Source organism: Rhinatrema bivittatum, unplaced genomic scaffold, assembly GCF_901001135.1.
Source record: "Rhinatrema bivittatum unplaced genomic scaffold, aRhiBiv1.1, whole genome shotgun sequence".
Taxonomy (NCBI): domain Eukaryota; kingdom Metazoa; phylum Chordata; class Amphibia; order Gymnophiona; family Rhinatrematidae; genus Rhinatrema; species Rhinatrema bivittatum.
The window spans coordinates 1-51162 of NW_021821184.1; the positions used below are offsets into that span (position 1 = coordinate 1).

At 44.1% G+C, this 51162-nt stretch overlaps 1 protein-coding gene across 1 annotated transcript; it reads left to right on the forward strand.

The window, feature by feature from the left end:
- The first annotated feature begins 333 nt into the window (after positions 1-333).
- Positions 334-30231, forward strand: LOC115082507 (rab3 GTPase-activating protein non-catalytic subunit-like). The gene is made up of 8 exons (XM_029586734.1): positions 334-842; positions 8484-8519; positions 9610-9684; positions 10144-10362; positions 12437-12526; positions 12631-12852; positions 20723-20881; positions 28380-30231. Exons 1-8 carry the CDS (start codon positions 726-728, stop codon positions 28527-28529), a joined length of 1068 nt encoding a protein of 355 aa, XP_029442594.1. The 5' UTR covers positions 334-725; the 3' UTR covers positions 28530-30231.
- The last annotated feature ends 20931 nt before the right edge of the window (positions 30232-51162 follow it).

The window sequence follows — 51162 nt, forward strand, 5'->3', positions numbered from 1 at the left end:
ATATGTGTGCGCTCTCTCTCTTTTCTCCCCCTCAAGTATATATGGTAGATCAGCAGTCTTTATATTTATGTTCCTGGTTTCTTTTTATTATGTTTAAACTGAAAAATTGGATACAGTTTTTGTGGGGGCAGGAGGGAGTAATTTTACCAAAGGATGCTCTTTTCAGAAGCTAATTCAGACTCCTTTTGATATCTCTTGTATCCTCATTGAGGGATTAAAGAAATGTCAATTTAAGATGACTTTGTTTGAATACCTGATAGGGCTTGTCAGAAAGTATTCCTATTTGAAGATATTTTAAGAACGTGCCATGCTGGGTTACACCAAGGGGCCATCAAGCCCAGCATCCTGTTTCCAACAGTGGCCAATCCAGGCCATAAGAACCTGGCAAGTACCCAGGTTGTTGGTGTTATTATAAGGATTTGATTTGATTATGTGCAACTTTGTTTTTCAGAATTTTTATAGAAACACTATACTATATGTTATTAGAATATTTTATTATATTTGATTTTAATTTGTAAGCTTTTTGTACATCGCTCAGAGTCCTTGGATGAGCAATTAATACATTTAAATAAATATTTTGTGCCTGAAGAAAGGATGAATCATTTAATTTCACCCATTACAAATGTAGGAGGATAAAAAGTGGGTATTTTCTTGGCCAGTATGGACTTTTTTCCTGTACCTGTCTAAGAAAAGCATTCAAGGATTCATCCCGATAATCTGAGCCCATGCTGACACCAATGCAGTCTGAGATTCTCTCTCTCTTTCTGTTAGGTATATCTTTAATGATGTGGAATACGTTTATCGTGAAAAGGTTTTCTGCTGCTGCTTACCTAATGGACAAGGTAAGCATTGTACATTGTACAACGGCAATAACTGAGCCCTCAAATGAAATCTTTAAAGTGTTGCACATGTTGAATTTTGGAGCCCCTGCTAAATGGACAAATTGGACTCCATTTGGAAGCTTTATGGAGACAGGCAAGCTTCTGTATGCTCCATATTTATTTTGGTTTTCAGGAGTCTTTTGTGACCCAAGGTTCTGGGAACAGAACTGCTGGGTTTCCAAAATGTTGTTTTGATTGTGGTTCTGGAGTGATAACTGCCAGCAGTCTGCATCCATTAGAGAGGATGTGATTTTATAAATATTTTGCACCTCAATGTGTTTAACGCCTACATTTCCATGGTCTTTAAAAAGAAAACAGTGGAAGTTGTGATTCGGAGTTCTTTAGGATGTGACACAGTGTGCCTGTGACCACCAGGGTACAAGGGGCTTCGCTGACCTCTGAGGCTTATGCCAGCCTTTGAAGCCAAATTCATTAGGAATTACTGTCCATTAAGCTGCTTTTCACTGCCTGTTGTTGCCATAGACTGAAGGTGAGCTGGCCCCGAGAGCTTCAGTCAGCCACAGACAGACACAAACAGGCCAATGCAATACCATATGCTGTGGCCAGCGCACAGCTCAATACATGATTGGGCACATATTTTGGCTACTTGTCCATAACTCCCGATGCAAAACGGGGCTTAGTGCATCCAAAACACAAGTTTAATCGAACACGTATCTAATAGCAGTCATCACATGTAAATTCATGTTGATGAGGCTATTAGCTATTACCCTCCCAATGCAAAAAACAAAAAAAGTGCACCCGATGCACACATTTTTACTCTAAAAAATTAATGCCTGCCCCAGAGCAAGCATTAATTCTTGAGGAGCCCCAAAAGTTTACAGAAAGCAGAAAATACTGCTTTTCTGTAGTTCCTCCGACTTAATATCATGGCGATATTAAGTTGGAGGAACCAAAAAAGAACTGTAAAAAAAAAAAAAAAAAAAAAAAAAATTGTGCCAGCAGTCAGGTTAGGAAAACGGATGCTCAATAAAAGAGTGTCCATTTTCCTAACCCATGGCTGTGCACAGGTTAGAAAAATGGACGCCAACAGCCACCTCTCCTGTGCACCCAATGGCCAAGGTGGTGCTAGGGAACAAAATATTTCTAGTGCCTCCTTTTTACCATGGCAGCCCATTTAAATTTTAAATTGGGTGCCCAGGAGAAGTGGATCTGCATGCAATAAGAGAGCGTGCACTAAGTCATGAACGCCCGTTTAACGTATGCCAATATTGCATTGGCCTGAAAGTTAGATGTTTGCTGAACATAGCAAGATTGTGACTTTCCACAGACCCTGAAATAGCGAACCTTTTCTGTCCTCCTCTTATAGCATAGCTGTTTCTTTAGGAAAGAACCTTAAATATCTGTCTAGTGAGCGGTTGGGCACAGAGGTCTCTGAGACCAGATATGCTACATGATCTGATGCTCTCTTCCATCCTGTTATGGCACTGCATTTCCAAATTCCCTGTACGTACCAGGACCAGTCCAGACGGTGGGTTATGTCCCCCGTCCAGCAGATGGAGTCAGAACAGAGCTCGAGAGTGGCACCTCATAGGCTAGCGCACCCTCTGCTGGAGCTCAGTATCTTTCTGACTCCAGCAGATGTGAGTTGGGGAAACCAGAGCTTCCCCAGAGTGACAGGTTTTCGGACTTATTTTGCTCTTCTTTGAGTTTCTTCCTGTCATTTCTTCTTCTGTTAACAGGTTGGATCAAGTTAGTTTGGAAAAAAAAAAAAAAAAAAAAAAAAAGTTTTAAGACAAATTTTGTCAGGTTAATTTTTGAGGAGGCGTGCCTTCCGATTTCTATTCTGCCTCCTCCTGCGGTTCTTTACTCACGTTTGGGTAAGTTTGGTTTTTGTGCTTTTGCCTTTCAGCGTTTTCAGCCGGTGGCGCCGGCTTCTGCGATTTTGACTGTCAGTCCCGCGGCCCGGCACATCTCTCTCGGGCCTGGGCGCGCCGGCAGGGGTTGTTTCCCGCCGGTGCCTGAGGACTCTTCGGGCGGGTTGTGCAGGCCACTTCGGCCCCCCCGCGGTGCGATCTTCTTTCGGCCCCCCCCGAGGCGTCCTTCTCGCGCGGCGTGCCGATGCCGCGCTCTTTTCGTTGCGAGTCCTGCGGAGAGCAGGGGTCTCGTCTCTCGCGGGAGGGGGTTTGCCCGCGCTGCCTTCCAGAGGAGGAAGACGCCGCGCACGGCTCGGGTTCGCTCCCGACGCCCCCCTCCCCGCAGCCCGGGAAGCGTGGGCCGGCCATTTCCTCGCCGAGGGCGGGAATGGCGGCCATTTTGGAGGGGGATTCTGGCGCGGCAAACGCGCAGGAGGAGGATGCTGCAGCTCGGGGCGTACCGCGTCTCCCGCGTAGCTCCGAGGAGGGCCTGCCGATTCGTCTACCTCAGGAGGCCTCTACTTCGGGCGCGCCCCCCGGTCTGCCGTTTTTCTCCCCAGATTTCATTTTAAAAATGCATATGGCATATTTACAGGGTCTGTCAGATCCGGGGGGTGCTCCAGCAGGGCCTTCTCCTCCCAAGATCCCTAAGCTAGCCTTACCACCATCCGGGCCTCGGATTCCGGCTGGGGCAGTCCCAGGGACCTCTGCTCTGCCATCCCCGCCTCGTGCTGTGGGAGCGGCTTCCTCGACGGGAGGTGACCCTTCGGACCCTCCGGATCCGGCACAACTGGATGGCCAAGCGGAAGGCGACGACCCGCGCGCCTTACGAATCTTCCACAGGGAAGAGCTGCAGGATCTGCTCCAACAGACTCTGCAAGAGCTGGATTTGGATCCGCCGCCGGACCCTCCGGCACCGGTGGCCCCGGCGGTTGCTACGTGTTCAAAGAAAGGAGATCCAGTTCTAGCCGCCCTCAGGCCTCGGGCGAAGGCTTTCCCGGTACATGAATCCTTCCTGCAACTCCTCACGGGGGAATGGGACGCCCCCGAGGCGTCATTGAGGGTCTCCCGTGCCATGGAAAAATTGTATCCGCTGCCAGAGGATTTCTTGGATCTCGTCCGGTTTCCTAAGGTGGACTCGGCGGTATCAGCGGTGACAAAGAGGACGACGATCCCGGTCACTGGCGGGACGGCCCTACGCGACACGCAAGACCGCAAGCTGGAAACGTTCCTCAAGAAAGTGTTCGAAGTCTCGGCCCTAGGCATGCGTGCCGTCATGTGTACTTCGTTGACTCAGAGGGCTAGTCTGCTCTGGGTCCAGCAGCTCCTGACGTCTCAGCAGTTGCCTCCGGATGAGGCCGTCCAGGCCGACAGTCTAGAATCTGCCATCGCTTACGGGGCGGATGCTCTGTATGACCTCTTCCGTGTGCTGGCCCGCTCCATGGTCTCGGTGGTGGCCGCTCGGAGGCTGTTATGGCTTCGAAATTGGTCGGCGGACGCCTCTTCTAAGTCGAGTTTAGGATCACTGCCTTTTCGGGGTAAGTTTCTCTTTGGCAATGATCTGGATGAAATCATCAAATCGCTGGGAGAAAACTCAGTGCATCGTCTACCCGAGGATAGACAGCGACCCTATCGGGCGTTTGCCTCCACCAGAACCAGAGCTAGGGCACAGCGACGTTACAGGTCGTACCGGCAGCCGGGCCCTCGCGCAGCCCCCAGCAGGCCACAGCCTTGGTCGCGTTCCTTTCGCGGGCGGAGGCCCGCGAGAGAGGGCTCGGGGCAGGGGAATACCCCTGCCAAATCTACCCAATGATGCCAGAGCGGCCCACTCCTCCGGTCCCCCCATCGGGGGTCGACTCTCGGAATTCTTCGAGGAGTGGGCAAACATTACCGCAGATCAGTGGGTCCTGGACACCATCCAGCACGGCTACGCCTTGGAATTTGTCCGTCCGCCACGGGACAAGTTTCTCTTCTCCCCATGCGGCTCCGAGCTCAAGAGAATGGCGGTCCAGCAAACTCTGGACCGACTCCAGGATATAGAGGCTATTGTGCCCGTCCCCTTCGCCGAGGTGGGCTCGGGGCACTATTCCATCTACTTCGTAGTACCCAAGAAGGACGGGTCGTTCCGGCCCATACTGGATTTGAAGGAGGTCAACCGGTCCCTGCGGGTCAGCCGTTTTCGCATGGAGACACTGCGTTCGGTAATTGCCGCAGTGCACCGGGGGGAGCTCCTGGCTTCCTTGGATCTGATGGAAGCGTACCTACACATTCCCATACGCCCGGACCACAGGCGTTACCTTCGCTTCAAGATTCTCGGACAGCATTTCCAGTTTCGGGCCCTACCCTTCGGACTTGCGACGGCTCCGCGGACCTTCACCAAGATCATGGTGGTAGTGGCGGCGGCCCTTCGAAAGGAGGGGATCTTAGTGCATCCCTACCTGGACGACTGGCTGGTGCGGGCAAAGTCCTTCTCGCATGGACAAGCCTCGGTGGCCAGGGTCTTAGAGGTCCTGCGCTCCCTGGGCTGGGTCGTGAACCTCCACAAGAGTTCCCTCGTTCCGTCTCAACGCTTGGACTTCCTGGGCGCGACCTTCGACACGCAACAGGGCATGGTGTTCCTGCGGTCAGACAAGGCCCTCTCCTTAAGGGAGCACATATGTCAGTTCGCGTCCTTGACAGAACCCACCGCTTGGAATTATCTACAACTCCTGGGTGTGATGGCTTCCACGATCGACATGGTACCCTGGGCATTTGCACGCCTGCGTCCCCTGCAGGCGTCGCTGCTCTCTCGTTGGAAACCGGTCTCACAGGAGTATCAAGTGATTCTGCCTCTTCCTCAGGCGGCTCGGGACAGCCTCAAGTGGTGGTTGGTGCCGTCCCACCTGGCTCGCGGCGTTTCGCTCGAAATTCCCACCTGGGTGGTGGTGACCACGGACGCCAGCCTCGTGGGTTGGGGCGCCGTCTGCGACCGCAGCGCCACACAGGGCCTGTGGACCTCGGAGGAGTCTCGGTGGCCGATCAATCGCTTGGAGACCAGGGCGGTTCGACTAGCGCTCCAGCGTTTTCTCCCTTTGGTTCGGAACAGGGAGGTGCGGATTCTCTCCAACAACGCGACCACCGTGGCTTACATCAATCGTCAGGGCGGAACGAGGAGCGAGCACGTCTCCACCGAAACCACTCTCCTGATGGAATGGGCGGAACGCCATCTCGCCCGGCTCGCGGCCTCGCACATTGCCGGGGTGGACAATATCCAAGCGGATTACCTCAGTCGACAGCGGCTGGACCCCGGCGAGTGGTCTCTCTCCGACGACGCGATGGAACTCCTTGTTCGCCGCTGGGGGACTCCGCGACTGGATTTAATGGCGACGGCGGCCAACACCAAGGCCCCGCGCTTCTTCAGTCGCCGACGGGAGCGCGGCGCGGAGGGAGTAGATGCTCTCGTGCTGCCATGGCCAGCCGACCAGTTGCTCTATGTCTTCCCTCCCTGGCCCCTAGTGGGCAAGGTCATTCGCAGGATAGAGAACCACGCGGGCCTCGTGATTCTCGTGGCTCCGGAATGGGCGCGACGTCCCTGGTTCGCGGACCTGCTACTCCTGGCAGTGGACGGACCGATTCGTCTGGGTCATCACCCCCGGCTCCTGCACCAGGGTCCGGTATTTTTCGACCAGGCAGAACTCTTTTGTCTTGCGGCATGGCTTTTGAGCGGCGCCGCCTCCGTCGCAGGGGCTATCCGGAGGCGGTGATTTCGACGATGCTTAAGGCCCGCAAGACTTCCACTTCTGTTGCCTATGTTCGAGTGTGGAAAGTCTTCGAGTCCTGGTGTGCCACTCATGGGGCCCGGCCCACGGAGGCGACGGTTTCTCTAATCCTTCTGTTCTTACAGGATGGATTGGATAAGGGCCTCGCGTACAATTCTCTCAGAGTACAAGTAGCGGCCTTGAATGTTCTGCTACAGTCCACGACTTCTCTCCTTCTCCATCCGGACATCGCCCGATTTCTGAAGGGAGTGCAGCATTTCCGGCCTCCGGTCAGGGACCCCTGCCCGTCGTGGAATCTTAATCTAGTGCTCCGGGCCCTGGCGGGTGCTCCGTTCGAACCTCTCCAAGGTTCTACTCTCAAGGATCTCACCATGAAGACGGTTTTCCTCTTAGCGATATGCTCCGCTCGTCGTATCTCGGAACTGCAAGCGCTATCCTGCAGGGAGCCTTACCTACGTATTTCGGATGCCGGGATCTCGCTTCGTACAGTGCCTGCCTTCCTGCCGAAGGTGGTTTCTTCGTTCCATTTGAACCAGACGATTGAACTCCCGGCTTTCTCTCCAGAGGAGTCTCGGGCGCTCCGACACCTGGACATGAAGCGAGTGCTCCTCCACTACTTGGGGGTTACCAATGACTTCCGGGTCTCCGATCATCTGTTTGTCCTCTGGTCGGGACCTAAGAAGGGTGCCGCCGCGTCAAAGACGACCATTGCCCGCTGGATCAAGGATGCCATCTCGGCGGCCTACATTGGTTCTGGGCGGGATCCACCCAGGGGCGTCCGAGCTCACTCTACTCGCTCGCAGGCAACTTCCTGGGCTGAGTCTCGTTCCGTCTCGCCACAGGAGATCTGCCGGGCGGCGACATGGAAGTCGCTGCATACGTTCGCCAGGCACTATCGGTTGCACCTGGCTCCCTCGGGATCTGGCCACTTTGGCGATCAGGTCCTCCGAGCAGGGCTTTCGGGGGCCCACCCGGTTTAGGGAAGCTTTGGTACATCCCACCGTCTGGACTGGTCCTGGTACGTACAGGGAAAAGAAAATTATTCCTTACCTGCTAATTTTCGTTCCTGTAGTACCATGGACCAGTCCAGACGCCCACCACTCTGGGATTTAAGCTCCTGCTCGGGTTCTTGACTGTATAGCTGTCTTATTGTCTACTTTTCCTCGTCTACCTGGTTTTGTTCGAGGTTGCAGCTCCTCACAAGTTTGCCTGTTGCGACCTGGGTTGCTGGTCGCACCTGTTATTGTTTTTGATGTTTTCACTTCAGGTTCTTGATCCAACTTGTTTCTTTACCTGGCTATTTTCAGCTTTGTTATTCATGATACTGAGCTCCAGCAGAGGGTGCGCTAGCCTATGAGGTGCCACTCTCGAGCTCTGTTCTGACTCCATCTGCTGGACGGGGGACATAACCCACCGTCTGGACTGGTCCATGGTACTACAGGAACGAAAATTAGCAGGTAAGGAATAATTTTCTTTTCCATTTCATAAATTCTCTAATGTTAGTGTCAAACCTTTCACTTGTTCAAGTTCTGAGTAAAAAATTCTAATATTGTCCCGGCATGACAGGGTGTCCATATTCAGCTGCTGTACTACCGATCATACATAACCAGCTAACTAGTGGTATAGATTCAGCGGTGCAGCTATCTTTAAAGTTAGTCTGTTATTTATAATCAGCTAACTAGGACAGCCCTAAGGCCTGATCAGAGTTAGCCACAGAAGGTGACCAGCTAACTTCAAATATCCTTTAACTTTTCCGGCTAACTCGACCACTCCCCGAAACACTTCCTGGCCGCCCATGGAATGCCCCCAACTTATCCGGCTAAATTCTAGCTAGGTAACTAGTGACACAGCTAGAATGTAGCCGAATAAGGGCTGAATAAAGCTAGATAAGCCATTTAGACAGTTAACTATCTAAATGATGTTTAAATATGGACCTCCATGTTTATAACCTGAAATTCCTTATTTGTTAGGTTGGGAAAGCTCCAAAGGACAGATTATGCAGACGGGTAAGTGCACTTTTGATACAGATCAGAATTACAAGTGTGTTTTTTGTACAAGCAGCTAGTTATTTTTAGCCTGGATAAAACAGACAGATTACAGCAGACCAAAAACAGAACTCTTGGGTTCAGCTGAACATGTTTTACAATAGCTGCTCTATTTTCTCTCCAGTTTAATATTAATCAAAATGGATGTTGGTGGAGGTAGGAGCGGCTGGCTCATGACTATTGTGCAATAAGGTTACATGGTCGGCCTTCTTCAGGATCGTAGTCTCGGCCACCTTTAAGAGGTGCTGTGAGGCTTTTTCATATTTGGACAAGTTACCCCAAGGCTCTACTTAACATCATTTCAGAGGGCTGTTATTTAAAATTACAAATAATGTTTAAAAGACTGCATGTCCATGAATAATTGTAATATGAGTATTTTGCCTTGCCCATGTTTGATTCCTCAGTCTCCCCATTTAACCCAGTCATTGTAACAGTAGTCCTCCGAGTAAGGCGCATGGACCGTGGTTCCCTCCAAACCCATCATTCGTGAATACTTGATCCAGTTAGCTTCCTTCATAGTATACCCGGTCTCCCGCTGACTCAGCAGCAGCCAGAACACCACCCCCAAAAATCTCTATAAGTTAATTTTCTAAACTTATTAACATTTTGTGAAAAAGATCCCAAATTCATTTGAGTCTCTACCCAGACATGAAGCAGCTCTGAGCTAAATAGCAAACCTTCAGCAGCTTACAGTCCCCAGGGAAAAAGAGAATTACACTTTTGAGTGTCCGAACAGGTCAGAATCTACCATTGCAGTACACTATTTCACTTCAATTCCAGCTCAGTCCTGAGTCTCCTCTGACAGTTGCACTGATTTATTCCCAATTTTGTGGTGGAACTTTTTCATCTGGAGACAGAACTGGAAACACCAAACTAAATCACTGGGTACCCATTACAGAGGTCAGTGGTGAGGTACTCAGCTGTTAGTGCTTTAGCCTAAGTGGCAGCCAAAACTGTGTCAGTAAAATGCCATCCTTATGTCTCATGAGTAAAATGCATCTAAAATCTCTTCCAGAAGAATCTGGCTAGTTGAATTTTTTTTTTTCAATAGGATGTAGGAATGAGTGACACTGCAATGACTTCATTCCTTGGGTCTTGCTGCGATCTCCTCCAGACATTGATGGAGGTAAGACACGTGCCAGTCCAAGAGAAGATAAGTGACAAAAGAAACATCACATTAAAAAGAGCAATCAACTAAAATAATGCAGTCAACTTAATTCTTAATCTGTGTAGCCAATTTGTGTTCAAACTGTACTTACATCACAAATATATATAACACAATTTATACAAGATGGATGTGGATGGTAAAGAGAAACCAATCTTGCTTTCTGTTACTCATCCCTGACTATATTTGTTGGAGTCAAGAAGCAGCTTTGTGCATTACAGAATTGAGGAGTTAGTTACATATAAAGAGAGCGGTTTTACTTTGAAAAGGTCGTGCTGACCAGGTAAAATTTAAATTTTCCCATTCGTATTGACAGCTTGCATTAGAAAGACTTAAGCCCACATGTAGGCATTTCTGGTTGGAAGGGAAGATTGTATGTTTCTTGTGGGCCTGACACTATTCTCTGCATTGGTGTACCAGGCTGATGTTCATTGCGACGAGATGCAGGCACCATTGCTGGATACGGAAGACGTGTGGATGTCGGTGGAAGGCCCTTCCTCAATAGTGGAGATAGCCCTAGAGCAGAAACACATCCACTACCCATTGGTGGAGCATCATTCTGTGTTGTCTTCTGTCTTGTATGGAATAATGAGATTCTCACTGAAATCCGTTAAGCCGCTGGCGCTCTTTGATAGTAAGGTATGACTTAAGATTTTGTGTTTCCTCTGCTCTCTTTCTTTTTACTCTTTCCCTTGACTTCATCAGGAAGCATAACCTTGAGATTTTTTTTCTAGTTTCTCAAGTTCTTACTGTAAACCCTGCAGAGCTGGTATCGCTTCCAGTGCGACTCTTAAACTAGCACCAGGTGGTATTATAAGAGCTCATCCTTAGAAATTGTGTGTGATATTTCAACGCATAGACAGTTCCAGTTTATGTCACCATTTTCATATATATAATTAGATTTTTACAGCGGGTAGACTCAAGGGATTTCCATTCACAATGGAGAATAACTTGCCCTTTAGTTGACTGGTCATTTGATCTGTATTTAGACCACTGATTCTTGACACATTTCCTCTCACTGATACCTACTAAGGCAATGACACAACTCCCTCCCTCTTTCCGTTATTCTCAGACTGTGGTCACTCCCTCTACAGCAGTGGTTCTCAACCTTTTTACCATTGTTATGCACCTGGTGGACAACTCTCACATGTAACACACTGCTCATTACAATCCACAGTGCAAATTTTAAAAAAATGGCCCTGTATTACTTTTATGGTTATGCCAGGTTCTTGTGGCCTAATTTGGCCTCTGTTGGAAACAGGATGCTGGGCTTGATGGATCCTTGGTCTGACCCAGCATGGCAATTTCTTATGTTCTAAGAGTGCTCTTTCTGAACAGAAATTACATAAAGAGTAAACCTCCCATACCAGCACTCAAAAGTAACCACCTTACCTAAGAAAAGGCAACACTGAAAACGTTACACCAGGCCTTAAAACTCTAATACTCTTCCTATTAGGAAAACAGAACCAGCCAGGCTGCTATAGAGCCCTACACAGAAATTCATGCCAGCAATACCTCACCTCAGTCACATGTGCAGACTCTCACCTAACAAAGAATAGAGAGACTAAAGTATAAATGGAAACATGCAGACAAAAGCTGAACTGGAAACCTCAACAAGCCAGAGACTCTGTATGCAGAGCAACAGAGGAAAAAGAAAAATCGCCAGTCTTCAGAAAACAAACCAAAAAATATAAAATCAATAGCAATAAAACCATAATAATAAAAGAACAGAATTCAAAACAGCCGATTTATTTATTTGTTGAGTTTTATATACCGTCATTCGGTAGAGCCATCACAACGGTTTACAAAAATACATTTTTCTTAGCAGTTGTGTAACAGAAAAGCAATGTGAACGTTATACATTTTCTTAGCAGTTGTACAACAGTAAAAACAATTTGAACAATATCAGAAATAAGCATATCAAGTCCAGAGAGCATTATTAGGTTGGATGAGGAGGGTATGCAGGTTCAGGGTGAAGAGAATGTATTAAGAGGGTTACAACTGAGAGTTCAGTTGAGAGTTGGGATGATCAGACGTCTGAAGGTCAATGTAGAATTTGCAGAACATTAGTGTTTTTAGGTCTTTTGATGAATGGAATACCCAATAATTAAAACTTATAGAAAAAAATGTATAGACACCAATAAATATTTTAAAGCAGCAGTCACAAAGACCCAATAATTAAAAATAATAAAGATAAAAAATGCTCTGCTCTCCCTGAGGGCTAGATTCATCAAACTATCTCATGCGATAGGAAGAGGGGCGTGTTTTATGGTAATAGCTTATTTATCGCCATGTGCACTATCTGAGCGCTTCGCATAGGTATCACCGCAAAGTGAGAGAGAGAGGTAGAGAGTCCATCAAGCTAGGTTGAGAGAACATTGTACAAATCTCATCCTTGTGTGAGTTTCCTCACTCCGAAGGACATCAAATCTTCACAAGAGTGTACTGTTCTGGGCTCTAGTTTTGATTGGGTGATGCACTCTCAGCTGTGAGTACATACACACTCTGTGGTTTGAAGACCTGTCCCTGTACAGACTGTGGGCTAGTACATAGGCCACTGTATGTAATATTATAATTGCGCAGACATCATTCACCTGAGTTTGTGTCCCAGGTGTCTAGGTACAGGTCATAGATTTCTCTGTTTGTTGTGATTCTCATATACAACTCTTTCCCCGTACAACTAATACATGAATAGCTTTTTTTTCTCTCTTAGGGCAAAAATGCTTTTTTTAAGGACCTGGCTTCTATACAGTTGCTACCCAGTGGAGATATGGACCCTAATTTAATATGTTTACGACAACAGGTACATGGACGTTGTTTGCTTGGGTTTTTGTTTTTCATTTTAAAGGGGATGCAAGTTTTTAAACAAATTAAATCAATGCCACTCTTTTTAATTCCCGCTCCAAGTTTTTAATGAAGGTTGTCAGTGCAGCAGTTCAGGTACAACACCAGACCAGAACCCCAGCAGTTGCTTCAGAAGAGGTGCCTGCCCTGCTTGCCGGGAAGGATCTGGATTGGCCAGAATTAGCTGTGGAAATGGCCCAGCATCTTCAAGTCAATGAGGATGTGATCAGGCGTCACCATGTGTGTGAATTATATAGCTATGGAATGGATCATCTGGGAGAAGAGGTAATTCTACATTTTTTAGTTACAATGTATTAAAGAATTGAGAATGAGATCGAACACCTAATTTGCAAGCTCCATATTTACTGCCTCTTTCCCTCTACCGTTTTTCTGTTTCCTTTATCCTATCCTCAATCCTTCACTTGTACTTTTTTTTTCTCCAATGCAGAAAATTGTTGCCTTGACATTAGTGTGCTGCATGCTATTCTGCTGCATAGAGACATCCGCTAGATCTACTGAGTTTGGGGCTGTGAGCTGACATGCTAACCCCCCCCCCCCCCCCCAGCTCTCATGAGTTTCTGTTTCAAAAGAAAATCCATGAGAAGAGGTGTAGGGCTGCTGCAGGACTGTAGGCGTGCACTGGCACAGTTCTCCCACCACCTCTCTGTCTGCTGCTCATACCCCTGTCCAAGTATTCCTGGATCAACTGATGCACTGGGCAGGTGGGACATCCCCAGATGATGTCCCCCTCCAATGACCCAACTATGTAAGAACACAGGAAAACCCCTACAGCTAAAGTAGCTGTGCAGAGTACTGGCACTCTGTTCCCCCTCCTCTGACGAGATTATTGGTGCACCCTGGGCAGTCACCCATCTCACTTACCCTTTTCAATGGCCCTGCCACGTCCTGCCATCACCTCATACCCAAATCCTACCACCTCCTTCCAGTCTGTGCATGTTTTTATACATAGTGAAGATAGTGTGTGTTCCTGCAGATGTTTATTATTGAAAAGTAAACTGGTACTGAAATATGATTATAAAGCTCAATCACTATCTTTATCACTGCATTAGTATGGGGAACTTTGGGAGACATGAAAGTTAAATAAATGTAAAGCCACCTAGGTACAGAAAACAGGAAGGCCCTGACGCAGGAGCTTACAACCTTTGTGCTTTAGAAAATGGATGTTCCCGGTACGTATCCGGATCAGTCCAGACTCCTGGGTTTATGCATCCTTGCCAGCAGATGGAGACAGAGAAAGTTCAACTGACACTGCTTCATAATACCTGGTGCCACCTGCAGTTCCTCAGTATTTCTCTGTCTCCAGCAGATGGTGGCTGGTGCAAAAACCTGCAGTTCTACAGTCGGTTAAGTTCTTTTTTTTCTGAGCCTTCTTCCCAGGGGTTAGGATCCCTGTTTGGACGAGGTACGCTTGCTCCTTGTTGGTCCGTGGGGTATAACTCTGGTGGTCCAGATCCCTCCTCTTCATGAGGTCGTTTAGGCGGCTCTGGGCTCAGGTCGTGGGGTTTTGTTCCCCCACTGCTTTCCTTTGAGTCTCTCCCTCTCCTTTCTTCTTTTTGGCTGTTCTGAGCTGGACAGCTCTGTTACAGGTTTAGGAAAGGGGAGCCTTTGCTGTTTTTTGTGATTAAAGTTAAATTAAAAAAAAAAAAGTTGCAGAAAGGAGCAGCTTGAGCGGTAAGGCCTCCAGGGTTTCCCCCTTCATATGATCGGTTGGTGGCACTGCTCAAGCTCTTTTGCTCTTCCCTGGGGCTTGGAGGGTGTTTCATGTCCCGCTGGCAAGGGCGATGGTGCGTGGCTCAGCATGCTGTGCATGTGAAACGGTCCCAGCATGTTTAAGCTGCGCTGGGCTTTGCCTAAGTTTTGGGAGGGGGGGGGTGTGTGAAGGGTCTTCTCAGCCTCCGATAGCCACGAAACGCCAGAAGATCGGTGTCAACTCGATCGCCGCAAGGAGTATTGACAATGACAGTTCAAAGCGCATCGGGCCTGCTGGCTCCCTCAATGCGGGAGCGGCGGCCATTTTGGGTTCTCGGACACTTTTGCCCCTGCCGTCAGAGGGGGAGGGGGATCTTCCTCCAAGACTTCCCCCGTCCATCCGGGTCCCATGGAGGGGCAGGGGGCACAGAGGAACAGCTGTGCTGGATTTGCCTGCTTCAGGGGGTGGTGGGGGATCGGGTCCCCCCTTTTCCATCGGCTCCCCGCTCTTTTTCCTCTGAATTTATTCTACTGCTCCATCAAGCTTATTTAGCACAGCAGGAAGGGATGGGATACCAGCAGACGGGGCTGGCATACCTGGCTCTGTTCCTGATGGCTTCCGAATTCATGGCTGGGCCCAGGGTGCAGCGCTTGTTAGAACCAGGAAGGGTGATGACTCAGCTGACTGTTGGGTTCCTGGAGACCCCCAAGGATATGGAGGTAGCATTGTCAGGAATTCAGGGTGCTGATCAGAAGGTGACTGATATAGCCCCAGGGGAGGACATGGAGGCTCTTCCGGTTTAGGAGGGGGTTGACCCCAAGATTCTCCGTTTGTTTCGGAGGGAAGAGTTGGGTCCTCTGATTCCTCAAGGTCTTGAGGAGCTGGGGCTGAAGATCCCTCAGGAAGATTTGGACATGGATGGGGCAGATGCAGTCCTCGATGGCCTTAGGGGCCCCTTGACTACGTTTCCTTATCATAAGCCCGTGAAAAAATGGTGGATTGTGAATGGAGTACTCCCAACTCCAGCTTAAGAGTGGGAAGAGCAATGTTGAAGCTTTATCCCTTGCCTGAGCAGACATTAGAGCTTTTTTCTCTACCAAAAGTGGACGCGACAGTTTCAGCAATCACAAAGAAGACGACTATCCCCGTTGCGGGTGCCACAGCTTTGAAGGATGTTCAGGATCGGAAGTTGGAGATCCATGCCAAAAGAATCTTTGAGGTGTCTGCTTTGAGTCTTCAGGCCGCCATTTATTCCAGCTTCATGCAAAAAGCATGTCTGTGCTAGATGCGATTTCAGGACGCACAAGCGAAGTCTGGTGACGAGGAGGAGCTTAACACAGAACGCTTGAAGGCATTGATCATGTGCGTAGCAGATGCTTTGTACGATTTGGTGAGAACTTCATCTCTTATTATGGGATCCACGGTGTCAGCCAGGTGGTTATTGTGGCTGCATAATCGGTCAGCGGATGCATCTTCCACATCCCAGTTGGGTTCACTACTTTTGAAAGGGTATCTTTTATTTGGTGAAGACCTGGAGCAATTGATGAAACAACTGGATGAGAATAAGGTTGCTGGAGGACAAGCCTAGAAGCAAGCAGGCTTTTCAGTCTCATGCGCATTTTTGAGAAAGCAGGTGGTCTTGTGATCCAAGAGGTGCGCCAGCGTTGCAGAAGCAATTCTTTCCTCATGCTCAGGCCTTGGGACAGTCCTTTCATGGAGGTCATAGGCCTTTAGAGCTTCCACAGGAGGTGGAGCTATAGGGGCAAAATTCTCACAATGAGGTGAGGCCATTCCACTCCAGCGTTCCTTTATTTGGGGATTGCCTAGCTCGATTTTACAGGGAGTGGACCAAGATCACTCAGAATCAGTGGATTCTCAGTGTAATAAGAGATGGCTGCACGTTGGAGTTTGCGCGTACCGTTCGCGACTTCTTTCTAGTCTCCCTCTGCGGGTCATTAGAAAAGCATCGGGCAGTTTCAGAAGACTTTAGACAGGTTGCAGAGCTTAGGGGCGTAGTTCTGGTCACTCTGAACGAACAGGGCAAGGGTCAAAACTCCATTTACTTTGTAGATCCAAAGAAAGAAGGCACCTTTCGCCCCATTCTGAACTTGAAACGAGTAAATGTAGCATTAAAGGTTCCAAGATTTTACAAGGAGACCTTTACAAGGTGATTGTGGCAGTGCACAACCAAGAGTTTCTGGCTTCTTTGGACTTGACGGAGGCGTACCTGCACATTCCCATTCATCAGCATCACCAGTGCTTTCTGAGATTTATGGTGCTGGGTCAGCATTTCCAGTTTCAGGCTCTTACCTTTTGGGCTGGCCACGTCACCACGCACCTTCGCCAACGTCATGTTGGTAGTGGTAGCAGCTCTTCGGTACGAGGGGTGCAGATACACCCTTATCTCGATTGGCTCATCAAGAGTCGGAAGCCAGGTGTCGCACCATGGTGCAAAAGGTGATTCATATCCTGGAATCTCTAGGTTGGATGGCTCTTCCACCAGGCTTACCCTGTGAGTCTAGTCAGGCTTACCCTGACTAGACTCACGCATGCCCCCCACCTGGCCGCCAACTATTGACCTCCGTATTTATCAGTTATCTATCTGTTATTCATCAGTTACCAGTTATCTTACTAAATTGTTAATTATCTAGTTATTATTTTCAGGCTCCCTTTATAGCCTACTTGAACTGTAACACTCTTTTGTTGCACAAGTTTCCACTAGTTGTCCTATTTCCCCTGCTCCCTGTTCTTTGTACCTTTCCAATCTTGAGTTTTAATGTAAACAGACATGATGTGCCTACTAATGTCGGTATAGAAAAACTGTTAAATAGATTAAATAAATGGTGAATCTGACAAAGAGCCACATGAACCCGTCTCTGACTATCTGGGAGCTCAGTTCGATATGAGGCAGAGCAAGGTCTTCCTCACGGAGGAGAGAGTATGCAGGTTACAGAAGCAAGTTTGGCACTTGTTAGCATTGAGGGTACTCCGAGCCTGGGATTTTTTGCAGGTTCTGGGGTCCTTGGCTTCCACGCTGGAGTTAGTATGCGGGCCTTTGCACATATGAGGCCACTTCAGAGGGCGCTGTGGGCGAGGTGGAATCTGTTATCGGAGGCCTTTCATCAGCCTGTGTCTCTTGATGCTCTGATTCGGGACAGTCTGTCTTGATGGCTACAGGCATGTGATGTCGATCTGGAGGTCCTGAATTGGGTAATTATTACTACAAATGCCAGTCTCTCTGGATGGGAGGGCAGTATGCCAGCGACAGTCAGCCCAGGGCACTTGGTTGTCGGAAGAAGCCTCGTGGTCTATCAATCATTTGGAGACCAGAGCAGTGCGGTTGGCGTTACTTGCCTTTCTGCCTTTGGTTCAAGGCTGCTCAGTGTGAGTTTTGTCGGACAGTGAGATGACTGTAGCATACATCAATCGACAGGGAGGCACCAAGAGTCGAGGGGCAGCACAGGAGGCTCAAGAGTTGATTTTTTGGGTGGAACAGCACATGGCTCAGATAGTGGCATCTCATATCACGGGGGTCGAAAACGTCTAGGTGGATTTTCTCAGTTGCAAAATGCTGGATCCAGGAGAGTGGGAATTGGCAGAATTGGCGATGCAGCTCATCCGAGAGAGGTGGGGCTGTCCTCATTTGGATCTGATGGCGACTCGACTCAGTGTTGACTTAGAGAATAGCCACTGCTATTATTAGCAACAGTAGCATGGGATAGATTTAGTTTTTGGGTACTTGCCAGGTTCTTATGGCCTGGATTGGCCACTGTTGGAAACAGGATCTGGGCTTGATGGACCCTTGGTCTGACTCAGTATGGCATGTTCTTATGCGAAAGCACCTCGTTTTTTCGGCCGAAGAAGGGAATACGGAGCCGAGGGAGTCTATGCTTTGGTGATACCTTGGCCTCGGGTGATTCTACTTTACATATTCTCTCCTTGGCCTCTAGTAGGCAATATTTTGCATCAGATAGAGAAGCATCCAGGGGGATGTGGTGTTGGTAGCCCCAGGGTGGTCATGTCGGCCGTGATTTGTAGATCTGGTCAACCTAGCAATGGATGGACCGATACATTTCAGTCACCTTCCTCGTCTTCTTCGGCAAGGCCCCATATTTTCAGACCAGGCAGATCGCATTTGTCTAGCGGCTTGGCGTTTGGGATGAAGAGGATACCCGGAGGTGGTTATAACTACTCTTCTACAAGCTAGACGGACGTCAACTTTGTTGTCATATGTTCAGGTCTGGAAGGTCTTTGAGGCATGGTGCATGACTGAAAGAGTACAGGCCTTGTGGTCTTTGTTGTATCACATTTGTCTTTCCTTCAATATGGTTTAGTCAAAGGCCTGACTTTCAACTCACTTAGAGTGCAGGTAGTGGCTTGCTTATGAGGGAAAGTTGAAGGGTAAAAGTTATCTTCCTATCCCAATGTGCTTAGGTTTATTCAGAGTAGTTAAATCACAAGCAGATTGTGATAAATTGCAGGAAGACTTTATAAGACTGGAAAATTGGGCATCGAAATGGCAGATGAAATTTAATGTAGATAAGTGCAAGGTAATGTATATAGGGAAAAATAACCCATGCTATAGTTACACATTGTTAGGTTCCATATTAGGAGCTACCACCAAAGAAAGAGATCTAGGCGCCATAGTGGTTAACACATTGAAATCATCGGTTCAGTGTGCTGCGGCAGTCAAAAAAGCAAACAGAATGTTGGGAATTATTAGAAAGGGAATGGTGAATAAAACGGAAAATGTCATAATGCCTCTGTATCGCTCCATGGTGAGACCGCACCTTGAATACTGTGTACAATTCTGGTTGCCGCATCTCAAAAAAGATATAATTGCGATGGAGAAGGTACAGAGAAGGGCGACCAAATGATAAAGGGGGATGGAACAGCTCCCCTGTGAGGAAAGACTAAAGAGGTTAGGACTTTTCAGCTTGGAGAAGAGATGGCTGAGGGGGATATGATAGGAGGTGTTTCAAATCATGAGAGGTCTAGAATGGGTAAATGTGAATTGGTTATTTAGTCTTTCAGATAATAGAAAGACTAGGGGACACTCCATGAAGTTAGCATGGGGCACATTTAAAACTAATCGGAGAAAGTTCTTTTTCACTCCATGCACAATTAAACTCTGGAATTTGTTGACGGGGATGTGGTTAGTGCAGTTAGTGTAGCTGTGTTTAAAAAAGGATTGGATAAGTTCTTGGAGAAGTCCATTACCTGCTATTAATTAAGTTGACTTAGAAAATAGTCACTGCTATTACTAGCAACAGTAACATGGGATAGACTTAGTTTTTGGGAACTTGCCCGGTTCTTATGGCCTGGATTGGCCACTGTTGGAAACAGGATGCTGGGCTTGATGGACCCTTGGTCTGACCCAGTATGGCATGTTCTTGTGTTCTTAAGGTTTGTAATTCATGTCACTCTATTGGTTCTCTCTGACACTGAGTTTATTGACTCATTCACTTGGAGCCATCCTTTTCTGCCAGCAAAATATCCTAGATGAAACAGGTATTGAGGAACTTCTTTTTCTCAGCAGACTTTGAAAGCACACATCAGCCACAAGATAGATTAATAGAGTCCACTGTGTACCCTCTTTTCATTTTTCAAATGAAGCTTGAATTATAATAGCCTCTACTGTAGCCATGAATTAGTTCAGGGTGGATCTTTGCATTATGCACTTAACTATTCTTACTAGTGTTGAGCCAGCACAGGCCTTCAGAGCAGAACCTTGTTCTAAGTAACATGGCTGTTAAATTGAAGGACAACATAAAGGTCATTTTATTGACATTCTTCAGTAATCTTGTGTGGGGCAGTGTGTAGGTGTCAATATGGGGAAGGCAAAAAGAAACAGTCAACCAGGGCTAGGGATACTGGAAACTGTCATTGCAGTGGCCAGGCTAGGTGAAGAGTGGGAATTAAAGTAAGGTAGAAGCTGCAGGAAGTTGTCACTGAAGGCTCATGAGGCCGGTTACCATTGAGCTGGAAGCTCAAAGGACCAGGAGCAAATTACCAGGCTACAGCTGTGTCCCACCCCTCTCTCTTTCCTTATACTTCCACATACGTCTGTCGTAAAGCCTGTGTACCGAAGGTGTTGGAAGGAAGCCTGAGGGCTAGATACGGTGGATTTGTCTAGAAAGTTAAGCAAAAGTGTGAATATTCACAGCGTGAGTGTAGGGCAAGGAATGGCTTGCCTGTAGCTGCAGCTTCTTGTTTGTACTAGTGTTTGGTGATGGGGATTGTTTCTGAAGAGTGTTTCTCGGCTGTGTGTGTTCGTAAACACCATCTTTGTGTTGTGAACCCAGAAACGAGCGGAGTTGGTGGATTACATGGCAGCTGTGAAGCACAGCAGAGGCTCTTCCTGTGCATTCTGGAAGGGTCTCTGAAAGAGAGCAGGAAGCCGAGTGTAAATTCTTACCTTAGCAGCGTGTGTTTTGTTTTTAGGCTGTTCTTCAGGTGCACGACCTGGAAGTGCTGGCGTCCCAGTTGTTGGTGCTGACAGGACAGCGCCTGGCCTATGCGTTACTACACACACAGACAAAGGAGGGAATGGAGCTGCTTGCCAGGCTTCCCCCAACCCTCTGCACATGGCTGAAAGCCATGGTAAGTGATCCTTTCATTTCAAAACGGAAACACAGATTAGCCACTATTGTAAATCTGTTTTTCCTTAGTGGCATGGAAAGAGGACATTTAAATATTTACAGATTGTGTTTTAAAAAGAAACCAAATGGGAAAACCAACATTTGACCCGTTTCAGGTTTAGGTCAGTTTCTCTCGACTGTATTTAGTAAAGGTTTTCTCCCCATCTACCGATGGACAATGTTACAAAAAGATTTTTAGCTGCCTTTGAAGCTGCTGCATAAAGGGATATAAAACATGGAATAGCTTTTGTAAGCCTGACCCATGAAATACCAAAATATACCTGCTCTTTGTTCAGTTAAATACATAAGTATTTAAACTGCTTTAATCTGGACTAGATGCCACCAAAACAATGAACCTATGAATAAAATGGGAACAGTATGACAAGGAGCACACCAGGGAATAAACTCATGTTCTGATAAATGGCAGCGGAAGCGCTGCCGATCCTTAAGAGATACTGTGAATGAAAACAAGATGAGAGACGAATGACACACCATGTCTTGACTTAGATTGTAAGCCCACTGGAGACAGAGAAATGTCTGCAGTACCTGAATGTACTCCGCTTTGGAAATGCCTGAAAAAGCAGCATACAAATAAATAATAATATAACATGGAAAACAGCAGCCCTGCTTATATGTTTCAGCCCAAAGAGGTCTCTGATAGCGTTCAATCTCAGGCCTGGATTTATCAAAATGCACTACATATCGCATGTGATAGGAAAAGGGGTATGTTTTATGGTAATAGGCAGTTTATTGCAATTTGTGCTAATACCTATGCAAAGCGCAAATTGCGATAACTTTTTCACACTTTGAGATAAGTGCCAGAATTGTGTTTCCTACATACAACCACTGGGGGGACCATGTTTAGTAGTTTTAAGCTCCTGGAGAGCCAGCCTAGCTATCTAGGCCCCCCTACAACCACTAGGAGGGGGGGGAGAGAGAGAAAGAGAGCATGCCTAGCCATAATGTCCCCTCCCTAGATAGGTATTTATATCTCTATGGGAGGCCCGCCTAGTCACTCGAGGTGAGATTTAGATATTAGTGTAGGGGTTAGGGGCCACTTTGACATTCAAAGTGAGACATGCGAACAGAACGGGGCTCTCTTGTGAAGATTTGATGACCTTCGGAGTGAGGAAACTCACCCAAAGATGAGATTTGTGCAATGTTCTCTCAGCCTAGCTTGATGTTACCCAGGTAGAGTCCATCAAGCTAGGCTAAGAGAACATTGCACAAATCTCATCTTTGGGTGAGTTTCCTCACTCTGAGGGTCATCAAATCTTCACATTAGAACACTGTGCTGTTTGTACGTCTCATTTTGAATGTCAAAGTGGCCCCTAGCCCCCACACTGATACCTAAACCTCACCTTGAGTTACTAAGCGGGCCTCCCATAGAGATATAAATGCCTACCTAGGATGAGAACATTATAGCTAGTCTCTCTCTCTCTCTCTCTCTCTCCCCCCCCAGTGGTTGTAGGAGGGCCCAGATAGCTAGGCTAGCTCGCCAGGAGCTTAAAACATCGCAACGCATTAGCCCTATCACAAGGCATTTACGTAAATGAAAAAGGTGTAGTTAAAATTCGCGTTAAAGCCGTGCGATATGGCTTCACACAACTGTGAGCCCAGCCCACTTGGCCACAAATCCCGCCCCAATATCCTCCCCTTTTTCTCATTTGCATTGCACCATGCATTATAATGCTTTCGCAAGCGTTAATGGCATTTTCGTACGCGTTAAGGTGTTTTTGCATGCGAAAAACGCCTTAACGTGGGCGAAAACGCCATATAGCACTTTGATAAATGATCCCCTTAGATTGCAAGTTAGGCTGAAGAAAGAAATTCAGCATGACTACATACTTTCACTTTGCCAGCAGCTGACTATATAAAGTGTGCATGCACCACTATTGGGGTTTCCTTTGCACTATAAGTTGCAATCTAAAACATGCTCTTATGTTGAAACACATCAGGGCCTCTGCTTTCGGTAAAGCCTTTTATGTGTTTCAGCTGCTCGAGAGCTTGGCTTCATACAAGCTCTCTCATTGGGATTCCTGCACCTTCTGCTCTCACTCACAGACTGCGAGTTTATCCCCAATAAATACACTCCTTTGGCATTTGTTCATCGGGGGCATCATTTCTCTTTTAGAGTCACTTTCGAATCTATAAGAAAGATGCTTAGTACATCCGGTCCTCAGCTTGTACATTTCAGAACTAAAGCAGTAACTATCTAGAGTCTTCAGCTTCTCAGCTTGCCTGTTTCTTTGCTCTTCTCGTCTTTCTGGATCTGCCATGTATCAGTCTGTGTGGACTTCTGTTGAGAATCAACACAGAGCACCCCTTTCTGCATTCAGATTCATAATAATAATAATACCTTCATCATCCCTTAAACCACTTCAAATACTGCAGAACTCAGCTGCCAGAATCCTTACAGGAAAAAAAAGAAATGAGCACATAACACCCATTTTGACCTCTCTTCACTGGCTACCTATTTCTTCGCGTATTACTACAAATCAATGTCCATCATTCACAAAATCCTAAACTATGATCTCCATGGACTAAAAGATTTAAACATAACCCCACAAAATCCACAAAGAAACCTACGCTCTAACAACGCAGGATACTTAAACATCCCCACCATCAGAGACGCTCATCTTTCAACTACACGAGAGAGAGCATTTTCCATCGCTTCCCCCAAAATTTGGAACACCCTACCTAAAGCCCTGAGAACCCAGCACAACCTGAAAACATTTTAAAAAAGACCTAAAAACATTTTTATTCCGCAAATTCTATTCTCACTCTGACGCCTGATCATCCCAGCTCTCAACCAAACGCGAATACATAATCCTCTTTCTTCCTGCTCTCCTGATGTACCCCCGTACCCTCCCTTTCTACCCCTTCCTGCTCTCTGACTTGATACGTTAAATTTTATGAAAATGTTCTCCTCACTTTTCTGTTATACATCTACTAAGAAAAATGTTTATTGTGCACAAAGTTTCACTGTGCCCAACTACTATGATAATTGCATATTTTGTATGATAATTGCATATTTTGTATGATAATTGCATATTTTGTAAACCGTTATGATGGTTCTACCGAATAACGGTATATAAAACTCTACAAATAAATAATGAGGAGCATTCAGAAACTTTAAATGGAAATATGCAGGAACATTTTAAAATTTAAAAAGAAAAAAGTCTGAATGTCTTTAACTGCCAGTTATTTTGTCTTGAAAATATTTGCACAGGCAGTTGGCCTAGTTTTATTTCAGGCATGTTCATTAAACTATTTGCTTTGTTCTCCACATAGATTTAAGGGAAAAGGTGGACAAGTTGCAGTTTTAACACAAGAATGTTTTACGGTCACTGATGTCTTATCTCAGGCAAAGGGCACTGACTGCCTTTTGGTCAGAGTGCAGGCTTGAATTACCTTCTCTATTCTTTTAATTTGTAGAGTACCCTGGGCTAATTGGGATTCACTGGCATCTTTAAGACAGCAAATTGTTAGTGTCTCTTTGGAGCTTCAGAATCTCCTATTTTTAGGAGGTTTTAATGTCCATTTAGACCAGGATAGTCCCAGTGTCATTTCTGAATTTCAGTCATTAATGCTAACACTTGGTTTTGTACAAATTAAGTCCCCAAGCCATATATTTGCGTTTTCTTTTTTTGTTTTTAACTGTTTATTGAGAGTTGTGATACAGAACAATTCCAAAACATCAACAACATCCAACATATACATACAGTATCATAATACTCCAACCTCTCTTTTTTTTGTTTCAGGTCAGGGACTCTTTAAGCCTATCCCCTGGGTAAATCATCCTCATTCGAGCTACAAATCCCTGTAGAGTTTGACTCATTTAGTTAGTGAAGGATACTGCAGTTGCTGTACTTTCGACCATTTTTCAAAAGGTGTCCAAGTTAACTCGTATTTAGCTAATCGGTCTTGTCTTAATGCTGAGATTTTTTTCCATGCCTCATATACCCATTAATTTTTTTAACTACCAGAGATCTTGGAGGCTCTTCTCCCCGAGACCACCTTGCCGCCACCACTTGGCGTGTGGCCATAGCAGCAAAATTAATAAGATGGCTTTGGGGGTGTTAAGTTGTTTTTGCTGGAATTACCCCCAGTAGCCACACCTCCTGTTGGGCAGGTATCTCGCACCCTAAAATTTCTCTAAGGATTTATTTTTACCCCAAGCCAGAACTTCTGTGTTATCTCACACGTCCACCGTACATGAAAAAAAGTACCTATGATTGACAATGACGCTAGCATTTATCAGATATTGCTGGGTACCATCTGGCTAGCTTGGCAGGATATAAGTACCATCTGTACAATAATTTGTATCTATTTTCAATCATGAAAGTGGCCCCAACATTTTTCCCTATCCTTTGAAAACAGTCATCCTATTTTGATTTGTCCCATTGAGCCTTCAAATCTCCTTCCCATCCTTTAATGTGAGGGTCAGAATATGGTTCCTCATCTGTTAACGCTTTATAGATTTTAGAGATCAATTTGGGTGGCTTTTGGGTCATCATCAAAATCCCTCAAATAGAGAGGCCCCTTTCGTTAGTTCTTGTTTAGCTTCTTTTGTATTGAGTTTTCCTAATTATTGGAGTATATCCTAGTATAGTTTGCACAATGCTCATCCATTGCTTTTGTTGCCGACATTCCACCACTCTCTGTAATTGAGAAGCAGGATATTAGGAACACCCAAGCCACCTTTCGCTTTTGTTCTGTAGAGAACCTTTCTTGCAACCCTGGGAGGGCGCCTTTTCCATATAAAGAAAAAACCCTGTTGCTGCAGTGTTTTTAAATCTGCATCTGTTAGAACACATGGCAACGCCTGGAACAAATAGCTTAGCCTGGATAGATAATTCATCTTAATCACCGCTATTCTGCCCATCCAAGAAAACTGAAATCTGTCCCATTTGCTGAGATCTGCTTTAAGTGCCCGGAATAGAGGCTCATAATTAACTTTAAGTAAATCCTTTTGATCTAAAATTATATTTATCCCTAGATAGCGAACTGGTCCCTTTGTCCATTTGAAGGAATAAGCCTGCTTTCACTTGCTGCATTGGGCTGGTGTCAAGCCAGTTGGCAAAATCTCTGATTTGTCTGAGTTTAATCGAAAGCCGGACACCTTCCCAAATTCCTTCAATTGTATATGTATATGTATATATATATATATATATATATATATATATATATATATATTCAGTTGTGTATATATATAGTTGTATATTCAGTTTTGTACGTTGACCTTTAAGCTTGTGAGCTAATAGCTTACTCGGTTTATCTCCTTACTAACAGTATTCTTGTTTCACTAAATCCAAATGGTACGCTATTGCTTCTGCCCTCACTGCATCTAAACTTTTCAAAGGGATTGACCCCAGGGCGTTGTTTATGGGTTGTCTCCAGATTGTGTAATTTAAGCTCCAACTCTTTCCGTTTCTTCTCTTTTTGGGTACTTGCCAAGTTCTTTGGGTACTTGCCAGGTTCTTGTGGCCTGGTTTGGCCTCTGTTGGAAACAGGATGCTGGGCTTGATGGGACCCTTGGTCTGACCCAGTATGGCATGTTCTTATGTTCTAATGACGCATGTGTACATTTTTTTGATGGTCATTGACAGCTTATTGCACTTTTTTAAATTAGAGAAGTTGTGAGTGAGTACAAGTTTAGAATCTCAAACTAGGCAGGAGAAAGTTAATTTAAAAAGTATATACAGTTGTATGCAAATGTTTAGGCACCCATGGTCAAATTGTGTGTTTCAGTGAATCTCCAAGTGAATAGAGGGCTGACACAACCTCTGCATGGTACAAAGTTAAACACAACTTTTTTTCTGTAGTTTTAAGTGCAAAATTACTATTTGCTGATATTAATAGATTAAAAATAATGAAATTGTGGAAATGGTATGTGCAAAGGTTTTGACACCCTTCTAGTTGATTCATTACTACTTTCTAAAAAACAAAGTTGTTGTTAAGGCCTAGAAAGTTGATTGGTTCATTAAGCTTTCAGTTAGGTGAAGACAATTTCTTTTATTATTAATATTATTCTGTTTTCAACAACCATTGGCCTCTTTAAGTAAGTGAACATTTGAAAATGAAGATACTGTCATTCACTCTTACAAAGCAGGGGAAGACGATGGCAGAAACACAAGGAATGGAAGTTACCTTACCTTGTGTGGTTGTAGCCAAACAGTTCCATTTTCATTTCGTTTCTTCAGTCCAAAGCATTTTGTTCCAGAAAGTTTCAGGCATATCAGAGTTTTGTTTTAAATAGCTTAGATGTTGACTTTTGTGATAAGATTGAGAAAAGTTATTTGTTCCAGCAGGGAGTTATTTTTTCCTGAATAGTTGAAGGCCTGTCAAGTCAATTCCCTTTTTTGGTGCTAGTTAAAAGCATTGGAAAGAAAGTAATAATGAATCAGCTGAAAGGTTGTCCAAAATTCTGCACATACCGTATTCACTGTTGTATTATTTTCAATCTGTTAAAATCAGCAATTCGTATTTTTTCAGACAGATGTCATGCTTAACTTTGTCAGTACTTAAAAACTAACAAAGCATAAGACTACTTTGTGAGTAATCATTATCACGTATATAAATCACCTGAATATAGTGAAAATAATTATTATAATGCGGAGAGAAGCCTTCATACATGACTACCACTAATTTTTCAAACAATAGCTGTGCCCTATTATAATCCTTGACCTCTGTCCTAAAGTCCTTTATGAAAAATGCTTTAAATGTGCAAACAAAAAGATTTATCTTGAACTGTGCCACATGCAGTTCAGTAATTTAATAATCCGAATGTTTCAGAGAGTTCTGCTTCAGGGCCATTCCAGTTGTTCATTGCTGCTGCCCGGCACAGAGGAAATGCACCATCATTTTACCTGTGGCATAACCAGTGTAGTGACGCTCCAGCTAGTGGTTGGTTACCACCATTAAACAGGCACAGATCGATGAACTTGTCGTGCCAGGGATAAAATGATGGCAAATTTCCTCTGTGTTGGGCAGCAGCAATGAAGACCTGAAATGGTGGAGTAACTCTTTGAAATGTGGACTGCGTCTGGTGTTGGATTATCAAATCACTGAATTGCATATGAGACGTTTCAAGATACGTCTCTTTATTAGCACATTTAAAAACATTTTCATAAAACAGACTTTGGGTCAGAGGTCAGATTGTAGTGGGGCACTGCACTTGTTTGTCTGCTTAGTGGTAGTCATGTATGAAGTTCTCTCTCCACATTATAACAATTATTTTCACAATATACGGGTAGATAATTATGGACTTGTGTTTAATTAACTTTGTACTGTGTAAAGGGTGTGTCAGCTTCTGTTCACTTAGACATTCATCGAAACATACAATTTGACCAGGGTTGCCTAAACCTTTGCATGCACTGTCTATGTTATGACAGATTAGAATTAGGAATTTTGTTGTGAAACATTTTAATGAAAGTATTGATTACTTTAATTTGCAGGATCCACAAGACCTTAAAACCACAGAAGTGCCAATTGGGACAACAGGGAAATTATTGGATAAAGTGATAGAATTCCTACCAGAAAACCATGGCCAGTATGGCTTGGCCTTGCACCTGATAGAAGCCGTGGAAGCAATGTCGTCTTCATGACAATAGTGCCAGCAGTCCAGGCCGGCTGAAACACGAGTAGTGCATGACCACTGTGCGAGGCCAGACAGAAGAGAAGGAAGACGATCTCCACGTGACTCTGAAAACGCCGAGTGTTAAACTTGCTTTTAAAAATGAAGACCATCCTATCCATTTTCCACAGCACATTAATGAACATGAAAGCCTCAGCTGCAAAGAGAAAGTAGATTCAAATGCTGCATTATTTATTTCCAATTTGAGCATTTATAACACAGCCTACTTTTAATAGCCATTTTATTCAGTTTCCTCCGTGTATGAATGATATTGACATGCTCCTCTTGGCTCTTTGCTAACGTGCTGCATCTGCCATTCAGCAGTCTCACAATGGCAGAATGATGGAAGTGGTATAGGAATTCTTTAACCTCTCATGTTTGATGGCAGCACCAGGTGACTGGACTGAGAATCTCAGAACTCTGAATGTGGGCTGCTGGCTTGTGCTCATGCATTCAGATTGCCGTTTGGGTTACTGGATTTAAAGTATGGATTTAGTCACGCATTTCTTAAGAAACCTGAAGCAAGCCAATACCAGATGTGGCTCCACTTGCTCCTTATGACCTGGCGTTATCAAGCAGTAGGGTTTCTGTATAGCTCTTAGTCTGTACAGAGGGGCTGAGCCAGTCCTGGTTTTACACTCCATGCATTCATGGACATGTAGGTCCTGTTTTTTTAAGAAATTGGAACTAGACATCAATGCATAGAATGGGTGGAAAGCAAGGACTGACATGGAGCTATCTGGTAGCCCTGATGCAAGCACAGCAGCTGTATGGATGGAGAGGATGGGGGAAGACTTGACTCTGCATCCCCCTCCCCCACACTCTGCATGTGAAGCCCGTGACCTCCCAGATGCAAAAGCACCACTGGCGCATATCTCCGGGGGGAACAGGGACAGTTTATGTTAGGGGTCTTGGGCCCCTCTTTGCTCTCTGAAAGCGTCATACAAAACCTCAGAATGCCTTGATCTTACCAGTTGTTTTGTGAAAAGAAAAATGTTGAATGTCTGTGCACAGGTTTAAATGTCAAAATGAATGGGGAAGGATAAACAATTGAATTCCACACACACGGCCCCATCCTCATATCAAATGTATTTAAACAGTAAAAGTACACCAGTGCGCATATATCTCTTTGACTCTTAGTACTGTATTCTTGGAGAGAGCTGATCAGGTCTCTTGTTATTAGGTGAGCAACATATGCAACAGATATTTTAAAGGTTATATTATGTTTATGATGTAACCAGCCATCACCATAGTACAGCCTTCTGAGCAGCTGAAGTCCCAATTTTTAAACTATTAAAGCAGAAATGTTAGTCCAGATCTGGTGATGCTGCTTTTACATGGCGGTCTGTAAGAGCTATTGTAGCAGGGTAGTGTTATATATTGCTTTTCAAGAAAGAAGCTGGAGTTACTTCCCTTTTCCAGCACCAAGTAACCATTTAAATAAAGTGTGCACATTAATAGGAGTTGGCGAGACCTCAGAAATCTCTTTCATCTCTTGTTTTATCTTTATGCCCAAGAAAGATAGCAGTATAATATCCAATGTGACAATTATGTTTTTACTGAAATATGTGATTTTTAAATTCATAAATTGTAGGACGATAAATCAAAATGAGTTTACTTTGTTGACAGCAGTTTCATGGATTAAAGGTAAATAAAATATGTCAATAACCAGATGTACATTTTCTATGTAGTATCTGCTGTACACAATTGATTTAAAACACTTTTCTTTGGCCTTCTACTGCTAGCCTATCACACAGCCATCAGTGTTGAAGCTCCTGTCGTGGTTTTTTTGGGCCAGTAGTTTTCTGCTGTTGCTTTTGAGTATCCAGCTCAGTTGGAACAGGCCTCTACTGATGTTGCAGTGTCGTGAGCTTTTGTGCACTACTTCCCAAGGCTTCTCTCCATGATCAACACTTTCCTGTTGAACCCAGCTATCGCAGTGGAAACCTGCTATGCATGGCACCCAGAGGCTGGCCAGTAGGTGTTGCTGTTATGCATTGAATGGGAGGCCCTCTTCACTGAGGGCTTGTAAACACTGCCTCCTGAGTAGGCCCAACCTCAGTCAGTCTGAGCTGCAGAAATGAATGCAGATCTCCCACAGGGCAGTGAGCCATCAGGTTAGCCCAACATCAGACTGGATAATAGTTAAATGCATTTTGAGCTTGTAAGGAATGTAATCTAATAATTAGTTGCACAGAAAAAACATTCAAGGAAATCTGAAATTCTAAAAGTACAATTTACCTTGTCCTCTGATAACTAACACAATTCATTTAATATGAATAATTATAAGAACTAATAATTCATATGAAATGTTTGGCCACAGTGAGTTCTTGATATTGGGTATAGGCACCATAGGGGTAGATCTGAACTAGGCCTACACACTGCATCAGCTGAGAGCTCTGCTTATAACCATTTCATTGCTGACTCTGTGTGACAATGGTGTGTACTGATCTTCCCAGTATCTGGGTAGTACCATGGATCTGTGCTACTGCCCCTGAACTGCACTTTTATTTGGCTGTCACTCCTGAGATAACTTGTCTGAAGCCATTGCAAGACGTGGAGCTGGAACCACTCACCATGTTAAGTAGGCAACTAAGATGTTTTCTAGTAATTAAAGCTGCCTTTTGTACAGTTCTGTATGACTTCACCACTTGCCTGGAATAGGGATGTAAGCTGGAAACCACCAGAGTCTGAGAGCTGCCAAGGCTGGCCACAGATATTAGCAAAAATGGCAAATTATCTTTGCCACTTTCATTCCACAACTTCTTGCTTTGTGGGTAGTGAACATATCACTGCAGCTCATGAAAAGTATCGTTCAGCTTCTACCTTCTGTTTTTGTTTGTAAAGTTATCCAAGAGACATTTACTAAGCTTGCGCCAAGCTCAGTAGACAGAAGGAATCTGTTTCAAAGAGGTATTTCATTAAAACCACTTTGCATTCCTTCCTATGTGTAGGTGGGTTTCAGATATGAAGACTATTGGCAGTAAACACTAGCGATGTGAGCTTCCCTCACGTACTGACATAGAAGACTCTGAATGCTTCTCTCTTTCCCTGCCTGTCTCAAGGTCCACTTCTTTCATTAATCTCCTCTCCCCTTTCTCTGTTCTAGGTCCTGAGCCTTATCACTTCCAGGCAGTTTTAATTCCTCCACCTTATGAGAGACACGTGCATTATGTCATTTCCATGTTTACGGTGTCACATAAATGCTTTTGACATTCAGGCATTTGCAGACTTCTTTCAAATCCTGTCACTGTTCCACCGTGTGACCGAGACACTATGATTTTACCCCCACCCACCCTTCTCTCATCTCTAAGCTGCCCAAAATGGAGCTTAACGCTCCTCCTATCCTGTGGTTTTCAGAAAAGGGAGGTGGAGGACCCAGTGAATATGCACTTCACATAAGCAGATGGTTGGGGTTTTGTTTTTTTATCTCTTTTCATACAACAAACCCTCAGTCCCTGTATGGCCCCTCCCAGACATGAGAGTTACTTTTCACCTTCTCTCTTCACATACAGGGAGTCCTGCTGGCTCCTGCCATGTCCCCTTCCTCTCCAGAGAATGGGGAAAGGGTGAAATCACCCAGCAGCAAATAGGCGGAGCATCAGCACAAGTTATCCACTGCCATTTTTTTCACCTCTTGACTCTATCAAAGATCGTAACGTCATGTTCACTGTAGTTGGCATACAACAGATTTTAAGTTTGGCTAAAAATTCTTCTAAAGATGAAATTCAAAATTAGCTGGTTATCTTCATTGCTCAATGGCTCTTACATCTTGTACAATATTTTGTTATGCGCTTTTTCTTTCAAATTACAAATACGTCGGTATATAAAAAAGATTACAAATAAATAAATGTAAGAAGAAAAAGGGGAATTCAATCCTGGATGAAGTTTTGGGCTTATACATGAAACTAAATGATGTGTGATGTAATAAAGGAGATGAGGCTGGTTTAAAAATCTCAACACAGCCAGCAACACTTGCCTCAGCTCCCCCAACAATTCTCAGACTCCAAAAAAGCACCTCATGAAATCCTTCATAATGGAATGGCATGGATGCAGCAAAACAACTTTTCATAAAGTGTTGCATAATATTATTGTTAACAACATTGTAAACCCAACAAATAACTTAGCCCTCCAGAATTCCAGTTAAGGGGCTCATGGAATCAGCCTGTCAAAACACACAACGTTAGTGCAGAGGACAATAGCCCCACTCCCCCGCTCTAGTAGTAGGCCTTAGAAGCCCAACCCCTCTGATGGACCAGCTGCAAGTAGCTGTCTAAAGCCACATCGACCCAGTGATAAGTATGAAACAGCACCCGCACTGTTCAAGGATATGGGAAGCCATTAAAGATTGGGTGTGGCTGACCACTGGCATTATTTATAATGTGAGGTAGAACCCTATCCTGGCTGTAAAAGCCGAAGTATGGACAGACCCCTCCCCCCAAGAAAAACTAAATCTGACGTAAATGCAGTCCTCGTGGGAACATAAATTACAGCTGTGAGCCCCATGAGAGTGCCTGAAAACTGCCATGAGCATCGGTTAGTAAATTTTCACTTGCCGGAGACTCCCCACTGCCACCCTTCCCCATTTAAAAATTGCTGTGGCCATGCCTAGACATCAAACATTCCTGAACTGAATTAAGGAATCTGTCTAACACAATATCAGAGAGATGAATACCATCAAGCCAGCCTAATCCCCAGTTAGCTCATAAGAAATTATTGAACTCCTAAAATCGCAAACAAACATGCATCCGATGATTCATTTTTTATGTGTTCATAGATTATAGCCAATGAGAGACGTACACAAAAATGTATTAAAAAAACCCTATACAAATGTTATTGCAATAACTTAATGCTTAGCGCTAGCCTTAGCAGGTATATTTAGCAAGCATTTTATTAGAGTTCACTTGTCCTATACGAATCAATTCTTTCATTGTTTTAATGGAAGTATCTTGTGGAGGCAGTCTCTGGTCTTTACCGCCTAGACGGTCAGACTCCTGCCCTATCTGCAGTATATAAAAACTTTTAAATAAATAAATAGTGACATGCAGCTATTTCCATACGCTTCTGGGGTGGAAAGGTTTTATTTTATGACTGCATAGTGGGCCAGATTTTAAAAGGGTTACGCGCGTAACCCTTTTAAAACGCCCCTGTGTGTGCCGAGCCTATTTTGCACTGGCTTCTGGTGCGTGCAAAGCCCCAGGACGCGCGTAAGTCCCGGGGCTTTCTTGGGGGGGGCGTGTTGAGATCTGCGCGTCATTGGGGGGCGAGTTGGCGTGACACAGCCGGCGCGTCATCTGGGGCAGTGCTGTGGGCATGGTTTTAACCCAGGGGTGTGGCCGCGGCCTCCAGACCAGCCCCCGGACCGGAACATGGCGCGCAGCAGCCGGCCCGGCGCGCGCAAAGTTACACCTGCCTCGAGCAGGCGTAACTTTCGTGACAGAGGTGGAGGGGATTTAGATAGGGCCGGGGGGTGGGGAAGGGAGGGGGAGGCAGAAGGAAAGTTCCCTCCGAGGCCGTTCCGATTTCAGAGCGGCCTCGGAGGGAATGGGCAGCGCGCGCAAGTTGCACAAATGTGCACCCCCTTGCGCGTGCCGACTCCGGATTTTATAAGATACGCGCGTATCTTATAAAATCTGGCATACTTTTTAAAAAATGTACCCAAGGGTGCAGAAGTCTGGCCAGATTGTTGGGAGTAACTAAGGCTATGACTTTCCTGGAACTCTTTCCAATTGAAGTCACTTTGCCCATTTGGGAAGAAAGGTTAAGCCAACAGGGCCATGGAATTGATAAGAATGTAGTGAGGGAGAGGACAGTGTTCCCATCCCAAGCAATTGACAAATTTTAATGTATAAAAAGAATAGCTAGGGAGGAGGAGGAGCGAGATTGCTTCCTGGACATGCTAGAGCAGACGGAGCCTTTGGAAATGTAAGCTTTGTTGTGTGTATATATATATATATATATATGTACATGTGTACATATATATATACCTAAACATGTGTACATGTTTAGGTATTCTCTTTAGTAATTATTATTTGCAATTAACTCTTCTGTATTACATGATTTTATTTATATTCTGTTCTATACCTTATTGCTTAAATAAATGGATCAGAAAGACCTGGAGCCATGGTGTGCTGAATCAAAGTGTACTCGTGTGTGTGTGTGTATTGGATAAGCTCCCACGGTTTAGTCCTGTAGGGGAACAGGCAGAAGCCCTTTGGATAAAACTCATACAACCGAATTTTAAATCAGCCACACGTGCATTTTCAAAAGGGCCTGGCCACACCCGTAAGAGAAGATACGCGCACAATTGCTGGGCCCTAAAAAGGGCGGGGCGGGATGGAGGCTGGCCAGGACAGCAGCCATTAGCAAACCAGGCGAGCAGGTAGTAAAACACAAAAATTGTAAGTTTTTGGGATAGGTTAAGGGGGTGGAGTGGAGTGGACTGGGAGGGAACGGGGAAGGTCCGATTTCGTCGCCATACGTAATCTACTAAAATCCCCCCCCCCCCACACACACACACGTTTTTAAAAATCTGGTGCGCATGTGCGTGCAGCCCACAGATTTTATAACATGTGCGCACATGTTATGAAATCAGCGCATCCATGTGCACATGCCAGGAACTGTACGTGCATGTTATAAAATCTACCCCATAGTGTGTGTGGGCAGAATGCAGAACAGGCATACATTGTGGTTATGTGCTCGATCTTATATATTGGGCTCAGAAAAAGGCATTTTCCAGACCATAAGGAGAGCATCTATGGCTAACTACATTTGGATTGACCCTGTTTTAGTTGGGGAATCAAGGAATGCAATGGGATCAGCTCATACCTTTGTTGCTCCATCTTAAGAGAATGCATGCTCCACCTTGAGAAAAAGTTATTCCACTTGGCCGTAATGATATGGTTCATATGCGCAGTGTAGAGTTAAGAAATTGCAGAATGATTTAATTTTGATCTTTGCTTTATTTTCCCATACATAGGTTGTTTGGTCTCAGATTATTCCCAGGCGGCTGTGGCATGGGGCAGTGTTTTTTTGATACAGTTGAAATGATTTACAAAAAGGTGATGCAAAGTGGCCTTCCTCGTAGCTAGCAATAACCTTAAAGAAGCATGTAATTTCTCTACCTTATGATAAGTGAGTCTGAAGACTCTGGTTACATACATCTAGCTCAAACCAGAGACGACAGTAGGCCCGGAAATTTTTACTTAGTAAATGGGATACCAAAAAGGCCTCAACGTCTCTGAAGGTATTCAAAGGGAGAAGACCAACAAAAAATCATCTCGATAATGAATCAGGTTCGGAATATCCATGCACTGCTCCACTACCCAATGCACAGAAGTACTAAACTTCTCAAAGTAAGCCCAGGATATGACGCAGCACGTAGGCATATATTTGTCAAAATAAAAATTACATTCAAAACAAAATCTCAATAGAGGAAAACAAGAAGGATGAACCAGAAGACGGCAAAATGCAAATTTTCTATTAGCCTTAGCTAATGAGCCAACATTCCACACTAACTCAATGGCTTGGTCAAAAGAGGAATATGGATCAATTAAATCATTTACCAGAAAACTCAAAGGATAAGAAAAGTTATGAATTAACTGGGTCTTCCCAAACATGTTCTTACGTACATACCCTCACACAAACACACTTTCCATCTACCCCAGGAAACATTTCAAAACTCTGAGACCCAAGAACCCCCTTCTACTCCAGTGCTGTTCTGCAGGGAACCATTCCACGTAGCACTGTTGTCCAGAATGTCAAGGAACCTGGGCCTCCAGGAACCAGAGAAGAAACCAAAAAAGGGAAAAAAAATGGCCTCACCTCTGCCAGCTTGAACGCAGAGAGAACCTAAACCAAACAGACATAAGGATGGGAGAAACAGAAAGGAGTCCTCATTTCACTGAGTCCGGCAAGCCTCTCTGGATAGAAGAACCCTCTGAGCATAACACATAAGGAGCGATGTGGATCCAAAAAACGAACACTGCACAGTCCATTGACGCTATAGCAATCAAAAGAATATAAAGTAGACTCTCCCCTGTGGCCAGCATTGCAGACAAACTCAGACCTTGAGCCCATCCAAGTTCTACACAAAACAAAAAGTTGCAGTTTCAAGCAACACTACTGCACATTAGCAATCAAGGACTGCCACAATCTCCTTGACTGCTGGATGATATCCAGCATCTTGTGCCAGGGATCCTCCTCCTCCTCTAACAAATAAAAAAAACGTAATCCCTGTTTTTTATGCATGCAGCGTTTTTTAAATCTACCCGAAAAAGTGCTGAAGTTGAAAAGTGAACAGCCAGAATCTGTCTCCATCTTTAAACTTGGATAAGCATTCTGATGAACACAAGAAATAAAACCAGACTACCTCATCAATGATCTCTATAACAGTGGGACCAGAGCACTCAATCAATGAATGAGTGAATAGTTTTTAAGACCAGACCACTGCCCGAATGATCTTATGAATGAAGTTAAAATAGTCAAAACTAACATAAGATGACTAACAAATTCACTACCAGACACAAGTTGCCTCTCTGTCACCTTGCAATAATTGTCACTTTAGAATGTCAAACCTGACTTCATCTATTATTGTAATCTATAATTTATTTGTATTTTCTGTCAAATCTGTTGCTGTGACCTGCTTTATCACCTACTAGTGATAAATAAATAAATACATTTCTTGACTAGTTTAGTACTTTTTTATACCGACATTCATGATACAGATCATATCATATTGGTTTACAAGGAACAGGGTTATAACATTAACAAAGAAGAAGAGGCAAAAGTTACAATAAAACAAGGGTAATGGAACTGGGGAGATGAAGAAGCCAGTAGCAGAAGGTAACTCGGTAACTATAACAAATCATTTGCAATGTCTGAAATAGCGTGCACTGAATGGAAGACATTAGTATATGAACTGTGGCATAGCTGAGACGGGCCTGAGTTGGGAAGCTTGTTGAAACAGCCAGGTCTTGAGTTTTTTCCTGAACGTCAACAGGCAAGGTTCCTGTCTGAGATCGGGGGGATAGCATTCCAGATGGCTGGTCTCGCAGTCGAGAAGGCCCGTTCTCGTGTGGCTGAAAGATGGGTGGATTTGGTTGAAGGGGCATGCAGAGATCCTTTGTAAGCTTCCCTGACAGGTCTTGAAGAGGTGTGGAGTCTGAGTGGGAAATGTATTGTTAGTCCAATAAAAAGGTACGAGCTTACATAATTATTTTATTAACCTTTATTTTCAAGAAGAGAACTCATCAAAAGCAAACTAGGCACCTCTCGTATTCCATTTTTCTCATTGTTACAGTTGGAACACTCCTTTAATTCTTATAAAGGAGAATTTTTTTAAAACCTTAAACAAACGAGAGGCATTGTTCAGGCAAAGTCAGAGGCAGATGAGTTAGTTAAAAATGAATTACATTTAAATAGCAAAAATGGTAAGAGTAAATTTTTATCTTAAAGTACAATGAGAAAATAACACACAGCTGAGTCACAAGTCCATCATGAAAAATCTACATAGTATTTCCATCTGTACAATGCTTATAGATGCAAAATTGATAAACTACTGTATTTATTTAGACATATTAGCTTCTGGATTACCCCATTATGTCCCAGTATCCTAGTTAGAGCACAGCTTCTTAAAAAAATGTGGGGCATAATGGATTAAGAATAGCTCTCAAATGGAAATATATCAGACCCTCTTGTTTAGGGGACTGGTATACCAAGTATGGTGTATTTTAGAGATGAAGCATTTTTTCCCTCCCTAATTAAAAATTCTTTCCTCTTTTCATAATAGCTGAACACCCTTTTCTGAATCATACAGAGCAACATATAATGCATCTAATATATAAAATATATTTACATAAGGGCTGTGCCAAAGTCACACAAGGAACTGAAGGGAAAAAATCCCTGAGAAAACACTTATCAGGAAGAAACCATTTATATGTTCTGAATGTGATGTACATTCAAGTAGACTAAAGGGTCTGAATTTGATATACCTTCTACTGGAGAGAATCTACTTAAACATTCCGAATATGGCATACCTCAATTGGAAAGAAACTATTTAAAGGTGGTACACCTTCAATTGGGCAACAGGTATTTAAAATTTGGAAAGCAATACACCCCACTGCTCTTCCTTTAATCTACTCACTCTCCACCCTCCCACCCCAGCACTCTGCTACAATGTGCTTCCACAAAACCATCCTATCTGTGGAGGTGATCTGGGGCAGGAAACACTTCTCACCAAAACTAAACTGCACTAGATGCCTTCTTCCTGTCACTCAATCCCCACCCCCACCCAGCTTGGCCTACTTACAGGCTGATGCAAAAACATGTGCTGGCCACTGCACACGGCTCAACACATGATTGGATGCGCGTCCATAACTCCGGTGCAAAATGGGGGTTATCGCTTTCAAAATGCGCTCGCTGCCCACATTTTCTCACAAAAATTAACGCCTGCACAGAGCAGGTGTTAATTGTTGAGGAGCCCAAAAAAATGACTGAAAAGCAGAAAATACTGCTTTTCTGTTCTTTTTTTCAGTTCCTATGACTTCATATTGTTGCGATATTAAATCGGAGGAACTGAAATAGAATTTTAAAAAAAAGTGTGCCAGCAGTCAGGTTAGGAAAAGGGGCGCTCAATTAACGAGCGTCCATTTTCCTAACCGGCTGACAGTCCACTGCCGAGGAGGCACTAGCACCTTTTCACCGCTGCCTCTGATTTAAATATTAAATCAGGCGCCCGGGAGAGGTGAATCGGCACATGTTAAGAGGGAGTGTGCGCTCAATCATGAGTGCCCTTTTAATGCACATAGATATTGCATCGGCCTGCTTACGGTTTCCACCAACAACAAAATTCTTCTCATACCTAATTGAATTTAAACTCCACGTCCTGTCTCTCACAGACATGGATAAGGGAAGGGTGACACTTATGCTCAGTTGCATGCATCAGGTTAGTGAGTGCACCAAACACACCAGCCTTTGGCCTGTGGAGGGGGGAGCAGCTGTCATCATTCACTACTTCTTGGCTCTAGAACAAGGGTGAGCAACTCTGGTGCTTGAGAGCTACAAACAGGCCAGGTTTTCAGGGAATCTGCAATGAATATGCATGAGAGATTTGCATACAACTGCGGCAGTGCATGCAAATCTCTCATGCATATTCACTGCACCGATCAGACTGAAATAGCTGCCCAGGGTGGTTTACAGCACACATAAAATACAGACAGGCCGATACTGTACAGTGCGTGGGAAAACGGGCACTCAGTGTTGAGCACTGGTTTTCCCAGCGTGCTCCCAGCTACCTCTCTTGGGCTCAGTCTCGATACTGTATTTAAATGAGAGGTCACGCTAAAAAGGAGGTGCTAGGGACAACAGTACGTCCCTAGCACTTCCTTATCAGCGGAAACCCAGGAGAGGTGGCTCATAAAATTGAGCATCCATTTTCCTAACCTGACCCACCCATCTTTGTTTTTTTATTATTTTTTTTTACCTTTTTGGTTCCTTTGACTTAATATCGCTAGGATTTAAGTCAGAGGATGTACAGAAAAGCAGTATTTTCTGCTTTTCTGTACTCTTTTCTGAGCATAGAATGTGTGGATTGGGCACACTTTTTTTTTTTACGGTATTGGGGTGAATTACTATTAGCCTCATCAACATGTACTTAAATGTATGTATTTTGCCCTCATCTATTCCCTTATTGCTACCTAATATATGAAATACATACCCTACTTATCTATACGGTGCGGCATAATTACCAGCCCCTAGCACCAAATGGTGAAACGTTGTTACTAAGCATGCGTTCAAGCTAAAGGCGGACACTTCGAACACAAACTGAGCCAGTAGTATAGAACGTTGTTGTTGTTTATAACAGTGTACAAGACATTTCTCCTAAATTTTTATCAATTTTTGTCTATTTGTTCAAAGGGTATATAATAAAAACCAAAGGGGGTCCGGTAATTATGCCTCACCGTGTATTTTAGATACATCCAAGCTACTTACATTCTGCAGCGATGAGATAATTAATGCATATGTACGGATACTTAAAACCTATGTATTCGTCTTAATTTTATTATAATCTGCTTTGAGACTAACATAGGAAAAGGCAGAATATCAAAAGTAAGTAAATGAAAATCCTCTCCTTTCAGATATGAATGTTAATTGGTTATAGTTTATTTCTATTTGTTGTTTTTCTAATAAAGAAATTTGAAAGGAAAGGCTTATTTACAGTGATGCATTTTCAGTTTTGATGAAAGGTTTGACAATGAGGAAGCCACTTAGAGATGTGGAGGGAATTTATTCCAGTGAATAGTTAGCAAACAGAAAATCTGAAAGTGCAAGGTACCCTGTTCAATATGAGGTAGATCTTCAAAACATATGCGCGCGCGTACTTTTGCTCGCGCCACCGGCATGAACAAAAGTACACCAGATTTTGTAAGATACGCGCGTATCTTATAAAATCCGGGGTCGGTGCGCGCAAGGCTGCGCAAAATCGGCAGCCTGTGCGCGCCAAGCCGCGCAGCCTGCCTCCGAGGCCGCTCCAAAATCGGAGCGGCCTCGGAGGGAACTTTCCTTCCGCGTCCCCCCCACCTTCCCCTCCCTTCCCCTTTCTACCCCAACCCCCAGCCCTACCTAAATCCCCCCCCCCTACCTTTGTTGGGCAAGTTACACCTGCTTGAAGCAGACGTAACTTGCGCGCGCCGCCCCGGCATAGGCCGCAGTGCCGGGGGACTCGGGACCGCCCTCCCGGCTCGCCCCTGAACAGTCACCATGCCCCTTGACCCGCCCCAGACCACCCCCTGCCCTGGACATGTCCTCGGACATGCCCCCTCCTGCCCCTTTTACGAAGCCCCGGGACTTACGTGCCGGCGGCCTATGCAAAATAGGCCGCCGGCGCGGGAGTGCCCTGCGCGCGTAAATCCAGGAGGATTTACGCGCGCAGGGTTTTTAAAATCTACCCCTATATGAGAGGAGAATACTGTGAGACTCAGATGACGACGGAATATGGTGACAGACAAGCAGAAAAACACGTGGACTCAAGCCACGCTATAGATTTGAAAGTGAAAACAAGATGCTTAAAAATTACTCTGTAATTAAAAAGGAGCCAGGGGAGTTAGTGTAGCCAAATAAGTGAAATTAGCAAACTTATTAAAGAATCCATACAGCAGAGTTCTGAATAAGCTGGATAGGTCAACACGAGCAGTCAAGAAGACACATGGAAGAGAAGCCCAGTTTATGTAGAGATTTACAGTTTTTATAGCAAATTGATTTTATGCTTAACATACAATTTGAGGAGCTGGAAGGACATAATCTGTAAATCACAGACCTCTGTGCTCCTCCTGCCCAAGTGAAGATTTAAAAGGTCTGCTGAAATGTTTAGTTTGAAATGTGATAGGGAATCCCATTCCAGTAAAGAAATTCATTTTTTCATTATTGTCCATAATCGAATCCTTCCAGCTTGGTGAATGAAACATCAGACTGTGGCTACATAAATTAATGCAATCCAAGGAGGCCAATGACTTCATGGCCCCACTGTGCTATATTTCAATGGCTAACTCTTCTGTACAGGGTTTGTGGAGCACAGCAGGATGGGGCAGTTTTGATGCCTCATTTCTATAGCTTGCAAAAATTATGCCTGGCTGTAGATCACAGAAAAATCTCTAACAGAGCAGATGGGATAGAAAAAAAAAGGAAAGGTGAGGCAAAAAACACAAAAAAAATGCTTAAGGGCTTGGAAGTTGTGCTTCAATGGTAAAGGCGTGTATAATTATGCATCTAGAAACCCAAAAACCCATTAATCACTTACCATGCAGAAAGACAAAAATTGGCAAATGCCAAACACAAAATGGACCTATGAATAATCTTCTTCAAGGTCACCAAAGTGTTAAAACCATTAGAAACTTTTACGGGTTAATTTTCAAAACCCCACGCATGGAAATCCCGGGGGATATGTGCTTGGCCGGGCGCTTTCTCTCCCAGTATGCGCGGGAGAGCCGGGGTTGTGAAAGGGGCAGGCCAGGGCCTGTCCTGGTGAAGCACGAGCCAGCAGCTGGCCGGCACGTGGAACTTAATCCTGCTCGGAGGAGCGGGTAAGTTCTAAAACAAAAAAAATTCCAATGAGGTAGGGTTAGGGGTCAGGGAGGAGAGGGGAAAAGGGAGGAAGGAAAGATAAGGGGGATAAGGAGGGAACCGGGGTAGGCCCGATTGCGTTGCTGCGCGGTTTTTACTAAGATTCCCCCCTTGCACGCGAGTCGTGACCCACCCGCACATGCGAGCACCGATATAAAACCAGGCGCACACGTGGGTGTGCGCATCATATTTTATAACCTGCGCACATGTTATAAAACTGGCACATCCATGTGTGTGTGCGCTGGGAACCGCACCCGGCTTTTAAAACCTACCCCTTAGTGTGCTTAGGTGCATATAGCGAGGTGACTGGTAGGATAGTGTTTCCCAACCCTGCCGTGGAGGCACACCTTGCCGGTCAAAGTTTCAGGATTGCCACAATAAATAAGCATGAAATAAATTTGCATACAATGAAGTACATGCAAATCTCTCATATGCATATTAATTGTGGTAATGGTAAAATCTGAAGTCAGGCAGGCACAGTCCACCCAACAGTTCATGAGAGTCTGAGAGCCCACGCACCTCAGCTTACCCTTCCACAGAAAACTGAGTACATGATATTAAGAATTATATCCAAACATCTCAACCAACGAGGCAGCATTTGTAGCCTATATAATAGTTTAGACAAAAGCACTTTAAACAGAGCTCCTCTGCCATACAGCGAGATTGGGAGCTTGCTCCAAGCTCGTACTTGCTGTTGAAAACTATGGGGTCGATTTTAAACATGCGCGCGCTTGTTATAAAATCTCATGGCCATGCACATGTGCGGGCGGCGTGCGCAGGGGAAGGTGAATTTTAGTAAACTAAGTGCGGCGATGCAATCGGGCCTCCCCCAATTAAGGAGCAGACTGGGAGGGAACTTTCCTATCCCTAACCCTCCCCATTTTTATTTTTTTACTTACTGTTCCATCGGAGCAGAAGCAACTTCCGCGCGCGCTTCCCCACACAGCAGCTAATAGTGCTGTCCCGCCCCGCCCCTTCTGACAGGGCCAGCACTTGTGTGCAGATTGGGGTTTGTGTGTGTGGCCGGGTCTGTTGTAAAATGTGCATGGCCCACGCAAGGCCCAGTCACGGCCGTATACCCCGAAAATTACACACATGGGCCTTTGAAAATGTACTTGTATCTGTTAAAGCAGATATATTAAGGCCATAAGTTCTCTTCCCAGCAAGTACGTTAAGTGGTGGGATGTCCATTGCAAAGGAACTTCACCTTGCCAGTTCTTTTTCACCTTCTTATTCAAATCGCAAAGCTTCCAATTTTTGTGAAATTAATGCTTAATGCAGCAAATTTAACAAATTCTGAAAAAATTAAGATTAGATTCAAAGAATCTGAGAGATTAGCTAGAAATAACAGAATATCATCTGCAAACGTGCATAGCTTCTGTTCCGAGGAGCCCAAATGGAATCCATGGATCAAAGAATGTGATCTCCGCTTAATAGCTAAAGGTTCAACCATAAGGAAGACAAAGGGCCCCCCTTGCCTGGTGCCACCTGCTAAGGTAAAAGGAAGTGAAATCATTTACTGGTAGTCAAGTAAATGAAGCCACGAGAGAAAAGTTCCAGTGAAACCAAATTTTTGCAAACTCCAAAACATGTCTTGCCATTGAACACAATTGAAAGCTTGTCCATAAAAGATGTCATGCTCTGATGGGGGTGGGGTGGGTGTTACCACTTTTGGGACAAGGGGGATTCCAATTTGAAAGGGGGTTTGGAGATTTGTGATGGAGGGGAGGTTTGATTTCATGCCAAAATAATATGACCATCTATGGATGGCCCCTGATCATCCGTTGCTGATTGAAAGACCTCTGATCCTGTAGAGCATGGATCAATTAACCAGTATTTCACAACTCATGTCTCCCTTTCACAAACCCAATTCATATGAAATTATTTTGTTTGAATCCACAACGCAAATATGTCTAATTTATTGCCCTCCCGGATTACTTGACCACAATATCTCACCTTTAATTGAACTACTGACTATCTCTCTGAACCCAGGTAAGTTATCAATCATTCTAGGGGACTTTAATATACTGTACATATAGATGATGAGCCTTTTAGTACTACTTGTTTCACCTTTATTGAATCCTTATCGAGTCTAGGATACAATCAACTAATTCATGGACCTACTCATAGAGCAGGCCATACATTCGATTTATTTCTGACAAACCTAAATAATCTAGAATCCTATGAAACTTCCCAATTGCCAGTGCCCTGGTCTGACCATTTTCTGATAAATTGTAAGCTGCAAGGTAAAATAAATTGTTCTGGTTTATTCTTAGTACTATCTATCACATACTGTCCCAAATATAATACAGAAAATCTAATAATTGATCTAAAAAAAAATATTGTAAATATAGACCTAACTGATTGCTACTTCGTGGCTTAATATGTCCGAGTCAATTGCTGAACAAATTAATCCATTAAAAACTAAAATATTAAAAACTAAAAGAAAATGCCAACCATGGTATAATAGTAATATTAAAAAAGCAAAAACATAACTAAGAAAACTTGAGAAAAACTGGAGGACAAATAAAAACTAAATCCTGCCAACCACCCCTTAGATTCTATTACTACTTCGGCGCTAAAACCAACTGCGCATTTAATTGCCCCAATAATAACACAGATTATCAACCTGTCACTAATTGAAGGCCATCTCCCGGATATACTAAAAAACTGCTATTATCAAGCCCATTCTGAAGAAACCCAGTTTGAATCCAGACATATTGAACCACTATAGACCAATATCAAACCTTCCGTTCTTATAAAAAATAACCAAAAAAGTAGTTCATAAACAACTGGTCGAACATCTCGAACTAAATAATATACTTTACCCAAATCAATTCGGTTTTCGACAACACCTCAATACAGAAACCCTGCTGATTTCACTTACTGACACCGTCCTGAAAGGTTTTGATTCAGGGCATAAATACGTACTCGTACTACTTGACCTGTCGGCCGCTTTCAATACGGTGAATCATGACATCCTATTAACAAGACTGAAAGAAATTGGGCTAACAAATAACACAATTAGTTGGTTTACTTCATTTCTTCAACAGAGGTCTTTCCAAGTTAAGATAGACAATACGCTCTCTGATAAGACTGAGCTCAATACTGGTGTACCTCAAGGTTCTGCTTTGTCGGCAACCTTGTTTAACATTTACTTACTCCCAGTTTGTCACCTCCTGAGTTTTTACATCTATGCCGACGACATGCAGATACTCGTCCCCATTTCTGACACATTAGAACAGACCTTCAAATTAATTACCATCTACCTGACCTCAATTAAACAACTTCTTAGCCATATGAAACTCGTCTTAAATATGGAAAAAACTGAGATTATATTACTGGATAGAAAACAAAAAAACTTTGCAAACAATACATTAAATATGCCAAACAACATCAAACTAACACTTGCAGAATCAGTTAGAGATCTAGAAATAACCATAGACTGTGCTAAATTTAAAAAAACATCTCTCTACAAAATTAAGAGGTTATTATAAACTGTTAGTTCTAAGACAGCTAAAACCTTTACTAGAAGCTAATGATTTCCGCTCAGTGTTACAGGCTCTCTATTCTCTTCACTAGACTACTGCAATTCTCTATTAGGTCTTTCACAAACCACCCTACGTCCTCTGCAAGTGCTCAAGAACTCTACAGCCAGAGTTTAAACAAATTGCAAAAAACGAGAACATATTATACCAATTCTGATAAATCTACACTGGCTTCCAATTACACAGAGAATATGATACAAAACCTGCTGTATTCTCCAGAAGGCAATTTATGGACAGAAAACAGACTGGCTAAATTTCTCAATCCGATTACATATCCCACACAGATCACTGAGATCGGCAAATAAAGGTTTATTTCAGATCCCTTCAGTAAATACAGCCCATTTGACCCTGTTGCGCGGGAGAATCATCTCTATTGCAGGACCTAGTCTTTGGAACACTATGCCTGCAGAGTTAAGACTCGAAACCGAGATTAAAAATTTAAAAAAGACCTAAAGGCCTGGCTTTTCGAGCGAGCCTATTCAGACAATCTAAAAAAAGGTCATTAACATCAAGAGTCCTGAAAGGTTGTCCTTTTTGTCTGTGATGTATTTCCCTTTAAGCTATTGTAGCCTCCCTTTTTTAGATTAATAATGTATATTTTAATACACTGATGTATACCCCTTGTTTTTATGTTATTTACTGTAAACCGTTGTGATGTATATACGAACGACGGTATACAAAATCTTTTAAATAAATAATCTCTGTGAACCAAATCTGGAACCACCATACTTAGTATGTATGCAAACTACAGGCAAGAACCTCAACATCTAGATTAATAATTGATATTGGATGACAGCTCTCTGGTTTACTGGCATCTTTCTTTTTTTGGGAAGACCATGATTAAAACCTGGTTAGACTCATAAAGAAACGTACCTTTCTGTAGAGAATACATGAACATTTGTAATAATGAATCAATTAAACTCCTTTGGAGTATTTTAGAATATTCTGTGCTGAGACCTTCTAACCTGGGCACTTTCCCCAATTTCAATTGCCTAATAGTATTATCTAAATCAAGCTTTGTGACAGGAGCACTTAGCTGATCGATCTGATGTAATTATTTCAATAAAGTCATACCATGTAAAAAAGATTCTCTCAAGAGTTTAGTCTGGTGACTGCAGAATAAAGCTTCCTATAAAAGAGCAAAAACAACTCCAAAATGTCCAAGGTTTCATGCTTAGTTTCCCCCCTTGCCAGTTACATAGTTTTGTTATTCAGTACATGGAATGAGAGCTTTTAACCAAGCGTGCTAAAACTTTGTTGGACTTATTAGCATTCTGAAACATTTTACCTCTAAATCCCCAAATGGAGCCCATTGATGAATCAAATGATTTAATCTGAATGTAAAATATTCACTTCTATCACTGATTGAGTATACTGTCACTTTGCTTTATGTAATTGTTGTGTGAGATGCAAAATTTCTGAATCTTTGGCCCTGTTTGGATTTGCCACGTATGATATAATTTCACACCGAATGGCTGCATTTCCTGCTTCCTGTAAAGCCTTGGATTAATATCTGGAAGACTTAACATCTAAATATTGTTGCCACTTCATTTTTAGGAACTTGGCAAATGCCCAACAGTATTCAAAGCGGAAGGGAAACACCCTTTAAAAGCTTGTGAGTTCTCCCTAGTTTTGATCAAAGTTATTGGAGCATAATCTGAAGCCACTTTAATAGAAGAAGAGTTAGCCAGTAATCAATATGGGAATATGAGTTATGAGCTGCCGAATAAAAGGCAAAATCAAGGCCCCCTGGGCAAAGCTCCTGCCATATATCTAGGAGTCGTAGCTCTTTTACCAAAAACTTGCTTCTCATTCCCCTTTTCCAGCACCCTGAGCTCTGAAAGGTCTCGAATCTACATTTGGATCTGCCAGCAAGCTAAAGTCAGCCCCAGTGGTGCAATATGACCATAAACCAAGACACACCACTTGGTAAAAGAAAGAATGGCCATCTACATTAGGAGCAGATATATATTTTCCAACACTAAGAAAAACACAGCAGCCATCCAAATCAGTAATAATTCTTATCCACCTCAAAAGGCAAATTTTTATGCAGCAATATATTAACACCCCTTTGGCTTGCAGAGTAGGAGGAAAACACTCACTGCCCAACCCAGTACTGTTTGAACTTCTTGTGCTCTGCAGCAGTAAGATGCATTTCCTGCCCCAAATTTTTTTTTTTAAACAAATGTTAACTTTTTTTCCCTTTTAATTGGAGAAAGTATGCCATTAACATGAATAGAAGAGATTAAAATACTTTCTTTACTTAGGACAAGAAATCAATAAAAGTGATAACCAAAATGAGCGATCAGTGGAAAAAAAAAAAAAAAAGTATGTGAAGAAAGCCCCAGCTTGGGTGATTGTTTTAATTGTTTCTCCAGTTCACAAGCAGATAGATTAAAGTGGTGTGCTTGTCCTTTGCTTTTAAAGGAAGATGCAAAGGAGAGGACCCATGACAGCGCTGATAGAATTTTCCTGGTTTTTGAAAGCAGTGCTTTATTTTTCTGTGACTTGCTATGTGGTGCCCCAGCTCTCCTGCAGCTGCAAGGAGTGATGGTGTGTGCACACAGGACATGCTGAAGCTCCAGTGAGTGCCCTGTAGCAACTTTAAAAATGTTTGGTCTTAAGGGCAACAGAAACTGTGACCAAAGCCCTGATCCATCTTAAACCTTTGGATGAGCATCACAGCAATCACAAAATTTAATTCCTGAACACTATGCTTAAAAGTTTCCCCGAGTGATTTAAAAATATATATATATATGATTTTTCCCTCTAAAGAGATTCGGCAAGTATGAAATTGTACCTTACTTTCAAGACAACTGTTTCTGCTTGTTTACACCACCTCCACTGGGAGGCCATTCCACCTATCTACCATTGCTTCTATGAAGAAATACAAAAGCCAAACTCTTTCAGTGCAGCGTTCTGAAGTGAGTGGCACCTTGTCTGACGTCTGACTGCAACACTGGGGAAGGTTAGACATGCCTGAACTTTAGCACAGCCTCTGCTATTTACTGACAACATCTTTTCATACACTAGAAACAGAACTGGCACATAACTTTTATTTTTCTCATCTGATGCCATCAGAGTTGTTCCAGTCCAGACGGCAATCAGCATGTTTTGGGTAGCTCATAGTCAGTTTCCTGCTGCGACCAGCGGAAGTGGCTAACAAAGCATGTCCCTACAGCAGCTTCCATTCTTGTGAACTATCCTTAAAATCTGACAGGAAAGAACACAAGGAGAGGCTGGTGGTTAAGGCAGCAGGCTGAGAATTAGAGAAGCCGGACTTTGTCTTGTGACCTTTGGAAAATCACTTCACCTTAGGATGCCAAAGGAAAATTGGTTCTTACCTGATAATTTTCGTTCCGGTAGTACCAAGGATCAGTCCAGACTCCTGGATTTTGCCTCCCCCTCCAGCAGTTGGAGACAGAGAAATTTTGACAGACTCTGCCCTTTATCCTGAGGTGCCACCCACAGTCCGTCAGTATTACTCAGTCACAAAGCAGAATGGTTCAAAACCAAACTAACTATATATACTAACAGGAAACTTGAACTGGATCACTAACACCAAGCGGGAACAGAATCTGTTGAATACTGTAAATAAGGGTGATCTGCAGACCAGAACTAATCAAATGCTGAACGAGCGGACTCTCCATTACCTCTATGCATTAAGCAGGTGGGACTCTGGACTGATCCTTGGTACTACAGGAATGAAAATTATCAGGTAAGAACCAATTTTCCTTTCCCTGTATGTATCAGGATCAGTCCAGACTCCTGGGATGTACCAGAGCTTTTCTTACCTGGGATGGGATCCGGAGAGGCCTGCTCTGAGCACACCTTCTCCAAATCCTCCAGCACCCGGATTCTGGACATCCAACCTGTAATGCCTTGCAAAAATATGTAAAGACTTCCATGTAGCCGCTCTGCAAATCTCTTGCGGTGAAATCTGTTGACATTCTGCCCAGGAAGTCGCCTGTGAACGGGTGGAATGTGCCCGAAGACCAACCAGCAAGAGCCTCCCAAGCAGTAGATATGCGGAACTTATAGCCTCTTTCAGCCAGCAGGCTTTTGTCGTCTTTGAAGCCATATTACCTCTTTTTGGACCACTCCAGAGTACAAAAAGATGATCCGAGACTCGGAAATTATTAGTCACCTCCAGATAACGCAGCAATACCCTGCGAACATCTAACTTCTTCAAGTCCCTAGAAAGAGGATCCAACCGGTTCAATTCCGAAAAGGACGGCAGTTCCATTGATTGATTCAAATGGAAGGAGGAAACTATCTTCGGTAGAAAGGAAGAAACCGTCCGCAAAGATACCCCAGAATCTGAAATTCTCAAGAAGGGCTCCCTGCAGGCTAACGCCTGAAGCTTGGAAACCCTACGAGCAGAGGAAATAGCTACCAAACACACTTTTAGCGTAAGATCTTTCAATGTTGCCCTTTTCAAAGGCTCAAAAGGCACCGCACACAAAGCTGTGAGGACCAAATTTAGGCTCCAAGAAGGACAAGGTTGTCTTACCAGCAGGCATAAGTGCTTTGCTCCCTGAAGGAACCAAGCCATGTCCGGATGCGCAGACAATGCTACCCCTTGTATGGTACCTCGCAAACAACCGAGGGCTGCTACTTGTACTCGTAAGGAACTACATGACAAAACTTTGGCCAGACTGGCTTGCAGAAAACATAAAATATCCAACACGGATGCCCGGGTAGGTACAACCTCTCGCTCCACGCACCAGGATTCGAAGATTTTCCATACCCGGACATAAGACAGGGAAGTGGATGTCTTACAAGATCTCAACAGCGTAGCCATCACCGCGTCAGAATAACCTTTCCCTTCAGACGCTGCCTCTCAAAAGCCATGCCGCTAGAAAAAAGCGATCGGCCTGGTCAAAACAAACAGGTCCTTGATGGAGAAGGTTCGGGAAGTCCCAAAACCACAGGGGG

Bases quoted from the DNA above. Each gene is read 5' to 3' on its own strand.
- LOC115082507 (XM_029586734.1), top strand. From the start codon at position 726: ATGCTGACACCAATGCAGTCTGAGATTCTCTCTCTCTTTCTGTTAGGT. The intron at 9,685-10,143 runs GTAAGACACGTG...TTGGTGTACCAG, and splicing joins TCCTCCAGACATTGATGGAG to GCTGATGTTCATTGCGACGA. The intron at 10,363-12,436 runs GTATGACTTAAG...TTTCTCTCTTAG, and splicing joins TGGCGCTCTTTGATAGTAAG to GGCAAAAATGCTTTTTTTAA.